At 54.4% G+C, this 70,328-nt stretch overlaps 1 protein-coding gene across 1 annotated transcript; it reads right to left on the bottom strand.

Moving 5' to 3' along the window:
- Positions 1-14,243: 14,243 nt before the first annotated feature.
- Positions 14,244-62,975, bottom strand: DISP3 (dispatched RND transporter family member 3). Its single transcript, XM_012785358.2, has 21 exons — positions 62,773-62,975; positions 42,875-43,973; positions 42,073-42,292; positions 33,115-33,251; positions 32,129-32,263; positions 31,669-31,829; positions 30,317-30,456; positions 28,519-28,667; positions 28,162-28,323; positions 26,649-26,810; positions 24,271-24,384; positions 23,420-23,556; positions 22,094-22,278; positions 20,127-20,257; positions 19,883-20,055; positions 18,909-19,035; positions 18,317-18,462; positions 16,960-17,119; positions 16,383-16,496; positions 15,786-15,952; positions 14,244-15,170 (listed from the first exon to the last, which is right to left on the bottom strand). The coding sequence occupies exons 2-21, from the start codon at positions 43,968-43,970 to the stop codon at positions 14,808-14,810; spliced, it is 4,179 nt and encodes a 1,392-aa protein (XP_012640812.2). The 5' UTR covers positions 43,971-43,973; positions 62,773-62,975; the 3' UTR covers positions 14,244-14,807.
- Between the last annotated feature and the right edge of the window lie 7,353 nt (positions 62,976-70,328).

Below are 70,328 nucleotides of genomic sequence, written 5' to 3'. Positions count from 1 at the left end.
GGAACATCTACTACATCGGGACTGGTGGATAAAGTCCAGAGTCCTCCTCCCCTTCCTCATGGTAATGAGCTGACAGATTCCAATTACAAGCCCCGTGGACAGGGCTGCATGATGAAGCTTGACAGTGGCCTTGCAGCCGAAATAGCAAGCCGTACCGGGAGTCTGCATGGAGCACCCACGTTGTCACAGCCCTGGCGCACCTCCTGGTCCTGGCGAGGCCAGAGAGCTTCCGCCCAGCAGGGGCCGGAAGGGGTGGGGAGGAGGGGAAGGGGATGTCAGGGGAGTGAGGTGAGGAAGGCCGTGCAGAATGTACTGTGATGGGATCTAGGCTTCCTCTGCCTCAAGCAGTTTGTACATTTGTGAATAGTCCTATAGGACCTTGAGGTCTCAGTGTTCCCATCCTGAAAAATGGGTACAAGGATACAGGCTTTCCAGACTTATTGAGGGTTTGAGAAGGACCAGAGGAGACACTCAGGCGTGGAAGCAAAAGCAACGTGGGAGATGCAGGTCCTAGGGCATCTGCAGATTTGCAGACGGCTGGGGCTGGAGGATCGTGGAGTTCCAATGAACCCCTTGTTTCGCTGTTGAGTAGAATGAGGCCCAGAGAGAGGAAGGGATTTGCCTGTCATCTTCCAGCGAATTAGTGAGTGAGATGGAATCGGGCACTGGGGCCCTGGTGCGAGGCCAAGTGGCCTTGGTCCCCCACATTGTCCAGTTTGCTTCCTTCTTGGCAGTCACACTGAGCACAGATCCCCAAGGCACCTGTGGCTGGTGAGTCCAGTGGGTAGAGCTGGGCCTTGTCCACTGTGCGTCCACGGTCTCTTTGGTCCTCTGGCTGGTCCAGGAGGTGACAGCCCTGTTGTATTAATGTTTTAAATGCCATGTGTGTTAATGGTTTCATTCACCGCATAACTGACGGTGTGCGGTCTCCCCACTGTGGGCATCCCATCAGCTTCAGCCAATCCTTCCCACCGGCCGTGGAGAGCTTTGCTTTTCTCAGACGATGAGTCCCGAGCAGTGGATCAAGTGCTCTGCGTGTCCCCACCCCCCCCTGGCGTGGTAGCCCATGAGTTGAAAGAGTCTGAGAAGAACTGGCATAAAAGCGGCGACAGGTTCTATTTCTAGATGAGCCACGTAGCTCTGAAGCTGCTGTTAGCTCAAATAGCTAAACCGTAACACGTGACCCTGTGCATGTTCTCTCATTGCATCCCGCCAACGTGTGGCCCGGCCTCGAGGGGGACTGGAGGAAGGGAGCTCAGTTGGCTCAGAGAAGTGCAGCCTTCCTTTTGGAGGTGAAATGGCACTGGTGGGAGGTGAGGAGACGTTCTCATCACCGTCAGTCTGGCTTGGTCCCCCAGCTTTTCCACCCACCTCCCCAGCCCCTTCTGCACACGGCAGTTGCATCAGTCCGGGTTCTCCAGAGGAGCAGAGCCGACAGGAGATAGATGCATGTACGCACATCTCTCCTATTTATGTGTATAAAGAGATTTATTACAAGGAACCCACTCATGTGATGCTGGAGGCCGACAGGCCCTGAGATCCGCAGGCAGCAAGCTGGAGGGGCAGGAGACCTGCTGGTGCAGTTACAGTTCAAGTCCAAAGGCAAGAAAGAACTGATGTCCCAGCGGGAGGGCAGCCAGGCAGGGGGCATTTCCTCCTCCTTGCAGGAGGGTCAGCCTTTTTGTTCTATTCAGATCTTCAACTGGCTGGTTGGGCTCCACCTGCGTTCAGGAAGGCGCTCTGCTTTGCTCAGTCTGCTGATTCATTCAGAAGCACCCTCACCGGCGCACCCGGAGTAACGTTTGACCAAAAGTCTGGGCACCCTGTGGCCCTATCAAGTTGACATATTAAATTAACCATCACAGCAGCGTGAAAAGCAGGTTGTTTTGAACATAAGTCAGATCACATCATCTCTAAGTCAGATCACATCACCCAAACTCCTTCTGTGTCCTGCAGGACCCATGTGATCAGGTCCCCCTCCCCTGGCCTTATTTCCCCCAGGATCCTCCCCCCACCCCCCGTCACTCTGCTCCATGAACACTGGCTCCTCCTGCCCTCTGAACACGCCACATTTGTTTCCACCTCCGCGGCACCTCTCCCGTGGCTACACTGTTTTCTTGGGCTGCATTTCTGCTAGATCTTCACAAGTCTGGCTCCTTCCCAAGTTCAAGTCAATGCCTACATTGCCTCCCTGAGAGGCCTTCCCTGACCACCCTGGCCAAGGCGGCCCTCACTCGGTCACTACACTGCCCACTACCCTGCTTGTTTTTCCTATCACTTAAAGCAAACTAAAATTCTCCTACTTATTGACATGTTCATTGTTTATTGTTTTTCCCTTCAACTAGAACGTAAACGCCATGAGAGCAGGAATGTATTTAGTTTATCACTGAATTTCCTGGTGCCCAGAAGGCTCTCAATAAATATTGGTGGAAAGAATGAATGAATGAATTCATATGTGAGTTAATTCGTATATTTTAAAGGAAAGATTTACAAAATACCTTCTCTTTGCCCTCTTGGAGAGGAAAGCATTCTTGTGTCCAGGTTTTGGAAAATAAGGTTTGTGCCCCAGGGGTTCTGTTCTTCTGTTCGTGTGCTCCCCTGACAGTTCCATCTGTGAGAAATCCCACTTACCTGGGCATTCCCTGAAGTTCGGGTCCATTGGGAAACACCTGGATTGGAGGAGGGAGGAGGCAGTGGAAGGGAGGTAAATGTTGGATGCTTTCCAAACCAATCTTCTCATCACACATACATTTTTAATGCTGTCAGAAATTTAATTTGTTATACAAAGCTGGAAGCAGTAGCGTTGTGTGTAAATAGCAAACCGTGGGAAGATTGCTCTCCTCAAATACGTTTTGCCAACCCGGTCTATTTCCATATCCATTTAATGCATGGGTTGCTGTCCCTGGTGCTGAAATAATAGAATCAGCCAGGCGTCTGGGCTCTGGGAGGAGCACACCTCTGCCTGAAGTTCTGGAACCCCCCACCCCCACCAACACACACACATACACACACACCCCAGGAGCTGCCCAGCAGCATGTGGTCACTGTGTCCGGCCATTGTTGGGTCCCACTGCGATGATGGCTGCTGGAAATCACAAAGCTGGACTATGGTTCCATTCTCCTTTGGCATCTCTTGAGCTCACCCAGGAGCTGCCGCAGCCATTCAGCTCCACTCGAGAGGGAGTGGCAGGGCTTTGGGCTGCTGAGCCCTTTGGCAGCTCCACAGGGCATGCCCTGCCTCAGGTGTTGCGAGCCACGTCAGTGATGCCACGAGAAAGGGCAGAGGGGCCACCGATCTCAGTTCTATACTCCCCATGGCACCTGCCTGTCCAGCGTTAGGCTCTGTGGTCTGTAGTGGTCCCTCTGCCTGAGAACCCCATGTGCACAATGGGCAGCTACGGCTCCCTTTCCCTCAAGATGGAAAAGAAGGAACAAGCCCTGTCAATCTTGTGGCCCTCCAGATGCAAGTGACAGGTGGCAATTTAAATTTCAGAGTTGTGGGATGATGATTTAAAAATATTTATTAAAGTTTATGAGGTATGACATATAAAGTACACACATCTTAAGTACACAGCTTAAAGAATTTGTGTGTGTGTAACCACCAGTCAGATGAAAATACCTGATATTCCCAGCATTTCCCACCCCTCCAGCATGCCACCTAACAGGCAGCACCTTCCACCAAAAGTCACCACTTTTCTGACATCTGTCACCACAGATTAGTCTTTCTTATTCTCAAACTGTATATAAATGGATTATTCAGTATGCACTCTTCTGAGTCCACTTCTTTCATTCAACATTATGTCATGTTGATTCACCCATGTAGTTGCATATCAGTAGTTCATTCTTTCTTCATCGCTCTATAATACTTGGTGTGAACAAGTCACAGTTTATTTATGGATTCTACCGTTGATGGATATTTGAGTTGTTTCCAGATTGAGGCTATCATGAATAAAGCTGTGAACATCCTAGTGCATGTCTTTTTTATTTTAGTTTTTATTTTTTTGAGACAGAGTCTCACTCTGTAGCCCAGGCTAGAGTGAGTGGGTGGCGCCAGCCTAGCTCACGGCAACCTCAAACTCCTGGGCTCAAGCGATCCTCCTGCCTCAGCCTCCCTATTAGCTGGGACTACAGGCATGTGCCACTATGCCCGGCTATTTTTTTTTGTATATATATTTTTAGTTGGCCAATTAATTTCTTTCTATTTTTAGTAGAGACGGGGTCTGGCTCTTGCTCAGGCTGGTTTCAAACTCCTGACCTTGAGTGATCCTCCCGTCTCAGCCTCCCAGAGTGCTAGGATTAGAGGTGTGAGCCACCGTGCCCGGACGGTGCATATCTTTTTGATGGACAGAGCACTCCTTTATGTTGGATATTTACCCAGGTGTAGAATGGCTACTGTACACCTATGTTTCCAAAGTGGTTGTATCAATTTACCATCATTTCTTGAAAAAATTTCTTCTTCCTGCTTTTGTCTTTTCTGTGTTCTCTCTCTCTCTCTCTCTCTCTCTCTCTCTCTCTCTCTCTCTCTCTCTCTCTCTCTCTCTCTCTCTCTCTCTCTCTCTCTCTCGATACAGGGTCTTACTCTGTCACCCAAGCTGGAGTGCAGCGTGCTCACTGAAACCTCAAACTCCTGGGCTCAAGTGGGCCTCCTGCCTCAGCCTCCTGAGTAGCTGGAACTACAGGTGTGCGCCACTGCACCCAGCTAATTTTTCAATTTTTGGTAGAGACGGGGTCTCCCTCTTGCTTAGGCTGGTCTCAAACTCCTGACCTCAACTGATCCTCCTGCCTCAGCCTCCCAGAATCCTAGGATTATAGGCGTGAGCCACTGCACCTGGCCCTTTTGTGTGTTCCCTTGATCAACGGAGATGTTCTAGGGGCAGTTTCTGTTTAAAGAATTGTGCTTTGGAGTTTTCTAGGGCACTCTATTGATCAATATCGATTAGATGACTATTCCCTACTAATCTCTGCCTAGAAACCAGAGCCATTCTTCTCTCACACCTTTCTTCTCTTTGGCTATCGCTGCGACTGACTCCTGTAATGGAATGTGAATGAATCACAGCTGGTGCAGGTGTTATGAATGGTGCAGCGTTTGGAATGAACGACCTCTTCTTCCTCCACGCCCAGGCTGGAACATGCCTGAGAGAAGAATCCGGCCAAGGACAGCCAGGGGCATGGACTTCAGCCCAGTGCCACGAGGGGTCCTGGAGCCCCAGACACACAAGGACAGCTGAAAATCTGCAAGGAGCTTTGTGCTTCGAGAACGGAGGTGGTGGGGTGGTGGGCTGGGGGCACATGGCAGGGGACGAGCCAGCTCCTTCTCCTTTGTTCTCCTTTCTCATCTTTTCCTGAGATTTTATGAGACTTGGGGGCAATATATCTACTGCTAATGCACAGTGCTTAGATCATTTTAAGGCTCCAACTGGGACTGCATTACAGACAACTCCACCATCTCAGGGTGCACACGGAGTGCTTTGCAGGCTGCCCTACACATCGATCCACTCATTACAGGACCCGGTGCCCGGAGTTTGCCTCATCCTGCTGGCTGTCCTCTCTGACACTGGGGTCACGAGATTTCCCATTACATGCTTACTCCTCTGTGCAGTCTCTCTCTCTCTCTCTCTCTCTCTCTCTCTCTCTCTCTCCCTCTCCCTATCTGCTTCTCTCTCTGTCTGTCTGTCTGTCTGTCATCCTCCTCACTCCTTTCCCCTGCATCTCTCTCCACTTCTCCTCCCGCTCCCGTCTTTGCTGTACTTTTTGGAGAAAAAGGCTCTAGATTCAGAACATCCCAAATGGCTGGCGCAGAATAAATGAGGCTCCCGTGTCCCCTTGAGATGGAGCCAAAGGTCCTCACGGCCCCCAGAGCAGGAGCGGGGACGGGTAACGCCCTGCGCTTTGTGAGACAGGAGCAGCCGGGGCTATGCCCGCAGCGTCGCAGACCTTCCGCCCTGCCCGTGTGAGCTCGGCTCGGCTGGGCTGAGGGTTACAGGGCTCAGAACTTAGGATGAGGAGGGGGCGCAGAACGCTTTGTGGCACAACTTGGCTGGGCTTCCCTTGGCCAGGAGAGATGGGAACAAGCCAAGCATGGTGGGCCAAGAGGGGGTGCAGAGTTCACCCTGGGGGCCCCGGGAACATGCTTTTGGGGGGCTCCTGAGTAGAAGCTGCGGGACTGGGAGTGAGAACTCTGTCTGTCTCAAGGTTAACTCCCCCATTAGCCACCAAGGCTACCTGCAGTTCATACAGGAAATGAGCTCAAAAGCTGCCAGGGCTGAGGGAGTCTCCCGGGCCCCCCGCCCCTCCGGCCTGAGCACGCCCACCGTCAGCACTTCGCCTCTGCACGCGGATCAATAGGGCCCTCGGCTGTGACCTCAGGTTCAATTATGGCTCCAATTATGGAATAAAGAGGCTGTTATCACACACCTACCTCTTATTAAAAATGCCGCACTGGGGGCTGGCAGGGACTGGACCTGGGGGGAATCATTAGCCCACTAATTTGAAATCAATTTAAAGTGCATTTGCTTAATGGTATGAGCATTGTGAGTTATCTATAAATTGTTCATTTAGTTGAACTTCACACCAGATTTTCATTTTATAAATTGCATTTTCGGGTTGGCAAATTCGAGTGTGTATGTGTCCTTCCTCTCCCCTCCACCCTTGCCTTTTCCAGTTTTCTTTAAAAAAAAAAGCGTGATCATTTGAATTTGTGATCTTATGCTGCTCAAAAGTCTTTGGTGTTTGAAGCAATTAGGGAAGGAAAGGGAGGTTGCAAAGAGGTGGCACCCTGTGACCCACCCAGGCACCAGTGGCAGTTTGGGGAGGAGGGTGGAGCAGAGCCAGGGGCCTGGAGGAGCTGACCTGTCCCCCGAGCTGGCTCTGCCTGGCTCAGAGCGGGAGGTGGCCCTGCCCTCTCTCTGCAGGCCACTGCCTCCGTCTGGACCAGGAGACAGGAGGCTGCGCCCAGGAAGCACTCCCCAGGGTGGGTGAGCTCGGGGTGGCTGAGGCCCGTGTGTTCTTTACGGCAACTGCCATGGGAACGAGGACGTTGGCTGAAGTGGCAGCTTTTTCACCGTGGACCTTCAAAGATGAGGTGGCACAGGGCGGGCCCTTATGGGCAGGGGCTCTCCATATTAGAGCAGTTGGAATTCATTAGACTCTTCCCGAGCTCCTGCTACACACCAGGCACTGTGCTCGACACGGGAGCTCAAATCACCACTCGCTTTTACGGAGCCCTTACTGTGTACGTGCTCTGTGCCAAGCAAGCGCTTTATCAACCTTGCCTTATAATCCTCACCAGAACACGAGGTTAGGCACATCATCGGCCCTGTGCCTTATAATCCTCACCAGAACACGAGGTTAGGCACATCATTGGCCACTGAGGGGTTGGTTATTTGTAAAAATGGCCCTAAGGGTTCCCCTCCCTGCATCCCCGCCCCTTTGCAACATGACTCTGAAGCTCCTCCCATCCAGAGGTAGAGCCTCTCCCCCCACCACGTGAATCTGGCTGACCCTGGCTGCCTTTATGACGCTGTGCCGCTCTGATGGGGCCTGGGGAGGTGTGTTAGCCCCCCAAGGCCACCGTAGCTAAGCACCGTCACCATTTGGCTTGGACGACAGAAGTTTATTGTCTCAAGTTCTGGAGGCTACACGTCTGAAATCAAGGTGCCAATGCCCATGTCCCCTCTGAAACCTGTAGGGGTCCTTCCTTCCTTGCTTGCTTCTTCCTAGATTTTTTTTTTTTTTAACTAGAGTTTTAGAGACAGAGTGCTGGGATTATGGGCATAGGAAAGCCACTGCGCCTGGCATTTCCGATATTCTGATGGTCTGTTGACAATCCTTGGCTTGTGGATGCATCACCCCGGTCCACCATCTTTATGTGGCATTTTGTCTGTGGGACATTTCATCATCTTCCCTCTGTGTGTGTCTGTGTCCAAATTTCCCCTTTTTATAAGGCTGCCAGTTGTATTAGTTTTCTGGGGCTGACATAGCAAAGTACCACAGCATGGGTGGCTTCGACAACCCAGAAATTGATTCTCTCACAGTTCTGGGGGCTGGAGGTCCCAGATCCGGGTGTCACAGTGTTGGTTTCCCCTGAAGCCTCTCCTTGGCTTGCATGTGGCTGTCCTCTTGCCGCCTCTTCACGTGGTTGTCACCCTGTGCTTATGTGCCCCTGCTGTCTCTCCAGTTGTCCTAATCTCCTCTTCTTATAAGGACAGCAGTCATATAGGATCAAGACACATCCTTATTTTAACTTAGTCACCTCTTTAAAGACCCTATCTCCAAATACAGTCACATTCTGAACTACTGGGGGTTGGGACTTCAACATGTCTTTTGGGGGAACATCATTCAGCACATAGTACTCATTCTTCAGGAACACTGACGTTGCCTGTGAACAAGCCCAAGCCAGTGTGCTGGGTGGTGAGTGACTTATGGCCCTGTGAGCCCTGTCCCCCACACTGACAGCCAGCCAAGTCCCCAGAGCACAGCCACCCTGCCAACCTACATCTGACTGCAGGTGCATGAAGGACCCTGCCAGGAACAGAAGAACCATCCAGCTGAGCCCAGCTTCTTTTGTGACAGAATAATGAGCTAAATACATGGTTGTTGTCTTAAGCCACTAGATTTTGAAATGGTTTGTTAAGCAAGAAACTATTGATATGCTGAGTCTCAGAGAGAGTAAGAGGATTGCACAAGGTCACACAGCTACAGGTGGAACCCAGAGAGCCTGATGGTCTGATCACACCATGGGGACAGTATGTGTCCTAAGGTATAAGGTTCTGCTGAACTGTCCCTGGGACAAAGTGCCCCAGAGCCCCTAGGTGGGGCCTCTGGAATTCAAGGTGGCTGATCCAGGTGGCTCAGCTTCATCATTTGCTGTGAGCTCCTGGAAGAAGTCACTTTACCTTGCTAACTGTCAGTTTTCTCATCTGTTAAAAAAATGGAGTGGTGACATGCATGCCTTGCAAAGTTGTGAGGCACCAAGCAAGGCAAAGGCAGTGCTGTGCCCAGTTCTGATGAGATCACTCCAACTTTGTAGGTAGGTAGACTGAAGCTTGCAAGGGTAGAACATGTGTCCAGTCAAAGGAACTGGGGAAGTCGTAGAGCGTTCGTGTCTTCTCCCCTAGTCGGGGGAGAGAGCTGAGTAGCAAGTCATTCACACAGGGCAAAGGAATGACAAAGTGCTGTGTGTCACATCCCAGGACGACTAACCCAGACTTGGGCAGCAGGGAGGGCTTCCTGGAGGGAGCAGAGTCCTTAAGGCGAAGGAGGCGCAGGAGGGGGCAGCAGGTGCGGCAGGAAAGCTCAGGCGGGAGAGCAGCCCACTCCAGGCTGGAGCTGAGCTGCACAGCCCACCCTGGGGAGGGATTTCGGTTTGGCCAACGCTTGTGCGAAGTGGAGGCAGCAGTGTGAGACACCAACGGAGAAGCTGCCAGTGAGGCCCTAGAGGGCCTTGAAGGCCGTATGAAGAAACTTCAACTCAATTCTGGAGCTCACAGATAGCGCTTCATCCACTATTGCTGCAAAACGCCGCGCGACGAACCTCTCCAAACTCAACGGCTTTAAACAATGATCACTTGTTGGCATCAGCTGGGGTCGGCTCACCCATTCTAGGACCAACGGGCTTGGCTCTAGGCCACAGACGGGCTCAAGTCAGTTCCACGCGTCTCTCAGCCCCCTGGAACCCGAGGCTCGCTGGGGCGCATTCTTCCCAGGGAGGGCAGGAGCACAGAGGGCAGGTCCCCTCACACGGGCACATTTCAAGCCTCTGCTTCCCGACATCCAATGGACAACAGAAGTCACACGGCCAGGCCCAACATCAATAGGACAAGAAAGCGTATTTCACTCCCAGCTAGAGAGGGACTCTCAGGGGAGAGAACAGTTCCCATCCACTGGAGTGCTTTGCGACGCCAAGTGCATAACTGCTCTCCGAAGTTGGGAGAAATCTGTTTGATAACGAGGCTGGTGACAGTGATGGTGGCTTAGCAGGTATCTGATTCTAAGCGCTTGGCAAACACCCTCTCATAAAACACGGTGACCATGCTCGATGGGTGTTTCTCTATTTAATGGGTGAGCAAACAGGTTGAGGTAGAGTATGTGACTTGCCCACATCCTCCCAGTTCACGGAGGCAGGGCGAGGATGTGACCGCCCAGCAGGTGACAGCACAGCAGGATGGCCGTGCAGCTTAGTCCCTGCCTGAGCTGTTGTTACCCTGCGAGGCCCCCTCCCAAGCATCACCTCTGCTTGCCCAGCTGCAAGGCGGGAGGGAGCAGCGTCAGGCAATGGGGCCCTCCTGGTACTTCCAAGGTTCTGACTAGGACTCTGGCTCCAGGGCAGAGAGGTCCTACGTCCTTGCTCAGGGAAAGCAGGTGGGGTGACTGCGCTGGCCCCAACAGCCCCTGGCAGTGCCTTCGGTGCCAAGCAAGTCAGAGCTGATGTTTGCGGATGGCCTGGGGGTGGTGCACCCCTTTTCTCCTTCCTCACTGCTCTCCCTGCCTCCCCTCTACCCTCTGCCCTGCAGCCAGAGTGAGCTTTCTCAGGAGCAAATGACAGCCCCACCTCTCCTGTTTACAAAAATCATCTCAGTGATACATTCTGCCAGCCAAAAAATCCAAGAGTGTGAAGATTTGTAACAAAATCTTCCTCCCATTGCTCTCTGCCATCCACCTAGCCCCTGCACCCCAGGTAACCGTTTTAGTTTTTCTTGTGTTTTCTTCAGAATTTCTTTACGCAAATGCAAGCAAAAATGAGTCTATATTCTCATCTGCCCACTTTTTTACACGCTATCTTGCAACTTTTCTCTCATTTAATATATCTTGGTGCTTTTTCCACATCGGCACCCAGAGCACTTCCTCATTTGTTTCTTACAGTTGCAGAGAATCCTCCTGTCTGAACGGACTGACCGTAATTTATTTTGTCTGTCCTGTGCTGATGGAAGTTTTGGGGTTCACAGCCCCTTGCCATAGCTCACAAGTCTCCAGTGAGTAACTTCCACGCTTGGCCAGTGTTAGTTCATCTGCAGGACAAATTCTCAGAAGCGGGATTGTTGAATCAAAAGGAGCATGTGATTGCGACTTTGACAGTTCCTGCCAAATTACCCTCCACTGTGGGCGAAGCAGTCTGCACGCCCCCCAGCAATGATGGCGCAGGACGGCTGTTTCCAAGCCGGGCATCAAGCTTTTAGATCCTCACCAATTGCACAGGCGTAACAGGTCTCCTGCTTTTGGAGCCCTTCATTGTATCCCATCACCTTCGGGATAAAGTTCAGCTGCCTTGGCAGACATGGGGGTGGCCATAGCCCTGTCCTCTTTGTCAGCGAGGGCGGTGGACGTGCACACAGCTCCTGTCCTGGGCTTGTTTCTGCGTCATGGAACAGGGGAAGGCGCCCCTCCGAGGAATGCTGCTGAGTCCTGAAAACTTGCGGGTAGACCTGGGCAAGGCAGGCACTCCATAAAGCCTGGCTTTCGTGACAGCTCCTGGTCCCCAAGGGAAGGAAGAGAGCAGCAGGGCCTCAGGGAACCTCGGCAGGTGATGGGGGTCCCTCTCCCCTTGTGCCCTCTGCCACCTTGGTACGAGAAACCCTGTACCAAAGACCCCAGGCTAACCACTGCACCAGAGCTAACGAAGAGCATCTCATTAGTGCTAGCAAAGCTCATTAAGACTGAGTTCTGCATCAGCAGCAAAGGAAGGTCAAGGTTCTTTTCATGGGAGTTAGTATCTCTGGGACACTGTGGCGCCAGCATTCACAAACAAGATGAAGGGGTGTTTATTTGTAGGCAAGCAGGCGGCTGTGCGGCCCAAATTCCCTGAAGCTCCCAAATGGTCACCCGTATTCTTGCCCCAGCCCTGCCCCTGAGAGGGAGATAGATCAGTCACCACGCAGAGCCTTGAGGAACAAGATAGGTCGGTTTTGGTGTGTGGGGGGGGCAGATCTGAAGTCAAGGATGCCACCCACACGAGCCTGGCCAGAAGCCAGAGTGAGCAGGACCCTGGTCAGAAGCTGCCAGGCAGTGTGCTGTGTGCACTTCCCTTCCCCTCTTTGAGCCTCAGTGTGCTTATCTGTGAAATGGGAACCCCACTCACCGGAGTTAGGAGGGTCACGTCAGAGCTGTACACATGTGGGAGCCCTGGCCACCTTGGGGGGAGGTGACAGTGACACAGCCTGGCCCCTTCCACCCGACATGCCAGCCCAACACCCCACAAAACCCTGGAAAGAGAGGCCCAGGGAAGGGAAGAGGAGCTGTTCCTTCAAAGCAGGGGAATGGGGTTCATGAGGATTTTTTTACAAATGGGCATTATTTGGAGTGTATGCAAATGACATGCAAATAATTCCACCTCCACATTAAAATTAGGTTACTGGGAAGGTCTCGGGACAAGGACTTGCAGACATAGGTCCTCTCTCTAAGCACTTCTGGGGTGTCCTGTCAATTTGTCAGCCCCCTCCCCTTCCCCACCCCCTCGCCCTGGCCACATCCCATAAGTCTGCACCAGTCCTTGGGAAGAGGATCAGCCCTGAAGATGTGGCCTTGCCCACGTGGGGGCTGCCGGAGGGTCCAGGGCCAGAGCCCTGTGGAGCCCCTGATCCACCCCTTTGGGCTGTGTGCTGCGGGCATGACCCTGCCGCCGCCATGGCGCTCTCAGCTGGGCCTCTGGGGCGCAGGCTTCACAGAGGGCTGATGGGAAAATGCATAAGTATGAATTACCATCAAACACAGGGTTTCACTCTGGATTTTCCAAGAATAGGCTTTTCATGTGACCACCAACCCTGGGAATCCCTGCAGCTGTCATCAGGCTTTCTTCCAACTGTCACAAGAGGCTGTGCACCTTAGTGGCTGAGGACACCCGGGGACAGGCCAGCTGGCTCACTAGCTGCATGGCCCAGGAAAGTCAATCTCTCAGGTCCCTGGCTGCCCGTGTGAATTGGGTGCTGGCACCTGCTGCTCAAGGGTGACGAATGAGCTGATACATGCCGAGCTGGGGGAGGGACTGTGTCCCTGGTACCTGTGAACTTATTTGGAAATAGGGTTTCTGCAGGTGATCAAGTTAAGATGCTCAGGGTGGGGCCTAATCCAATGTGACTGGCATCCCTCGTGTGAAGGAAGATGACATAAACAAAGAGAAAAGAAGGCCACATAAAGACAGGTGGAGACCGGTGTGCTGCACCCACGCGCTGGGGGACACCCGGTGTGCGTGCTGGCAGCCAGCCGGCACTGTAGGAGAAAAACCTGGGACGCACCCTTCTTCAGAGCCTGCAGGAGCAACCCGCCCTGCCAACACCTTGAACTTCCAGCCTCTTGAACTGCAGGGGAATAAACTTGAAGCCACACGTCATGTGGCACTTTGTTATGACAGCCCAGGACGCTAACACAGACCTTGAGGAGAGCGCCTAGCACGGTCAGTGCTGTGCCAGCTCGTGTCACTAACTGCTTCTCTGATGTCCTCCTTCACCCTGACGGTGGGCCCAAGGGGCTGACACTCCCTCGACAGACAGGGCAGGGGATAAATGACGCCCGTCTGTCTTGCACCCGCAGCCTCCAGTTGATATTTACAGATGACCAGGTAAGTGGCCTGGAGACTTGATTTCTTTCCTTGATTTCTTTCCCACCCTCAGGGATAGTTCCAGCTCGGTCTGTGTCCAGCTCCATAAAGCCCAGGGGGCAATGTCTGTCCCCAAGAAAAAAGGTCTGTGCCCAACACAATGCCAGACATCTCAGAGGTGCTCAAAGTGTCGCAACTTGGAGCCAGAGGAGCCCATTAAGAAGCATCTTTCATCATCCTGCCTCCCAGGGGGAGGCCCCCAGCCTCACTCCAGGCTCCCAGAACACCCGTGACCTCGTTCCCAGGAAGGTCAGGCACCCTCTCGCCCAGCCCCATCTCCTTCCAAAGCCAGCCCCACCCTTGTGCCGGGTACCAACTGGGCAGCTTGCAAATAATTGCTTCAATTTTAGGAATAAGACAGGCAGCAGTGCTTAAAACCCGCATGTTAACAGCAGCGGTCTGAGGTTTCATTTCTCTTTAATAGGAAACCTCTGCCACGAGCAGGCTGCAGGCACGAACAGCTCCCCACAGGGTCCACCCCCAAAACAGTCTCTCCCAGTGTTGGGTGGGGAGCTGGGGGCTTGGATCTGTGGGGAGAGCTGTGCTGGGCCCCACAGCCCCCAGGGAGGGCCTCAGAGGGACCCCTTGAGGCTGGTGCTGGGGGTAGGACATGCAGAAGCCCAAGCCCGGTCCCTCTGTCCTCTCCGCCAGGGAGGGCCACTGGGCCACTCAGCACTGGCCTCTCCCAAGTTGAAGGGAGCAGAGGAGGCGCAGGGGTGAGGCCCTGCCCAGAGTCCACTGTGTTCTTCCTGCAAGGCCCCAAGCGCATGAGGCTCAGGAGACAGCGCTGGCTCTGCCACAGCCCAGCTACAGCGCACTTTGCCTGTTGGTGCCTCCATCTTCACATCTGTAGGATGGGCGCCTATAACATCCACACCAGAAGGTTGTGAGCACTGAGGCAATGTGACAAGGACAGCCCCTACAAAAGCCACCTGGCCTTCACGGTGACCGGGCACAGGTGGAGGGGAGGTCTCTTCAGGGGGACAGACAGGGCCATGGCTCCACCTCCCAGCTCTGGCTCCGCGGTGGGGAATGCAGTGTGGTCCCCACAGTGTGGGAGTGGGTGGCAGCTCCCATGAGGGGCCACAGGGTGCCTTGGGCCCAGGCCTGGGAACATGGCTAGCTGGAGCCGAGCTGGGGAACAGCACCCCTGCAGTAAAGAGGGGGTGTCCTGTCCCCCACCCTGGGCCAAAGGTACTTGAGTCAGGGGCCAGGCCCGGCTATAGGGCAGTCCCGGTGGGCAGCGGGATCTTGTAGCCGCTCCGGAGCAGCAGGAGGCAGGCGCCCAGCCCCAGGGCCCCCGCCAGCAGCACGGCGCCCAGGGCCTTGAGGAAGGAAGTCCTGGTCCGCGTGAAGGAGCCAGGCCCCATGATGCCCAGCAGCGCGGTGCTGACGGTCAGCGTGTAGAGGATGGACACGCCCGTGTTGAGCGCCACAATCTTGCCGAACTTGGCAAACGGGGCGATGATGCAGAAGAACAGCGGCACCGTGGCGATGACTGTGGTGAGTGCGCTGGACACGATGGCCACGCCCACGTGTCTCACGGCCTCCAGCGTGCGCCACTGGCGCTGCGCCCGCGCGTCCTGGGTGGAGAGCCAGCGCTGGGGACCCTCGGGGCTGGGGAGCACATGGCACCCCCCTGCAGCACATGGCGCATGTTGCTATGGTGACGGGACGCTGGGCAATCACACAGTATGTCTTCCTAAATGGGGGCCCTGCTGGGAACTGCTTTCTCTTGACCAAAGGCAGTTACAGGTGTAACAGACTTAATCTTCACATATCTGTGAAAGTTTTCACACCGACACAACTCTGAACTAAGGGAAGCCCTTTGCCAGCCCAGAGCTGGTTTTGGTACTGAGTTCATGAACATGTCCTCACCAAGCTGGAGGGTCAGGGGGCTGGAGGGTCACGGCTGGACCCCGGGAAAGGTGAAGCAGGAAGGGCCTTGGACATCCTCCATCTGGCCCAGTCCCCTCACTGCTCTCCTCAGTGGGGAGACTGAGGCTGGGGGGCGAGGACCTACCCAGCTAGAATCTGAGTCCCTGGGGCTTGTGGACCAGCCTGGGAACCCAGTTCCCAGACCACAGCCTGCTCAGGGGTCTAGTACTGGGCTGGGGGTGTCCAGCTGTCCTTGGGGGTCCCCCGGCTGTGCTGAGGTGGAGGATCTGCTGGGGGGGGCAAGGCAGGCAGGTGCTCACCTCAGCCTGGTGGGGAGGCAGGTTCTCTCCGGCCAGCAGGTAGCCTTCGACCAGGTGGACGCAGTAATCCACGGAGGAGCCGACGAGGATAGACAGGGAGATGGCTTCCACAGCGCCCATCTCCCAGCCGCTCCAGTACATGATGGTCACCACGAGGCAGACGATGCCTGCGAGACAGTTGGTGGCGAAGGCAGCTTGGACGCCCCCTTCCCCGCAGCACAGCCCTGGAGGGCCCGTGCGGAGCGGGGAGGCGGAGAGTCTACCCTGACACCAGGTAACAGGAGGGAGGGGGAGAGCCAGGACCAGAGGGGGGGGACAGGGAGGGGACAGGTGCAGCAACAGGTCACTGGGATGAAAGCTGCCACCTGGGGACACCAGCGCTGCCTGGGGAGCACAGACTGTGGGGGAGACAGTCCCAGGAGCCACTATGACACATGGCTCTGGGCAGAGGGTCTTTTTGCCTGGGGTGTGGGTGGCCAGGAAGCCTCCACCAAGATTTGACAGTTAAGGGTTCAGAGAAATTTGCTAACTTGGGGCCACCAGCTGTGTGCTCCTGCCCCTACCAGCCTGGCACCCGCTGACCCCTTGCTCACGTACCCAAGATGCTCAGGAGCACGGGCAGCAGGAGCAGGATGTGGGTGGTGAACACGGCCACTGCGGCCACGCAGATGAGCAGGGACAGCGCCAGCCCGTGCAGGGCGCTCTGCACCCCTGCAAGGCGAGACGGGCTCAGCGTGGCTGCACAGCAGGCAGTCACAGCCAGCCACTGTGTGGGCCCCTGCCCCTCTGGGCCCCATGTCTTCACCTGTGAGGTGGGGTGACCACAGGACCCACCCCAGGCCTGTTCCGCATTTAAGAGCGGACACGGGGCAGGCCCTCAGCAGGAGGCCTGGAGCCTACACAGGGCCGGTCACTGGCAGCTGCGGTAATGGTCGTGAGGGCTGCCTTTTAGGGGCCAGAGTCAAGATGAGAGAATGCGGCCAGATGCCCATGAGCAGGAGGAGACCCAGACTCGGGCCTCTGATCAGTGTCCTGGCCACCGCGTCAGCCTGGCTTGGCCAGGACTGAGAAGATGACAGGAGTATGACTCAGAAAGGCCACGAATGCCCTCCCTGCCCCAGGTCCCCTGTGCCTCAGCCCCTGGGGCCCGGGGTGGGGGCAGGGCCGCGCGTGCCTACGATCTCCATGAAGATCTGCTTCCAGTGCTCGCAGGTCTGGAAGCCTCTGCGCAGCGCCGAGCCCTCGGGGAAGGTCCGCAGCTGCTGCTGGAGGAAGCGCTCCCAGCGCAGGTAGTCCGAGTAGGTCTGGAAGGAGGACTTGCCCTTGTACGTGGTCTGCGGGGACAGGAGCTGGTGAGGCAGGCAGGGACTGTGACCTGCTCACCCTTCCCGGGACGTGGCCAGTCCGCTCTGTGGCCACCGACAGAGTGTGCTGTGTGTGTGGCGAGGGTGGGAACGACGGCCCAATGTAAAACGAGCTCCCAGCAGGCTCTGGAGGCATCGTGTGATCATTAAGCAGCAGCAGGTTCAGATGCAACCAAAGTCCCTGTCCCTTCCCACCAGAACTACTTCATCTCCCAGAAAATCTTTTAAAAAAACTGTCTGCAGCTTTGACCTGGTGCCTGCATCAGCCTGGGGGCTCGCGAGGGCTCCAGGCCCTCCTGGCAGGTGCCAGTGGCTTCCTTGCTTGTGCAGAGAGTGTCACAGATGGCGGGAAGGAAGACAGGGATGGGCAGGAGAAGAGTCGCCTCCCACCTGTAACCCAGTCACTGTTGCTCTCAGCCCCAGGCCTGTGTGTGCCATCTCCACACCTGCCCGAGGAAGGGGGGAGTCTTTCACGCTATTCTTAGATGGGGAACTTGAGATCAGAGGGGACGAGTGATTTGCTCAAGGACACCGCACAGCAGGATCAGAGCGAGGAGTGGACCCCGGTCTCTGCGTGGAGGCAGCAGGGACAGACGTACCAAGGCTCAGAGAGCCACGTGCTAGGGCCTTGCGGCCTCATGGGTGCCCAGGTCAGGGGCACACACATGGTGCGAGTATGTGTACGTGCGTGTGCACACATGCCTCCTCGGGCTGAGCCCAGGCAATATCCAGGGGTGACATAGGCAGCAAGGAAGTATGTGGGATGGCCTGTCCCCTGGCCACCCGAGGGAGGCCCATCACCAGGGTCTATGGCGCCAACTCTGGCCTCCCACAGTGGCAGAGGGGAACATCCTGGATGCCCAACAGCCCCTATAGTAGCCTAGAGGCTGTAAAATGATGTGGACCTGGGTTGGTGGGGAGGCAAGGGGAGAGGGGACAGGAAGGGCAGAGGGGAGCTTGCCACTGCCTGGGGGGCAGAAAGGGCAGAGCTCTGCAGACAGCCTGGTTTAGCCCTGCTGCTGACACCCACTAACCATGTGGCCTTGGGAAAGTCATTCCACCTCTCTAAGCCTCAGTCCCCTGATCTGGGACAAGGGCCAGGGATCAGAGGTGACACTGCAAGGCAAGCACTTGGCAAGGTGCCTAATGCAGCCGCCCGGGGCTCACCGACTCAAAGGCCATGGAGATCCACTGCACGCGGCCCTCCTTCACGCCCACCGCCCCGTGGGACAGCTGCCCTGGGAGCAGGTTTGGCTCGGGCAGCTCCTTGCACTCAGGGTGCAGCATCTGCAGGAAGGAGGAGATGCTGTAGCCTGCGGGGAGGAGCGAGAGAGGGGCGTGAGAGGGTGGGTGGGGGCCTGGAAGAGCCCATGCACTCACCTGCCTTCAAGGTTTAAACAGTGTTTGAAACCATTGGCAACGTCACTGGGAAACCCACAGCACACCTTTGCCATTGCGGTGGAAATTACATTTTGGGCCCTTTTAGGGATAGCTCTGGCACAGCCTCATCCAGGTTAGCTGTGGGCCAATTCTGGAAAAGCCACTCCTGTAGGTGTGCCCCACCCCCCACACGCACACCTCTGCGCCAGCCCCTGCTCACACACAGCCTGCTCTCCTCTGGAACACGCTTAACTGCCAGCACACGCCACACCTGGTGTGGGCACGCTCAAGTACAGACACCCACAGGCCAGGCATGTGTCCTTCAGGCTGTCCACCCCTGAACTGTGGCTCCCATGCCCTCCCCAGTCTGTCCCCGCACCTGAGGGCAGGCACTGCGCCCCGCCCGGCTTCACTAGCTCCGAGTTGCCTGCGATGGCCTTGCAGAGGCGGCACAGGTGCCCAATTTCCTTGAAGAGGTCGAAGCTGCTGTCGTAGACGACGCTGCCCTTTCCCAAGGAGACACAGGCCGGCCCGGGCCACTCAGTGAGACAGGGACTCAGTCCCCCATCCCGCCTCCCCCCGCCTCCACTGTTACCCTCCCATTGTAACCCTCTGCCTGGTCCCTCTTGATGCCACTCTTCCCTACCCCCTAGCCTCACCTTTCCCCTCACCCAGCACACTCTCACCTGGACTTCTTCGTTCCCACCTCCCTCCCAGACAGCCATGTCCTACCTGTCCCCCCACTGGCCTCCTGGCCCCCTGCTCTGAACACCTGCAGAACCCTACCCTGGCCAGAACAGACCTCCTCTGCCTCCACCTTGCTCCCAGCTTATTTCACATCTGTCATTCCTGGCAACCCGCCGGACTGTGACTTCTAAAGGCAGGGCCCACCCATCCTTCCCACCGCAATCCTCAGCACCCCTGCACCCGCTGCAGGCCGGCCCGGCCCAGCCCGGCCTGGCCCCTCTCTGTTGTCAAAAGCCGCATAGCCGTGTGCAGGGCATGGGAAGAGGAGGGAGCCTCACAGTGGAGGGCGCCACGCCCTGGCTCGAGCTGCCATCACCCAGGGCGAAGGGAGAGGACAGGGAGGTTCACTTGCCCAATTTCCCTCTCTCCGCTCAGCCCTTCATGGAGACGGGCCACCAGCATGGGCCCAAAGATGTACGCAGATTCCTGGACGACTCTAAGAGGCCAACCTTGCTCAGTCCTCAAGAGAAAAGTGCCCCCAGGAGCCCATGGGGTCCTGTTAGGGCGGACGAGCCACCAGGGGCCCAAGTGGGGTTGTGAGGAGCCGGGCTGGGGGCCCCGAGGGCCGGCACTTATTTGTAAGCCTGCCTCGGGGGGCCCCCATACCGGGTCGCCGATGACGTGGTTGTCCACCTGCAGAGTGCGGTTGATGCCGACGATGCCGAAGACCACGAAGACCATGGCCCCGGTGTCCACCAGGGGCCGCACAGCCGGCTTCCCGCAGCCCGTGTTCACACAGGGGTTGAAGCCAAAGGTGGCCGAGAGGCGGGCCTTGGGCGCTGCAGGGCGGGAGTCAGAGCTGTAAGGGAAGCAGGGCCGGGCTGCGGGGCCCCACCGAGTGCCCGAGTACCTTTCTCACTGGGCACGAAGAAGAAGCCTTTGGTTGGCCCGTCGGGGCTGGAGCTGAGCAGGCAGCCGGGAGGCGCCGTGCACACGCGCCCGTGGAAGGGGGGCTTGTGGGACTGAGCAAAGTACAGCTTCCTGCGGAGGCAAGGAAGGCCGGGCTGAGGCCAGAAGAGCCAGGAGAGGTCGGGGAGACAAGGCCAGGTGACCGGGGCAGGGGCTGGACTCAGGCTTGCCCTCCTGACGCCCACCCCCACCAGGGAGTTGGCCTCAGGCTGGGGGCTGCGGGTTTGGAGGGCTGTTCTAGGCTGAATGTAGGAGCCTGGCACTCCCCTCCCTGGGCCTCTGTCTCCCCACAGGTGGCACGAGGGGCGGAGGGGACAGCAGCTCTCAAGCTGTCCCTCAGGGAGTACAAGTGCTCAGGGGCCCAGGGCCAGCCTCAGTGGCCCCACTCAGAAGCCCCAGCCCTGCCTCAACCTGAGCAGTGAGGGAGTCTTGAGGTTGTTTGGAGAAAGGGTTCCAAAGTCGGCCTGCTAACCGCTGCACCTAATGCAGCTCAAAGTCCTTTCTAGAATGTTTTAGGCTCATCCAAGCAGGATGCTGGATGTGCAGAGTGAACCCCACCCTGGGCGCAGGAGCGGGTAGGCAGAGGGACCCTCATCCCTGGCACTCCAGGTGCCAGGCTGGAAAGGACCCAGTGAGGGCCGTCCTGGTTGTCCCCCTGCCTCCAAGCTGCACCCTCTGCCCCAAGTGGGGCTTGGCCCTGTGCGGGTGCTCAAGGCCCCGAAGCCAGTCCCTGTCAGAGACCATGTCCCGTGTCACCGTGCAGGCCGCTCTGCGTGCTCCCCCACCCCGGAGGTGGGGTGGTTTCTCTCAGAGCACACAGCATCTTTTGTAACGACACTGCTGTTTACTTGTTAGCTGTCTGTCTCCTGCTAGACGGCCCGAGGGCAGGAGTCATATCTGTCTTTGTCACCAGTGTCCCTGGCCCTAGCACAGTGCCCCATAGTTGGTGCTCGTGGTTTGTTAAACCAGAGAACGGATGCGAGAGGAGACCCTTGGCTGATACAGCCTCCATGGATAAAAGGATGTGGTGCCATCTCAGACCACAGGGGACGAAACCTGGGAAAAGACGCGCCCTGCCGGCGCGGAGACCCCGTGCTTGCAGAGTGCAGCTCTCATTCCGCTCGCAGGGGGCGCTTAGTCCGCGCCAGGCACTGGCAGGCAAATACTCCTCACGCCCCGTACGGTTGGGGGGGATTAAATAAATATTTTCTGAATTAATTATACATTTACGATGTGGACAGTGCCTTGGAGAGGAAGTGCAGCGTGCACTCATTCACTCATCCATTCATTCGGTACGTGCTTCCCGAGCACCCGCTACATGCCAGACACCTGTTGGGTGCGGGGGACACAGCACCAAACCAGGCGGTCTAGGCGCCACCATAGGGTGGGTACGTGATGTGCCCTGAGGGAAGACACATAATACCCCAGGCCAGCGCAATGTCATGTGACAATGGCGCCAGGAGAGCAGGGGGTGACGTGTGGAGAGAGGCTGGGCATGGTGCTTTTAGAAGGACAGGGAGCCTCTCCCAGGAGGTGACATTTGGGTAGAGACCTGTATGTTGAGAAGCCACCCACGGGAGGGGCTGGGGAAGAGCACTGCAGGCAGAGGGAACAGCCACTGCAAAGGTGCCTGGTGAGCTGGAGGAACAGCAAGGCGGCCACTGTGGCCCTGCAGAGCCACTAGAGGAGGAGCGGTGACGGGGCTGGGGGAGCAGATCACAGGCCTGTTGTCTTTGCCAACGTCCCCTCTCCAGCCCCGGGCAGAGGAGCGTCTGAACGGGTGTGTGGAAATGGACAGGGGTTTCTTACAGGTGCCTGCTAGTGTCTCTCACATGGAAAGACAGACGAGAGAGAGGAGGAACGAACGGGCCGGGTGGGCGCAAACCGGCTTAGCTGCAAGGCTGTTACCGGGTGTGCTGCTGCTCCTTGGACGCCACGTAGAAGCTGAAGTCAAACTTCCAGCCCCGCTTGGCGTCACAGGCCAAGGTCGTCACCATCCACTTGCGGGAGGGGCTCGCCGCCTGGAGCAGCCCTACTGTAGACATACAAGCGGTCAGCTTCCTGGTGAAGTTACCAAAAGGCGCTCTATACACCTAAGCAGTGGGTTGACAGAGACAAGACACGTGACTCGGGGGGGCTGCCTCGGCCTGGGCCCGGCCTCCGGCTCTGTCCCCTCCATCCTCAGCGTATTTCACCCTGTCCCAGCCCTCAAAGTCGGGGACAGAGCCCTGGGCAGAGGCTCAGGAGGCCTGGGTTTGAGTCCAGAACTTGGGCAAATCCCTTCCTCCGTCTCTGAGCCTCACTTCTTCCTCCAACAGTTGCTCACTGGGCAGCCGCCGTGTGCCGGGCCCTGCGCCAGGCTCAGAGCAGAGCAGCCAGCAGGACAGGCAGGGTCCCTGTCCCCTAGAGCAGGCAGTTACGAGGGCTCCCTCGTCTTAGGAGGACAAGGCAAGGCATAATCGGCAGGGAGGAAGAAGGCACAGCAAGAAGGGCGGCTGGGACGGGGTAACGGGGATGGCCGTTTGTGCTGACACCTGAACGAGGACTCAGGAGTCGGCCAGACAGTAAGCTGCGCGGAAGCTTTCAAAGCAATGGGAACAGCATATGCAAAGGCTCGGAGTCAGGAAAAGCCTCAGAGACCTCGTCTTTCCAATGGAAATAGAAACTCAAGCAAAGGAGCTGACATACGTCATTGTCACTCTGGAGGGTGTAACATCAAAGAAACACAGATGACCCCTGTGAGGAGAAAAGCGGAAGTCTGGGTTGGCTCTTAAGAGACTCTCTCTGGGGTGCAGGTGCAGCTGCCAGGAACAAGACCAGCTAGTGACTCCCTCTTGCTGAGCACTTGCGACCCCCAGGTGTTCCCGAACTGCACAGGCCTCACTTCATGTGCCCCTGCCGATGCCGGGTGGTACTTTTTATGCCCTCATTTCATAAATGAGAAAACTGAGGCTCAGAGAGATTGAGTTACCTGCCCAAGAACATACAGGTTATAAACGACAGAGTCCGGATTCAAACCCAGGCCTGGCTGACTTGGAAGCCCACAGTTACCACTCGGCAGGTCCCGGCCACAGACCTGGCTGATCTCGGGGTGGGGTGGGGGCCTTATCTGCTGGTAGCAGCCCCATCCGCAAGAACACCACTACTCCCTCCCTATGTGGCAGTGCCCACCAGTGTGGCATTGAGGGCCCCTCCCCCAGTGGGGCAGTGCACTTCAGGACAGCCCAGGCTCACCTGGAAAGAGGGCACCTCTCCATCTCCGGGGGACACGGCCTGCCAAGGGGCAGGCAGGCTGGCATTGAGGGAGAGCCTGTAGACAGCTGGGTGGCCTTTACTCTTCACTCTGGAGACGAACACAGTGCCCAGGGAGTCTAGGGACAAGCGAGGAAAGGAAAGGGGTGGACAGTCAACTCGACTGGCTTCTCCTGAGCCTGGAGCAGCCCACCCTTGGCACTGTTGACACAGGAGCCGAGCCCTGACCCCAATGGGCTTGTCTCCAAATGCTGTCCTTGTCCCTCCCTATGGGACCAGGCCCATAGCAGTGACAGTGACAGAGGTGGTCACCAGGATGGGGTGCAGCATGGACAGTGGGGATGACAGTGATGGAGGAATATGTGCCAGTGGTGGACTAAAGACAGTGATGCCATCGATGGGGGCCACAGTGTGAATGGTGGGGCTGGTGCTGGGAATGACCACGGTGAGGACAGAGGTGGTGACAATGCCCTGGAGTGATAAGGTTCACTCCCACAGTACACTTGTCCCAGTAACTTACCTGGGGTGGAGACCCCAGCAGGGATAAACCAGTGTCCAGGGCCCAGGGTGCCCTCCCTGCCCCAGCCCCCCAGCGTGGCCAACCCCACGGCGAGGGGGGTTGCAGGGGGAGCCCACTGTCCTGGCCTAGGAGAGCTGCTGGGTTGGGGGTGAGGGCCCCAGGTTCGCCCCTGTATCCAGCCCCCCCACAGTGACCCAGCAGCACAGGCCCTCGTTCTTGCAGGAGAGTGAGGAATGAACTATCTGCTCCCCGTGCAGGGTCCCCACGCCCTCTACCAAGGGGGATTTCCCGACACCCCACTGCTGGCGCTCACCCTGCAGGGTGGCCTCAGGACGGCTGGCCCAGGGCACCCCTGAACCTCTCTTCTTCTTCTCCAGGGACGTCCGGATGTTGTTCTGCAGACTGTGGGGCTTCTCCTGGAACAGACCTGCCCCCCGCCCCGTGTCAGGGACAGCAGGCCTCCCTGGTTGGGCCCGGTGGGCAGTGGACAAAGGCAGAGGCTGAGATCCGTGACAGTCCTAGGAACTGGGACCCAGGGACTGGAGGGGATGGGTGTCAGAGGTCAGAAACTAGAGAGAACTTAAAAAACATTCAGGGCCGGGCGCGGTGGCTCATGCCTGTAATCCTAGCACTCTGGGAGGCCGAGGCAGGCGGATTGCTCGAGGTCAGGAGTTCGAAACCAGCCTGAGCAAGACCCCGTCTCTACCAAAAATATAGAAAGAAATTAATTGACTAACTAAAAATATATATACAAAAAAAATTAGCCGGGCATGGTGGCGCATGCCTGTAGTCCCAGCTACTAGGGAGGCTGAGGCAGTAGGATCGCTGAGCCCAGGAGATTGAGGTTGCTGTGAGCCAGGCTGACGCCACGGCACTCACTCTAGCCTGGGCAAGAAAGTGAGACTCTGTCTCAAAAAAAAAACAAAAAACATTCAATACTAAATTTGTAGTACTGCTAGGTCAAAGGAAGGGTGGGCGCAGCCCTGCCCAGAGAGGCCTGGTGCGTTCGCTGCTCACCCTCCCTGGCTCTTGCTGTCCTCTGGCGAGTGGGGGTTGGAGTGGGGGACGCTATGCTTCCCACAGAGGGGGGTGAGGGACGAGAAGGAACGTGGCATCTCCTGCGCTTAGCAACTTGCCTGGCCCCTGCTAAATGCTCGACTGACAGGGGTGAATGGAAAGGAAACTTTAGAGACTGGCAGAGACAGGGATGATATTCCTGCTTTGCCTTAAGCATTGTGCATTAGTTTTCTTAGCGTTTTTTAAAAAAATGTTTAAAAACATTTTTTTAATTAGAGCTTTACACTTTACAAGTTTTAATCCTCCCAGCAATCCTAGGAGGCTGTCATTATGAATCATGCCTAGCGGAGGAGAAAGCAGAGGTTCACCGCAGGGCGGCTGGGAGACCCACTGGAGTCTGGCCTTGCCTGCACTTTCTAAAGCCCAGGTGCTCTTGCTGCACCACCAAGGGTCCCTCCAAGGGGCGGTTCACAGAGACTGGCTCCCCTCCAGGTGCTGTCCGGGAACTCTGGGACCATCCTGGGTTTGGCCATCTGTGAAATGGCAGCCAGGCCCTGGGAGGGCAGGGCCAGCAGCAGTGGTAACGGGGTGTGATCCTATGCCCAGGCAGCGGGCAGAGGAGCTGGGGATGTGGCCAGGGCTGGCTCCCATTTACGAGGGGCTCTTCGGGCATCTCTCTGAGCTGCAGTCGATTATCATGCACTTGGCTGCCATTACCACGGGGAAGGCCAGGTTAATCTGAACACCGCCCTAATTAAATGAAGGCAATTACAGCAGCCGGCGGCTCTGCTCCCGTGAGCGGGAGGCTCTCCCCCAGCCTCTTCCCTTTGGCTTTCCGGCTGCCCTGCAAAGCCGGATGACCTTGGCTTGGCTTCACTCACCTCCAACCTGGACAGCAGGCTCCCCCTCTGTAAAGGGAGGGCCTGGACCACCTCCAAGACAAGGAGACACCTTTATCTCCCCTCCCTGCTCCTCTCTGACACCCACACCATCACAGAGCCCTATGGGAATCGCCACCCTCAGCATGCTGCCCCCACTCGCCTCCTCCCAGCCCCCAATCCACACGGCACCTGGGGCACTCGATCATCACCCTTAGGCCTAACCCCCCCACAGGTTTCCAGTGACACGTGGAACAGAATGCAGACTCCTCACTTGAGCCCCTCTGGCTTGGCCCAGCCCACTGGCCCAGCCTGAACTCCTGCATCTGCCTCTCTGGAACTTGCCCTGGTCTCTCCCACCTCTGGCGACCCTTCTGCAAGACCTCTACCCCCCACCTCCCCTCTGGGTAACTCCTTCCGTCCTTTGGGTCTCTGCTTAGACACTACCTCCTCCAGGAAGCCTTCTATGGTACCGTGCCCCTAAGGCACCCTGTCCGCCCTCCTCCAAAGCTCAGATCTGCTGTTATAATGACCTGTCCCCAGCACTGGCACATGGACTCCTTGAGCTCCGGAAGCCCGTCTCTCCCGCCCACTGTAGCTGCCCAGGGCCGGCACCCAGCAGGCACCCAGCAAGCATTTGTTTGATGAACCGTGGGAACACTGAGGCTCAGAGTTGAGTGTGGTGTGTCTGAGGTCACCAGCGTGGGGAAGCCTGGATCCTGCCTCTCTCCGGCCAACAGTCTTTGAGGTCTGGACACCAAACAGGTCCGGGGATGTCCCGGCTGGGAACCCTCACCTGAACAGGTGATGCAGGAGATGCCCTCAGCGCTCAGGTTGTACTTGAGGTCCAGCAGCACCTGGATGTTGGTATCGGGCCGGAAGAGCAGTGGGGCCCGGCTGGCGGGGCGGAGCCGGCTGGCGAACACCAGCGACAGGACGAGGGTGGAGACAAACAGTGCTGCGAGGAAAGGACACCGAGCTAGGCAGGTCGGGGCCCAGGTGGCACACTCACAGCCGGGCCTCCCCGGTCCTGGGGAGGGCTGCTCTCACTATGGGGGGGCTGTCCCAAGGGAGTGGGCACAGGCCCAGCATGCCAGCCAGCAGGTGAAGCTTGCTGGGGACGGGTCCTCCCAGGGATAGGGGCTGGTTGTAAAGCGTGGTGTCCCCGGCGTCTGACTGTAAGCTAGAAGCTAACACTCCCGGACAAGAGCACTTTGTAATCTGTAAGAGCTGGCGCAGCCACCTGATCTCACGCAGCTCTACAATACTGTGACAACAATAATGGTACCAACTGTTTATTGAGCACTTACTACATACCATGCCCTGGGCTAAGATCTTTTTTCTTTTTTTTTTGAGACATAGTCTCACTTGGTTGCCCCAGGTAGAGTGCCGTGGCATCATCATAGCTCACACCAACCTCAAACTCCTGGGCTCAAATGAACCTCCTGCCTCAGCCTCCTGAGTAGTTGGGACTACAGGTGTGTGCCACGACGCCCGGGTAATTTTTCTATTTTTAGTAGAGATGGGGTCTCGCTCTTGCTCAGGATGGTCTTGAACTCCTGTGCTCAAGCCATCCTCCCCCCAGGGCCTCCCAGAGTGCTAGGATTACAGGCGTGAGCCACTGTGCCTGGCAGGGCCTAAGATCTTTATATACACTATTGCACTCCTTACAACTACCTTATTAGACACTATCCTTATCCTCGATTACACAATGGAAAACTGAGCATCAAATGGACTGACATCACCAAAGTCATACAGCAAGTATGTGGCACAATCAGATTCAAAGTGGCTCTGACTCCAGAGCCCAAGCATTACACACTCTGCTGCCCAGAGTGATGACTGGCACCAGGCAGCAGCAGCTACTGTAGGACTAGCCTCCCTCTACCCAGGAAGGTAAGGCCCAGAGAGTGACAAGGCCCCAACCCCCAGGACTGGTACCAGTCCACGGCCTGTTACGGACCAGGCTGTAGAGTTCCCTTCCCCCTTTCTTTCCACCCTGTCTGTGGAAAGATTATCTCCCATGAAACACAGGAAGGGGGCGTGCACAGCAGGAGGTGAGTGGCCGGGAGCTAGCCAAGCTTCATCTGTATCCACAGCCGCTCCCCATCGCTCGCACCACTGCCCCAGCTGCGCCTCCGCCATGGAAAAGCTGTCTTTCATGAAACACGGCCCTGGTGCCAAGGTTGGGGACTGCACCTCTAGTGCATCTGTGGGAGGGGGCGGGGTCCCAGCACCCACGTCTTCTTTGGGGGGGTTGCCCTTGCTGGGGAAGAGCCCCCAGACAGAGGAGCAGGGGACAGCCCACTTACCCACGATCACCCAGCGGCTCTTGACGGCCGACCACAGGGCCCAGTGGTGCAGCAGCTCCTGCAGCTGCGTGATGAGCTGGCCTCGGCTGCCCCTGTCGGGGATTGGCTGCAGGCCCTCAGGGGACACAGACACCAGGGACACGTCTCCCAGCTCCAGTGACACTGCAGGGCAGAACAGTGGCCTGTCAAAGCCAGAGTTAAAGCCCACCCTGGTCTGCGCCCTCCTCAGGGAAGCCTAATGCCCGCAGGCCACCTTGTCCAGCCCCCTGCCTCAGGCCCACCGTGTCAACATCTCCCACTGGCAGAGCAGCCCCAGGTCTCACTGGGGTCATCAGGGCAGCCTGCACCAGCTCTCACCTGGCTCCTCCTCGACATCCAGCAAAGGGATGTCATCGTCCAGGTAGGGGATGGGGCCCTGGGCAGGGCTGCCCCCAACCCGCTCTGAAGCAGCAAACACGTCCCCGGGGAAGTGCAGGGAGCTCTTGCGGCCACACTTCTGGCGGCAGCTGTAGAAAGAGTGTGGGAAAGGGGTGAGCCCAGAGGGTGGTGGGTAACCAGAGGGGGCAGGGCAAGGCCCTGGTGACCAGATAAACCCAGGTATCACACTGCTGCTGGCGTCACACAAGAGACATGCACCCCAGACATCTAGGAGCTAGTCACTTGCTTTCTTTCTAGTACCATCTACCCTGGGGCCCTTGGGGGCCAATCTTCCTCTGGGGAGACAAACAGTGACAGCAGACTGTACCCAGGAAGAGGAGATGACAACACAGTGGCCAGTGCACCCAGGTGACCAAAGCAGGGACTTGTTCCTTTGCTGTCATGTGACCCAGGTGCTCTGACACCAGCTAACCCTCGGGGGAGCCAGGAGGCGGCGGGTGGGGCTGGGCTGGGGCTGCGGCCAGCGTGGCGGAGGCTCCGCTGGAGAGAACGTGGACAAGACAAGGCTCACCCAGGGACTGGGGACAAGAACACAGATAGCTAATACTCGTGCATGCTGCGTGCCAGGCTGCGAACTGTTTGTCCCGTGATTATCTCACTTAACCCTTGTGGGCTCCTACACAGTGCTCACTCATTTTAAGAAAAGGTAACCAAGACGCAGAAAGGGTGAGTAACCCGCCCAAGGTTCCGCCTCTGCCCAGTGGAGAGGCTGAGGCCGGAGCCCGGTCCGACCGCCTGGGAGGACTACAGCATCCGACTACTGCGGAAGACACGGGGCGGGCTCGTTTGGCGTCTCTGTGGAGACTGGAGAAAGGTGCCCTTTCCCCAAGACACTGTGTTTCTGCCATAAAACTGTCATAAGAATACTCAAATCTGAATGTCCTGGGTGCAGACAGCAGCGCCCAGTGGTGCTCTTGCACAGTGCCCGACCTGTGCACACACGCAGCCTCGGAGGAGTGTGAGTGAGCAGAGCGGAGGAGTCCCTCTCAGGCTCAGGTCTGAGCTCCTCACCTGGCCCTTGTCGCCCTCCAGCCCCTCCTGGGCTCACCACCATCAAGTGCGCGTTGTCATGGACCCCTGAAAACCACCAGCCAAGGCCTCTGCGTGTCCTGCCCCAAGCCCAGAGACCCTCCGTCATCCCCAACTCTCCCAACCCCAGGCAGTACCCAGGCCCGATTCAGTCCCACCACCCCATCTTCTCTGACCGTCAGCCCCACAGACCCCTCCCCCTCGACCTCCGGCCGCAGTTGCGAACTGATCCGTTCAACTCCGCACACGCTTCCTACATCTGAAGAAGACCTGAGGACATTTAATGTGGGGACTCAGGGCCTGGGATCTGCAGTCAGATGTTCTTGCATTTAAATCCTGGCTCTGCTAGCTACTAAATGGGTGGCTGAGAAAGTTGTCCAACCTCCCTGAGTCCTTGTTTTCTGATCTGTAAAATGGGCACAATGAGAGGCCCTGGCTCCCAGGGGTTCTGGGGGGGTGTCATAAGATCCTGTGCAGAAGTGCTTTGCCCACGTCCTGGTGCCACACAGGTGATCACAAACGGTAACTGGACAGGGGTCTCTTCTCCCTCCCTTGTCCCCTGCCTAGCACAGGACTGGGCATACAGAAGGTGCTCACTAAAGAGCCACGAGGGCTTCTGGAAGAGAGGGTGGTGTGCCAAGTGGCCTGCGGTGGGTGTTCAGCGAGGGAAGGACGCCACCCAGCTCACCTGGCCTGGCAGGAGCTCTCCAGCGGTGCCAGGTACAGGCTCCAGAGGCCCAGGGCCGCGGGCATGGTGAACAGCACGGCCAGCCAGCAGCAGGACACGATGAGGGACATGAACAGGCCAAAGTCGTGCACGGCTGGGATCTGGTGGCAGGGAGGCAGAGAGGGAGGTAGGGTTGGTCAGGCCTGGAGCCAGAGACGCTCAGGGCCCCAGACCACTCCTGGACCATGGTGGGATGAGGAAGCCCAGGCTGCAGAGACGCCAGGAGCCAGGGGCTGCTGCAGGGGACACAGCAGTGGAAGAAGGGTCCCCACCTCTAGAGTGGAGGTTCCTGTCTATCTGCAGCCCATTGCCTGGAACAGTGCCTGGCAGAGGAGGTGCTTGGTAACTGTCACTGCCCGAATGGATGGCGGACACGTGAGACGCAACCTGTCAGAGCAGGCCGTGTGGCAGCGAGGGAGAAGGGGGAGAGTGTCGCCAGTGAGGGAAGCAGGGGGCCTGGGGACCTGCACAGATGTGCCAGCTGGAAGGAAGCCGTAGCCAGCAAGCAGGCAAGCCTGCACTCTTCGTGAAACATCTTCACAACCATCTTTTTTCAATCCCCGAATAACCCATGTGAGGAAAGTGAGGCTCAGAGAGGTTATACAACCTCCCCAAGGTCCCACACTGGAAACCGAACCCAGCTCTGCCTGCTTTCTGGAACTGGTTCTCTGGGAAAACCCAGAAAATCTCCAAGCATCTAGTAGTTTCTAGATGGGCTACTCCGCCCAGGTCATAAAGTCCCTCAAAGACTGGGGCCCACTCATTATCTTCCAGCACTCAGGACCCAGCCCAAACTCAGAGCCTTTTCCTGAGCCCCACTCCGAGCCCGAAGGCCCCTGGGACCAGCAGGAAGAAGCCAGTGCGAGGGGCAGCCACGCGGCATGAGACGGGCGGTGGGAGCAGCTCTGGAGCAGCAGCCAGGAGACCAGGTCAGGCTCAGCCCTGACCTGCAGTGTGACCTTGAGGAAGTCACTGTGTGAGGAAAACAGGGATGGCAATTGTCCTTTGTAGTGGGTCATGAAGATGAAAGCGCGTTAGAAGCTGTCAAACACCCCCAGGTTGGAGGCTGGATTACTATCAATGAGCGTCAGTAATAAATGCTGCTTGTAGTAGTATAATTTTCCCACTTGCTAAGTTTTGCTAGCGGGTGATGAGTGATGAAAATGGGCCCCAGAGACATGGCTAGTACCTGCAGGCAAAGGCAGGGTGGCCACACAGGGTGTGGGGGGCAGGGGGAAGAGCAGAGCCCAGGGCCCAAGGACATCCAGGAGGGATGGGGAGGCCAGGGCAGGGTGCAGGGGCAGGTCCCCCACCTGGGAGAAGACATTGGCTGCATAGGCAGCGGCCGTGGTCAGGGAGGTGAAGAAGGTGGCCTTGCCGGCTGTTTGGATGGTGTGGACCATGCGCAGCTGCGGGTCTTCCAGGTGGGTGGCCTGGCGGTAGGTGTTGATGAACACAAAGACGTCGTCCACGCCTGCGGGGGCAGTGCCGTCAGGAGAACATCAGGCGCTGCTGCCTCCAGGATCAGGCCCGAGCTCTCCTGGACCAACTCGGTCCTTCCCTCACTTCCTACCAGCACACCCTCCTGCTCTTCCCACCCCCTCGCCAGGCATCCACCCCCCCATCACATTCTAACCCCAAAGCCTAAGCCGGAGAGGGGGCTTTACAGCCCCATGGACGCCAGGCTTTGTGTCCAGGGAGAAGCCCCTTTGGGGGGAAGGGGCAAAGTTCCCAAGTGGGAGGCCCACTGCCATGGCAATGGAGGCAACTCACCAATGCCCACCACCACGAAGGCGGCCACCCCGTTGAGGATGCCCAAGTACTGGACCCCGAAGACCACGTGGTACAGGAAGAGCGCCACCAGGCAGCTGAGGCCAATGCTGGCGATCCCAAAGAAGGACAGGAACACTGGGCGGGCCAGAGGAACAAGGACAGGTGAGCAGGACCCTCATGGAGCACAAACCCCCTTAGTGTCCCTGCCTCATCCCCCGCCCCCAGGTGCTCCTCACCAGCCTGTGTGTTCCCAGCACAGGCCCAGCTTCCCAACTCAAAAAGGGGCTGGGCAGGAGCCCCAAGTGAGTAAGTCAGGGTGCCCCTGAGACCTCATCCTTGCAGGCTTTACCTCAAGTGAGGGACTTATGAACATAGATGTTTTCTGTCTGTCACCCACAGGGTAGGAACTGTGACTGGATCCGTGACACCTTACAGTACCTGACACACAGTGGGTGCCCAGGAAATATTTGTTACATGGATGAATGAATGTCTTTTCCATTTGTGAAGGTATTACCATGCTTTTGTTCATTTGGGCAATAGAGCATGCTGACTGTATACAGGCAGCAGCAAGAAGCAGCTAGTATACATGGGCAGTGGAGGTGGGAAAGGAAGCTGGGGGGCAGAGGGCAGCTGATTTGGGACCACAAAACAGGCTACAGAATGACCCACGAAACCGAGTCCAGTAGCCCAGCTTCCCATCACAAAGCTGCCAACAGGGGCTTTGGCAAGGCGGTCGAATGGCAGAAGGTCAAACTGTGTGAGGTCCCGGGTGTGTGCCCTGACCTCAGGCTGGTGTGGCCCAACCTGGCTCCAGACCTCCATCTGCCTGCCTGGGGTTGGAAGATGACTTCTGAGCACTGCCTGTGTCCCCAGCTGACGTTCTCGAGGGCCCCAGCATTCTTGTGAGGGCAGGCTGTGGGCGGACGGGAGCAAACCGGGAGGGCTGGAGGGGGCTGTCTCCGAGCCAGACCGTCGCGGAGACCTACCTGAGCAGGAGGTGAGGACGTAGACCAGGGCGGCGATGCAGCTGCTGCTGACGAAGGCCAGGAGCATGTCGTTGTTGAAGGTCCTGCGCACCTCGTAGTCGAACAGGTCTGTGCCGCCGTAGAGAACCTGGACCTTGCTGGGGGCGGGAGCACACGGAGAGAGGAAGGGCGGGGAGGGGCGTGGAGTGGCCGTGAGCACTGGGGGAGGACCAGGAGCAGCCACTTCACCAGGGGCTCTTTAACCCAGCTGGACATCAAAACCACCTGGGGCTTCCAAAAATCCTGACATCCAGGGCAGGCCCCGGACAAACTAAAGCAGAACCTCTGGGGTGGGGCAGGATCATCAGTGTTCTTTAAATCTCCCAGGTGAGTCAAATGTGTGGCCAACATTGATGAACCACTGCTTCATACAGGCCATAATAATGTTATATTCTGATTCTATGTCATTTTTCAATTCTCAACTGTCTGCAGCAAAATTCTAAATCCAAACTGGCTTGCGGATATTTAGTTTGACACTGCCACTCAGTGTGTGGTTAACACAAGTTATTTTTAATAAGGAAACATAACGAGATTGGTCAAACTGTGTTTTAAAACACAAATGGGAGCAAATCTGCTTCTGGCCAAGCTGGAGTAACAAGATGGAAACTAGATTCACCTTCTCACTGGAACCGACAAAAATGTGGGAAAAGGGTTGAAACAAGACTCTGGACATCAGATAACCAAGGATGATGATCCCGGGGAATGAGACACAACATGAGCCCTATGGTTACCCTGGCTTGCTGCCTTGAGAGTTCCAGTCCTCAGTGGAGCCTAACACACGGGCTACTGGACTCCACAGGAGGCCAAAAGTTTCCAAACTTGATGAAAACTATAAACCCACTGATCCGAGAAGATGGAGCAATGAACCCCAAGCACAAAAAACATGAAATAAAACTATAACAGTGTACATCATAATCAAATTGCTCAAAAACAGTGACCAAAAGAAAGTCTTAAAAGCAGCCTGAGTTAAAAGCCACATGACAGACAGAGGAACAAGGACAATGCTGACAGCAGACTTCCCAATGGGAGCCACGTGGGCGAGGAGGCAGCACAGTAACATCCCTTAGATACTGGGGGAAAAGTCAACCCAGAATTCTACACACAGCAAAAATATACTTCAAAAACAAAGGCAAAATGAGAGACTTTTTCAGATATACAAAACCTGAAATAATTCATCTCCAGTATACCTTCTCTACAAGAGATGTTAAAGGAATTCCTTCAGGCAGAAGGAAAATGATAACAGATAGAAATATGGATTTATAAAAAGGAACAAAAAGCATTTGAAATGGTAATGACAAAAACAAATATATAAAATTTTCTTATTATTTATTTAATTTTTTTAAGGATACTTGACTCTTTAAATAAGTAATAACAATGTAGCATGGGGTTTATAACATATATAAAAATAAAATGTATTAACAATAGCATAAAGGCCAGGAGGGAAGAAAGAGTAGTATACTATTGTAAGGCTCTTATGCTATCCATGAAATGATACAACATCATTCAAAAGTCACTGTGATAATTTAAAGATGGACACTATAAACCGTAAAACAACCACTAAAATAAAGAGTTAGAGCTAAAAATCTAACAAAGGCGATGAAATGGAATCATAAAAAACACTCAGTTCAAAAGAAGGCAAAAGAGAGGTAAAGGGAAATAAAGAACACATGGGACAAATAGAATAAAATAGACTTAAATCTAACCATATCAATAATTGCATTCAATGTAAAGACTTAAACATCCCAAATAAAAGGCAGAGATTGTCAGATTTAAAAAAACCAAGACTCAGCTGCCTATAAGAAACCCACTTTAAATATAAGGACACAAATAGTTGAAAAGCAAAGGGATAGAAAAAGATATATCATACAAACATAATGATAACAGCATGAAAACAGATAAAATAATAACAGAATCAAAAGAAAGCTGGGCTGGTTATATTAATAACAAATGAAGCACATTTCAGAGCAAATAATATAACCAGGGACAAAGAAGATAATTTCCAAATGATAAAAGGATCTATTAATCAAGGCTGGGTGTGGTGGCTCATGCTTGCAATCCTAGCACTCTGGGAGGCTGAGGTGGGAGGATTGCTCAAGGTCAGGAGTTCAAGGATCAATTCATCAACAGAATACAACAATCCTAAATGTTTTGGTACCTAATAACAGAAATTTAAAATACATGAAGCAAAAACTGACAGAACTGAAAAAAGAATTAGAGAAATCCACAACTACAGATGGACATTTCAATACCCCTCTCAATAACTGCTAGAACAATTAGACAGAAAATCAGTAAGGATACAGAAGTCCAGGAACAACACACAATCAATGAACTTGATCTAATTAACACTTACAGAACATTTCATCCAACAAGAGCAGAATACACATTTTTTTCCAAGTGCATCGTAGGGAACATTCGGCAAGACAGACCATATACTGGACCATAAAACAAGACTCAATAAATGTAAAAGAACTTAAGTCAAACAGAGTATGTTCTCTAACCATAATGGAATTAAATTAAAAATCAGCAACAAAAAATAACTGAAAAGTTCCCAAATAACATCCTTTTCAATTACATGAGTTAAAGAAGAGATCAAAAGGAAAAATAGAAACTATTTTGAACTGAATGAAAATGGAAACACAACATATCAAAAATTGTGAAATACACTAAAACAGCAGTACTTAAGGGGAATTTTACAGCACTAAACACCTCTATTAGGAAAGAAGAAAGATTTTAAATCAATGGCCTCAGCTTCTACTTTAAGAAAATACAACAAGAGAAAATTAAATGTAGAGTAAACAGAAAGAAGAAAATAAAGATCAGAGCACAATTCAATAAAACAGAAAACAGAAAAATAGAGAAAAATCAATGAAAACAAAAGCTAGTTTTTTGAGATCAATAACATTGATGAGATTCTAGCCAGAGTAATCATGGAAAAAAAGAAAGAAGACACACATGAAAGAGGTGACAATCACTACAGTTTCTACAAATATTAAAAAGATAGTAAGAATATTATAAATCACTTTACACCAACAAATTTGATAACTGAATGAAATGGACAAAATAAGACAAATTGATAACCTTGACATCTCTATGTATATTTTTAAAATTGAATTTGTAGTTAAAAACCTTCCCATAAAGAAAACTCCAAGCCCAGATAGTTTCATTGGAAAATTCTATAAAGCATTTAAGAAAGAAATAATACCAGTTCCACATAAACTCTCCAGAAAACTAAAAAAAGAGGATACTCCCTAACTCATCCTATGAGGCCACAACTACCCTGATACCAAAATCAGCTGAAGATATAAGAAAACTAAAATCCAAAGTCTATGAGGAACATATTTAGCCCCGTAACACAAAATACAAATAGAATTTAACACTGTATGCAAAGGATAATATTTCATGACAATTCAATCAATGTAATTCACCATATTAAACCAAAAGAGGAAAAACTATATGATCACCCCACTAGATGAAGAAAAACATTTGACAAAACCTAATTAATATTCATTGCTGATTAAAAAAAGAAAAAAACTACTAGCAAATAAGGAACAGAAGGGAACATCCTTAACCTGATAAAGGACATCTACAAAAAAATCTACATTTTTTTATTAGGAATGAGACAGGGAGCACCTGCTCTCATCACTTCTATTCAACATTGTACTGAGGTTCAGCCAGTGCAATTAGGCAAGAAAAATAAAAGGCATCTAAATTGGAAATGATAAAGTAATGTTATCTTTATTATCAGAAGACAAGACATCTATTCCCAAAGGAATCTGCAAAACACAAAAACAAAAAATCTACTAGAACTAATAACAGGTGAATTTAGTAAGATCATAGGACACAAAATCAATTATATTTCTATATACTAGCAACTAACAATTGGAAATTGAAATTTTAAAATTATGAAATACTGAGGGATAACGATGACAGAATATGTCAGATATATTACGCTCATAAGGTCACAAGACATAATATTAAGAAGTCAGTTCTCCTCACATTTATCTAGGGATCCAACACAAATACAATCAAGATCCCAGCAGACTTTTTTTGTATTAATAGAAATAGGTGAGCTGATTCTAAAATTCTTATGGAAACACAAAGGGCCTAGAATAACTAAAACAACTTTTCAAAACAAAATTGAGAGATTAACACTATCTGATTTCAAGACTTGGTATAACGCTGCAGGAATCAAGATGGTGTGATTCTAGCGTGCACAGGGGAAATAGACTGGTGAAACAAGAAAGAGTTCAGAAACAGACCCACACATATATGGTGCAAAGGCAGGGCCCTTTGTACCTTTGCCCAAGGTGCAAATGCAACTCAGTGGAGAAAGAAGAGTCTTTTCAACAAATGGTGCTGGAACAACTGAACATCCATGTGAAAATAATAAACCTCGATCCATACCTTGTACCATATACAAAAGTTAACTTGAAATAGAACATCATAATACTATGTGTAAAACCCAATGGGCAAAAGATCTGAACAGATAGTTCAACCAAAGACAATGAATAGATGTCCAATAAGCATGTGAAAAGATGTCCAACATCACTAATAATTAGGGAGATGCAAATTAAAACTGCAGTGAGATACCACCACATGCCTATTAGAATGGCTACAAATTTTTAAGCTGACCCTATCAAGCATAGAGGATAGGCAAGAACTGGAATTCTCATACACTGCTGGTGGGAAAGTAAAATGGTACCACTGATTTGGAAAATAGTTTGGTAATTTCTTAAAAAGTTAAACTTACACTATGATCCAGTCATTTTACACCTAGGTATTTATCTAAAAGAATGAAAGTGTATGTCCACACAAAGGCTTGCACCTGAATGCTCACAGCACCTTTGTCTGTAATTGCTAAATCTGGAACAACCCAAGTATCCATCAACAGGTACATGGACGAACAAAATGTGACAGCTCCAAACAATGGAATACTACTCAGAATGTAAAAAGAATAAATTATTGATACATGCAACAACATGGACACAACTTTAAATAATTAGATAGAATAAAATAGGCCAATCAAAAGAGAACATACTATATGATGCCTTGTATATAACATGAGATCAATAACAAATTCTAGAAAATGAAAACCAATACATAATGATAGAAAACAGAACGTGGCTGCCGAGGGTTGGAGTCAGTAGTCAGGACGGGATGGACCAATTAAGGGGACATGAGGAAACATATTGAGGGTGAGGGGATGATGCCTCCTCACTATGGTGAGGATTTCATGGTATACACACATGTCAAAACTAATCAAATTATAAAGTTTAAGTATGTGCAGTTGGCTATATGTCAACTATACCTCAAAAAAGTTGTAAAAAATCCAAACAGGACATTTCAAAGCCAAGTCAAAAAGATCTCTAGATGATCTACTTTGTTGAATTAAACAGTTTAACTGTACATTCATTAGCACATAAAACTGCAAGTTAAATCAATTGTTCATTCACTCACACAATAATTTGTATACCATCTACAGAGTGTCTTCCAGGTCCTGTTCTAGTTGTTGGTTATAAAAAGACACAGGCCCAAACTTTTACTCTCAAGTAGAAAGGAACAGCACATGGAAGACCAGAATTCTTGCCTAGAACTGCTGAAAAGTCAAGTGAAATTCGGAAATCATCTGTGATGACAGAAGAATTGCTGAAGTAATGAGAACCAGCTGGCTTAGACTTGAGAAAGGGGAGAACTTATGAAAGGTAAGCTGCCCTTCTAGAGCTGTTTTTATCCTGGAGGCATTTGCTGATTGTGAACATGGGCAGAAGGCTGAAGATCTTGGCTGGGAGTCAGGGACGCTGGTGGAGCCCTGGGCAGAGACTTGCAGACCAGCAGAGCACATGGTTAGGCTTCCCTCAGCACTTCTGCTGACGACTGGGGCTGTGCGGGGCACATGACTAAAAAAGCCAAGCAGAAAAAGCTTCTGAAAAAGCAGAATGGAGGTTTTTTTTTTTTTTTTTTTTTTTTTTTAGCAGCTTTGAGATCAAGATTAGAGACGGGAACTTGTCAGAGGAAGGGACTGCAGAATATGCCAGGCTCTCAGCTGAAAATCCCAGAGGACCTAAGCCAAACTAGAGGAAGACTGAGACTTTACAGGGCTGGAAACCATCCTTGACTCAATGCAGGGACTGCCTGTTTAAGGTGTTCAGCCACAACTCTATCTGCCTCCTGGAAGGAAGGAAAGATAAACTTTCTCTGGAGGAAATAACATTACCTGAGCCTCTGTGTTTTTTATGTACAATGTTCATCACTTAATAAAAATTACCGCCTGTAATCCTAGCTCTCTGGGAGGCCGAGGCGGGCGGATTGCTCGAGGTCAGGAGTTCGAAACCAACCTGAGCAAGAGCGAGACCCCGTCTCTACTATAAATAGAAAGAAACTAATTGGCCAACTAATATATATAGAAAAAATTAGCCGGGCATGGTGGCGCATGCCTGTAGTCCCAGCTACTTGGGAGGCTGAGACAGAAGGATCGCTTGAGCCCAGGAGTTTGAGGTTGCTGTGAGCTAGGCTGACACCACGGCACTCACTCTAGCCTGGGCAACAAAGTGAGACTCTGTCTCAAAAAAAAGAAAAAAAAAAAAAGAAAAAATAAAAATAAAAATTACCAGGCATACCTATAGGCAGGACCACGTGACCCCAAACCAAGTGAAAGACCCATACATTAAAAGTTAACTAATAAAAACTGGAAAATAACCATAATTAATATGCCTAAGAACAGAGAGGAGACTGTGGACAAAATAAATAAAATGATGAAGAGCTTTACCAGTGATTTAGATAGATAACAAAGGATCAAATGGAATTCTCAACAGAAAAATAGAACATTAACATTAAAACTTGGCCAGACATGGTGGCTTGTGCCTGTAATACTAGCACTTTGAGAGGCCATGGTGGGAGATCGCTTGAGACCAGGAGTTTGAGACCAGCCCAAGCAAGAGCAAGACCTTGTCTCTTCAAAAAATAGAAAAATTAGCCAAGCATGGTGGTGTGCACCTGTAGTCCTAGCTACTTGGGGGACTGAGGCAAGAGGATCACTTGAGCCCAGCAGTTTGAGGTTGCTGTGAGCTAAGATGATGCCATGGCACTCTAGCCCAGGAGAGAAGGCAAGACCCTGTCTCAAAAAATCCCCCAAAACTCAATAGACATTAAATGGTAGATTAGACACAATAAAAGATCAGCAAACTAGAATATCTAAACCAAAGCCTAGGAAAAAAATAGATAAAACCTAGAAAAAAAGTAGTGAAGTAGTGAAGACACATGAGACTCAGTGAAGAGAATTAACATTTGTGTAATTAGAGTCCTAAAAGGAAAGGGGACAGAGAACAAGGTAGAAGTAATATTTGAAGAGATAATACCCAAGTTCCTAAAACTCAGAACAGTCATCAACCTACAGCTTCAAGAAGCTCTGTGATCCCAGACAGAACAAATACAATAAAAATTCACCAACATACCTCACAGCAAGACTGCTGAAACCAAAGACAAAGAGAAATCTTAAAAGCAGATAGAAAGATAATCTTTTAAAGGAGCAACAAAAAAGATTTACACCTAACTTTTCCACAGAAATGATGGAAGTCAGAAGACAATGGAGTGACATCTTTTGAGTACAATATTAAAAGAAAATTGCCAATTTATAATCCTATTCAGCAAAAATACACTTCAAAAATTAAAGTAAAATAAAGATGTTTTCTAGGCAAACAAAATGGAGAACTTATCACCAGCAAACCTGCACTAAAAGAAGCACTAAAGAGAGTTCTTCAGACACAAGAAAAATGATCCCAGAGGGACACATAAAATTGTAGAAAGTAATAAAGAGCAACAGAAAAGGTAAATACGTGAATAAATATAAATGAATACAAACTCTGTACAACAATAAGGTAGTGTCTTATGGGGTTTAAAATGTATATAAGATTTAAATGCATGCAACAAAAATACAGAAGGGTGCAGGACAACAAAGGCAGTGAATGTGTTCTAAGGTTCCAGTATTATCAGGGAAGTAGTAAAACTGATCATTTGTATTATTCTGTAATAAGTCAAGGTGCATGCTGTCATCTCTTGAGTAACCAAAAACAGAATAATTTAAAAATTTTTGTTAATCCAAAAGAAGGCACTAGAGTCAAGTCTACAGGGTCCCTGGTTGTCACCGCTGCTATGAAGCTCTAGGGGGAAGAAAAGAGAAAGAGCAGCATTTTCTTCCAAGGGCAGGGGTTTTGCCTCAGCAGCTGAATATGTGGGCAGGGATAATCATGTATCTAAAACCCTAAAGATTCCTCTATACTCAGCTGCCATACTCAGCCAAGTACTTTTCCTTGAGGCAACTCCATTCATTAATGCTTTCGTTGCTCAGACAAACCCTTACTCATGGTGGTTGGCACTGTGCTAGGGGTGAGGCCTACAGAAATGAACCAGGAGCAACAGACTCACATTCTATTGAGACAGAAAACTACACAGGACCTCTCTCAACTTTAACGTGCAAACAAATCACCTGGAAGTACCGTAGGACTGGGAAAGAGCTTGCAATTCTGCATTTCTAACACGTCCTTGAGTGATGCCGATATTGTTAACTGGAGGACTGCACTTTGAGTTACAACTAAAATGCTGAGTGACAAGTGATGAAACTGTAGCTCAGAGAGGTGAAATAGCTTGCGGAAACTACCTGGCCCAAAGCTGTCATGTGCACTATTAGCACTGGTCAAGAAAAAGGGCCTTTCACTTGTCAGAGTGACAGCAAGGATATACCTGGCTCTGCCCCTGATTTGGGAAGACCTGCTAGGAAAAGGTTGTGGAGAAGGGGATATGGGGTTCAGGAGTAAGAGGCACCTGGAAATCAATTCAGAGTAAGAGGCACCTGGAACCCTAAGACAGCCCTTTCCTGATACACACAAGAGCTGCCACACACTGGGGTACAGCTAGACTTCCTACCTAGTAGACTGCTTGGCCAACATGGCCACATAGGTGACCACAAAGCTCTGAAACTTGGCCCGTTGCTCCTCCCAGCGGTCATCCACTGAGTAGTAGTTGGGCAGGGGAGCTCCGAACAGGATCTCGCTGCGCAGGAGGGAGCTCTTCAGATTGTCTGCGGAGAGGCCCTCGTCGACGTACCAGTAGAACTCGGGGTGAGTCATGGCCAGCTCTAGGGAGCCTGCAGGGGCAGGAGTGGGGGCTCAAAGAGCTTAGCCGGTCAGTTCCTACCAGCCCTCCCTCAAGGTCATCATGCCAGTCCTGCCTCTTGGGGTTCTGCCCTGCCCACATCCTCCCTTAAAAAGCACACCTGAACTCCACCCCAGTCCCCACAACCATTCCCTGGCCCTGCCCCACTCTTCCCCAAGCCCCATCCCTAACCTACCTAAAACAAACCCTACCTCTGTCTTCCTTCAACCCCAGTCTCTCCCCTGTCTTCTTCTGACCAAATCCCTTGTTCTCCATAACCACACGCTGGCCTCCCTCTAACCAACCTCTCACGCCCAAGCCTGACCCCACGCTTTCTCTAACTCTGGCCATAGGAGAACTCCGAATATCCTGCATCCGGGTCTGCGTCCCAACTTCCCTCTTTGCCCACGCTCACTTCACACCCACGACCAGCCCTTCTCACCGCGCCCTCAGGCCACGCCCGGCACTCTGCTCGGGACCCACTCCGCCTGGCCCAAGTCTCCCCGGAAAGCACTGGGCTACGTCAGGGCCCACGTGCTGTCCCCAGCCTGGTCCAGGCCCGCGCCCCGCTCACCGCGGATGTCGGCGAGGTCCTGGCCCATGCCGTCGTAGTAGATCTTGCCGCCCCGCTCCGTGGGGAAGAAGTAGGTCATGAGCGAGCTGGGCGGGGAGCAGTAGGAGTAGGAGCCGAGCGGCAGGTCCTTGAGCACCTCGTGGGGCTTCCAGCAGAACTCGCGGAAGCCCGGGTGGTCCATGACCTTGCGCTCAATCTCGTGGATCGTGACCAGCCGCTCACTGGTGAAGATGTTGCGCTCCGCGTCGCCGCGCGCCAGGAAGATGAGCTCGATGCGCCAGTGCGCGTGCGTCTGCGTGTTGGCGCTCACGTACGCACGTGAGTAGTCCCAGCGTGAGGCGCCCCGGCGGGAACGGCTCTGATTGGCCGCTGCGGACCCGGGGGGCGGGACGCTGGGATGGCGTTGTCCATTCCCGTTCAGCCCTGGGGTCCGCGGGTCTTCACTCTGGTTGGCTGCCAGATCCACCCGGGCCGAGGTGTCACGACGAAGGCGCCCGCTCCGATTGGCTGCTGGGTTTTGGGCCGCGGAGGTGGCCCTGGACAGGCCTGGGCCGCCGGGTGGGGCCGCGGGGACGGCGCGCGGGGCCCTGGAGGCCTGCCGCGAGCGGTTGCTCAGGTGCAGCTGCTGCAGCTGCTCTGAGATGAGGCGCTGGAGCGTTTCGGAGGTGAAGTCGGCCAAGTCGCGCCGGTTGCGTCCCCAGGATCCAAACTGGGACTTGAGCGCCAGGGCGAGGGCGTCAAAACGCTGCGAGGCCTCGTGGTTGCGGATCTCAAAGGCGTTGTAGGAGATGTCGATGTCCAGGGGCGGGTAGTAGAGGAACATGAAGGCCGACAGGGCCACGGGGATGCTGCAGCCCAGGAAGAGCACCAGCCCCGCACAGCACGGATTGGTGAAGGCCCAGCCCAGCGTACTCCAGAAGCCCGAGCTTGGGGGCCGGGAAGGCGAGGTCCAGGGCCGCCAGCAGCACTGTCCCGCGGCCCCGGGTCCAGGTCCTGGCTTCTGGGCCCCAGTAAAGGCCTCACCGGCTCCTTCCTCCTCTTCCTGCTCTTCCTCTAGCCACACATCCTGCAGCAAGGGGTCATCCTCCGTGTCCATAGCCTGCAGGGGAGGAGAGGATGGTGCCCTGTGGAGCAATTCGCCCAGCACTGGGCACGAATCCTGTCCACTCACAACCACCTGCTAATGCTGTAGTGGAATTGCATCACGCAGGCACTTAACCCAACGGAATTCACCCACATGTGCACAGAACGGAAAGGAAAAGCCTGTTATTTGCCCGTCACCTCTCCCAACTAGATCTTGGCTCTCAAGGCCACAGAAAAAGGAGAATCACAGAACAATTGCAAACAGAAAAGATGTTTCTACTGGTGTAAGGGATATTCAAGGAGAATTTTGACTACACATATTTCCTAATTATTGCTGCATTCTTTTATTTTAGAACTCAAGGCCAATGTAAGATGTGACCCACTGCAACCACTCTTACTTAATGAACCAGCTGTAAAGTATCTTCAGGAAGTATAAGGGTACAAGGGAAAGAACATGATCTTTAGCATCAGACAGACCCTGGTTTGGGTCCTGGCAGTGTGAACATTGGCAAGGCAGTGAGCCTCTCTGAACTTCGGAGTCCTCATCTATAAAATGGAAGTGGCCATTTGTGCCTCACACGACTGTGGGGTCAGAGGTGCAAGTACTCAGCAGTCTGTGTAGTACATTGGTTATTATCTATCACATAAGCAGGTTTCTTTGCTCCCCTCTGGGGACTGTAACATGCTCAGCCATTGCCCATGGTGCTGTGCCAGGACTAGATGCCTGTCATAGCTCTTCTGGAGAACCTCAATAGCTCCCCACCCCCTCTCTGGGCTGCTGCAGCTGCAGCCACTGTTTGTCAGGCTCAGACCACTTAATATGCAGCTCCAGCAACATCAAACCTTTGGGCACAGGCAGGGGCCAGGCATCTGCCTCCCTGAGACTTGAGCACAGCAGCAGGAGGGCCTGGCAGGAGAGGGCAGAGCTTGGCAGCCCCAGGACTCCAGTGGGGTGGCCCGAAGGCAGGAGGCCTTCCGGCATCCCAGGCATGGCCTGTCCCTCTTGTCCTGCCTGCCCTCTGGACGGAGAGAGACTCATTATTCAGTTAGATGCCAGGCAATGAGAGGAGGAAGCTAATTATGCTGAAGCTGGCTAATTAATGCTGCCTTTCCTATTAACATTCTCTGGACTGCCCCGTTTCAATTAGATGGTCTGTCCGGGAAGAGAGGGGCTGCCGTCAGTCCGGAGAAAGTGAGGAAGAGAGGCAAGGGGAAGGAGGGAAACAGAGACAGACACGGGAGAGATCTGAGACCGAGACAGGGAAAGAGGAGAGAGACCAGGGAGAACGGAATGGTGGGGGAGAGACAGATGCAGACATGGAAACAAAGAGGAGAGAAGCAGAAAGAGTGACTGAGGAGGGGGCCCTGTAGTGTGGGCAGGAGAGGAGGGGTGCACAGGAGAAGACTTGTAAGAGAGACTCCTGGAAGGCGCGGGAACAGCTCCTGTAATATGCCAGATTCCTGTTGAAGAGGTAAAACTTCCCGTTTGCGATGCCCGAATGTGAGCCCACCAGCCTGCCAGGAGGAGAGAGGATCATAACTGTTCTGAGCCCCAATTTGCATTCGCACCGGAGGCGGCTCAGACTCATCCCATCTCCAAAGGGAAAACCAAGTCTGCACGTGGACGTGGAGGTGCGCGGGAGCCTCTGCCCCGTCCCTGGCCTCAGAGGAAGGAAGCTGATGGGAATAGGGTAGAGTGGGGCAGGGGCCATGTGTGCACTTTTTCTGGGGACTAAGTCCTACCATCCCGCCCCTGACCCAGCCTGCCTTGTGGGAGTATGGTTTACAGTGTGTCAGGTGTATGGGGGGGAGGTCAAAGGCCAGTATTCTGAGTCACAGCAACACTCCCTGGGTGACTTGAAGGCCCCTCCATCTCATTGCTGTTCCACCCGGAAAGCCACCCCCTTCCTCCAGTGTCCAAATCTAACTTATCTTTCATGGCCTTGCTGAAGCGTCACATCTGCCAAGAAGCCTTACCAGCTCTGAACCCCCAGCTGCCTGTCTAAGCTTCTCATCACCCTTATCACACTTGCCTGGGGGTAAAAATTACTGAGGGGCAGGGAGGGAGAGGCAATGTAGCAGAGTGTAAAGAGCTATGGCTTTGGAAGCAGGTGGACTTCGGTGTAGACGCCAACTGTATGACTTAGGGCTTTCTGAGCCTCAGTGTTCCCACCTGCAGAGTGGGGCTAACAGCACTCACCGCAGAGGTTGCTGGAAGGGTGATGTACACAACAGACTGATCACAGAGTGTGGCAGATACGAGTGCTTGGGAAATGACAGCTACTATTCTTTTATACTCTACTTCCCCCCAAAGTCTGGGACTCCTAACAAACCCATGTAGCAGGTTGTATTTGCCAAAGATGCCTGTGACAATATCTGCTGTCTCACAGGCATATCTCGTGATATGACTTTGACACTCTTCCCATCGGGGAAGGAATGTCTGCCTGCCTTCCTCTCGAGTCTGGGTGGGCTGGGGCCACGGTAAGACAGTGCTCTCTGACCTGTGAGGCCAGGTAATAAAGGGAGATGCAGCTTCCACCTGGCTCCCTTGGGGCACTCCTTGCTCTCCTTGGAACCCAGCTGCCATGCTGGAGAAAGCCCAAATCATCCGTGCAGAGAGACCACATGTAGGAGACAGCCAGCGTCAGTGCTGTGTGATGTGAACGCTTGAGTGAAGTTGCCTCCAGATAATCCCAGCCCCCGCTCATCGAGTAACCCCCAGCCTTCAAGTCTTCCCAGCTGAGGCCCAGACACCATGGCGTAGAGCTAATCCACGCTCTCTGCACCCTGTCCTGACCACAGCATCCACGAGTGTGATCCAGTGGTTGTTATTCATCACACATCTGGGGATGTTTTGGTTACATAGCGACAGCAACTGGAACAATTACAAGAGGGCCCTGTTCCATTTATGTGACTCCATGCCCTGCAGACAGCATTTGCTGGATTTAAGTGACCAGAAAATGAGGCCCAGTCACTCCACCTCCCAGTGGGAGCCCCACAGCCTAGTAGACACGGGCTCCAAGGGAGCAGGGACTTGGCGGTCATCTTCCCTGCTGGGTTCCCATGGCTTAAAATACCCTGGAGGGTGGGGAGGGGAAAAAGTCCGAGTTCAGCAGATATTCGTTGAATTAAGGAAGGAAAAGGAAGCACTTGGGTTAGGTAGTCGATAAAACTCCCCCCTGGACAGAAAGGACAGGACTTCCTTCCCAGTCCACCTGGGAAATGAAAAGCCACCACATGGTAAATCACACCAGCCTGGTGGTCAACCGACCTGTCTCCAGGCCTGGCTTAGCCACCAGCTTTCTTTGTGGCCCTGAGTATGTCCCACCCTATCTCCCCTATCTTGAAGTGGGGTGGCTGAGGCCCAGGTCCTTCCAGCTGTGACACCCCCAGGGTCTCCAAGGAGCCCCAGCCACCCAGGCATTCCCCTCTGCTGGTCTGCGGGCCAAGGTGGGCAGGCGCCATCCAAGAGCCCCTCCCCCCCACTGAGGCCTGGCTGGTGGGTGGGGCCTGACACCCATGCCCCAGCCAGCAGCCCCCTCCGCAGGCCCCTCCACAGCAGGCATGATGGGCAGCAAATGGTAAATTTGTTTTCCTTTCTCAAATGATGGGAATTGATTAGCTTAGTGAGGAGCTCCAGCTGCTCGGTGGAAAGGAACCAAGGGTGGCTCCTGCGGTCCCTGTCATCCACGGTCCCTGTCAGCCCAAAGGAGAATTGAGATCTAGGGGACAGGGGAGCTGTGATCATGCCTTTATGGTCTCCCACTAGGGTGAGCCCTGGGAGTGTCCTCCTTCACACAGGCACACTCACACAGGTCAAAACTCAAACCCCGGGCCTCCCAGGGGCCCCTGAACGAAGGCGGATGCATGTCCACGGAACAAGGTCTTCCTCCTCTTGGGAAAGGCAGCTGGGGCAGCTGCCTAAAAGGGAACAGCAGACTCTAGGGAGCCTCGAAAGAAGAACCTCACCCAGTTTCAAGGCCAGGCTTGGAGCAACACAAAGCCACATCTGCAGCAAAATCCCAATTTTATAACAGGAAAAAAAAATCTGCATATATATGGTATTTTTAAAACCCATTAATAATTATTATCCATTTGGAAGAATTATAGGTGATTTTTATTTTCTCCTTTATACTTGTCTTTCCAATTTTTCTGAAATGATCAGGTATAGCCGTACTTTTAGAATCAGAAATAAATGTTATTTAAAAATAGAATGCGTGTGTATGTGGGAAGAAGGGATTCTGCTAACAGCCTTCCACTCTTTGAGGAGTTACTACAATAGGCATTATGGAGGGAGTGCTCTGTCCTCCAAGGAGAGAAAGCAAGCAGAGCTGGCTTAAGTTGTAGCAGGAGAGATCCCAGCGTGAAAGCAGGAGGACCTTGGGGACAGAGGGAGTTGGCAAAGCCCAGCAGGTGAATGTGCGTGGAGTCACTAATCCCCTGAGATGGAGAGAGGGGTCTTTAGGTGAGCAAGGAATAGACCATTGCCCACCAGACCCAGAATGGGCCTCGGCGCATACCTCGTCCAACGCCTTCCTTTTATACATGGGGAAACTGAGACCCAGGGAGGAGAAGGGACTCACCCAGGTCATCTTATCGATGGCGGGACCAGGACTCCTGGCTCGAAGCTTTCATTCTACTCCATCACCAGATTCTGGGGGGAATTTTCAGCAGCCCCAGGGAAGACCCAGGCCTGGAGGAGATGGCATGTGGCCCCGAGGGGCCAAAATAGGAAAGCTATTTTTAAAGCCTAAGGCAAAAGGTGTCTTCAAGTCACGAGCCAGATGGACGTCCCCATCTGGACAGAACGGGGCTTAGGTGGGAGGTGGTGTGGACTCAAAGACACCCCCATTCCCCAGCAGGCATCGCTCTTCTCCAGAGCAACAGGGCTCCCAGGGCTGCGGCCCGTGCCTGCACCTCCCCGCGGCCTGTTGACAACTTCCCTCCGCCCTTCTTCTCCATTCCTCCATCCCAGCCAGACTATTAAAATGTAATCAAAAAGATCACATTAGACATGCAGATTTGACTTAAAATACGTATATGTATGTATAATTTAATGGCAATTAGGAGCTAATCAGCTTTTCCTTCCTGACTCCGGGCGTTTTGCCTTCCTGGTCCAGCTCTGGCCCTTGAACATCTCCAGGTCTTTGATGCTCTTGCCCTTGGGGCAAGAGATTTGGGCAGAAGTTCAAAATGAAAGCTTTTGAGCTGAGCAGCTCTAGAGAAGGGAGGGAAGGAAAAAGGAGGTGCCTCCTGGACATCACTTCCTGAGTCCTGACTGTCACTGCTGAGAATCTGTCACCCTCCAGATGCCCTGGCTATGTGCCTGCCACCCAGAGTCCCAAACACTTCCCTGGAACCTGGCCACTCCATCTCAGGCCAGAGTGCTGGGGAAGCGCTGGAGACATGGTGGTGAAACTGGGGAAACTGGGTAGAGCCAAACGCCCAAGTAGCTCAATGCAGAGACTCCAATGCCCATTAAGATAGTTATAACCTAATAATTAGGTCTGCATCTACTGCATGCCCAGTACTCCTTATATGTCCTCCTCTGTCATCCTCACATCAGCCCTGCAAGGGAGACATTAGGAGGATCCCCATTCTACAGAAGAAAAATCAGAATCAGAGAGGTTAAGTGACTCCTTGGTGGTCACACAGCGAATAAGCGTCAGAATTAGAGAGTGTGAACCTCAGGTCTACTGACCTCAAAGCTTGGGCTCTGGTGGCCTTTCCAGGCAGCTCGTGCATTCCTGGAGAGCCGAGATGTTAGCACTCACAGCAAGTTTGCACCATCCCCATAAGACCTAAAATCACCCAGGTCTCAGCGATGCTGCTTTCAGTAGGTGACAACTCAGGTAGTGGCATAAGGGAAATCTCCACCCCCTTCTAAGGGACATGGTCGTGGCAGTTGATTCCATGTGTCAACTTGACTGGGCCATGGAGTGCCCAGACATTTGGCCAAGCCTGGTTCTGGGTGTGTCTGTGAGGATGTTGTTGGGTGGGATTAACGTTGGGATCAGTGGACGGAGTGCCACCGTCGGCCCCCCTAACGCGGCAGGCCTCAGCCAGTCAAGGGAAGACGTGGACAGAGCGCGAGAGGGACGCTCTCTGCTCGCCGTGTGGGCTTGGACATGGTCTTTTCTGGCCTTCAGGCTCCAGCTGAAACATTGGCTCTCTTGGGTCTTGAGCCTGCCAGCTTGTGGACTGGGACTTACAGCGCGGGCCCTGCTGGTCCCCAGGCCCTCCGCCCCGGCTGACGCTACACCTCGGGCTCTCCCAACCTCCGACTTGCTGCCTGCAGATATCGGGACTTCTCAGCGTCCGTAATCACGTGAGCCAATTCCTCACAATAGATCTCTCTCCCTGCATGTGTGTGTGTGTACACGTGTGTATATTTATATCCTATTGGTTCTTTTTCTCTGGGGAGCCCCTGCTACGACAATGGGGCATGGAGCACCCCAGAAGAAAAGTGGGTGTGAAACAGAAAGCCTCATTCCTGCAGCTGGGTCCCAGGGCCTGCCAGAACTTTCTGTCAAGAAGTCGCAAGCCCTATCCAGGATCTCAGATGACAATGGCAGCAGAGCCAGAGGACAATCTCCAAATTGATAGAGGAAGGGTGTGGCTGGGTGACTTTCCATGCTTGTCCGACCCTTCCCCGCACCAAGAAGATCCTACATCTGCCACCCCATCCTCCCTGCCCCAGCCCTGGGGACACCTGGCTATGTGGCTGTGGCTGACTCAGGCACCTGCTCCTGCCCCCGTCACGCCTGCTGCCCCGCCAAGAAACGTGGTCTTTGTTGGTTCAATTTGCTGGCAGGAAATTCACACGACCATTCCCGTCTGCAAAGGAGAGCTGGGCTTACTGACTGTGGGCCCAGGTGGGGGTGCAGTGGGGGTGCGGGGGGCTCGGCGGCCAGCCTGTCAAGCCCCCGTCTCTCAGAGGAGAGCAGGCTGCAGAGACGGAGAGGATGAAGGACGGCCGGCCTCCCCGAGCTGACAGCTGGTGAGGAAACTGTGGGCGCTGACTCGTAAACCCAACAGCTCAATATATATCAGGCAAACAAGCTTTGCTCGGGTCAGTATATCACCCGAGGAAATATCCCGGCCGACACCAGAGGAATCCAACATTAATGGGCACAACAGCCACTATCACTTTCCCCGTTCCGCGTGTCCTCGCTCCAGTGGGCTCGGGGGGACAGAACTGGCCCCCCGGTGCTCAGAGGGAAATCAGAGTCTGAGAGCAAGCAGGCCAGAGTTCAAGGGCAGGGGGTGAACTAGCATAGACCATTCTGTCACCAGACCTGGATTCAAGCCCTGGCACTGCCACTAGCCAGGCACCTTGGGCAAGTCTCAGTTTCCTCATCTGTAAAGTGGGGATGGTGACACCACCCGCCTTGCTGAATCACAGTAGCCAGCATGAACATCGTGAATTTCTTAGAGGGCAAGAGCCCCTGCTGTGGGCAGGTCTACAAGGCGGCTGGAGCAGACTCTCTCTGCCACAGAGGCCCTTGGACTTTAATGTGAGCCAGAGTATCTGGGTATACTTGCTTTTTTTTTGAGACAGCCTCACTCATGTCGCCTAGGCTAGAGTGCAGTGGCATCATCATTGCTCACTGCAACCTCCAGCTCCTGGGCTCAAGAGATCCTCCTGCCTCAGCCTCCTGAGTAGCTGGGACTACAGGCATGTATCACCATGCCTGGCTAATTTTTCTATTTTTAGTAGAGATGGGGTCTTACTCTTGTTCAGGCTGGTCTTGAACTCCTGACCTCAAGCAATCTTCCCACCTCGGCCTCCCAGAGTGCTAGGATTACAGGCGTGGGCCGCTGTGCCCGGCCTGCGTATACTCGTTAACATGCAAATTCCAGGACCAGACACCAGACCAGACACTGAGGAGGGGGCCCAGGAATCTGTGGGCAAAGCACCTCCTTGGGTGATTGAGATGCAGGTGCCCCAGGACCGTTCTTCACCTCCCCAGTCCCCATGGCTCCCTCAGCAGCTGGCATAGCCTCTGGCCTCCCCCCAGGTGTGCCCGGGTGCTCTGGGGACGGACTCAGGCTGTTGGATCTCAGCCCAGGGCTCGTTCCCCAGAGTGTCTCTTCCTCCACCCATGGGGAGGGAAGAAATGATGGCATGAACAGGACTCTGTGAGGGCTTACTATCTTCCAGGCCCCTGCAAGGGGCTCGGGCGGGGAGTTTATCACCCACTGAGCACTGCTGTGTGTCACATGCCAGGCACTTTACTAATGTATGTCCTCTTTGATCCAACCTCCCCGCCCTACAAGGCCGCTTGCAGGGGTGGCGCTGGATCAGAACTTCTGGAATCAGTGTCAGAGCCCATCCTTTTAGCCACCTGCACTCTGCTGCCAAAAGCAATTCCACCCACTGACCCACTCTGCCCACTCCCCCCCCCCTGCCTGCCCCCACCTGTGGCCTCACCACCCACACACATCAGCCCTGGAGCCTGGAGGCCGTGAGGCAGCCTCGGCACCACTGAGAAAGAGACAATAAAAGCTTAACAAAACCAGCAACGCTCACAGAGCCTGTGAAATACGACCAGGCCCCAGATGCCCCTGGCCTGCAGGGTCAGAAAGTTCCAGGCAACCCTCATTGCAGGCCTGGCCGTCCTGCCCAGCTGTCTCCACCCCCCACCCCTCCCCCACCCTCAGTCCCGGGCTCTGGCCCCTTGAGGCTGCAGACTGCCGCTGCAGAGACCGAAGGACCCACTGGGCCCTGCAGCTGGTCTAGCTCCCCAGCCCCCAGACTGCTGGGTTAATAAGCAACAAAAAGATCCCCACAATATATGACCAATAACCACGGCCATAAAATCCAAATTGGATTCCTTCCTGGCTGATGAGCTCGGGGCTCTTTTCTCTCTGAGACCCGATTAACAGATATGTAAAACAACTCCCCTAGCATTGCAGCTCAGGCTCTTCTGCAAGCCCAAGTTCAGGGGCTGGGGGGTGGGGAGGAAGAAGCAGCGAATCAGTGCCCAGGCAGCAGAAGTGGCTCCAGGACCTGGGAGTAGGGAACTGCCCAGCCACTGGGGCCTGCTGTGTGACGTAGAACAAGTCACTTAACGTCTCTGGTGGGAAGAGATACTCTCTAACCCTTTGCCTCTGATTCTCAGCTCCTATCTACTGGGGGAGGCAGAGCAAGGGGAGATACATGCTGGGGGAGGGTCCCTTCTCCTCCGTTCAGAGGCTATTGAATAACTGGAGGGGGCCACACACAGAGGTCAGGCCATGTGCTGGGTGCCACCTGCCAGTTCCTAGCTCTGGGGAAGGCCTTGGAGACTGCCCCTGTCCCCCCACCCCCCCCACCCCAGTCCTAGCACACCCAGACCGCAATTCCAGGGACGTTGCAGAACTCTTCCCTAGCACCTAACAAGAAGCTACAGAGTAGATCGGAAGCTACAAGACGCAAGGGTAAAGTGCTCAAAACTGCAGAGGGGCCCCCATGACCGGTCTGGGATGGAGCTCTGGGCAGGGGCTGCACCCCCAGCCTCACTGCCTGGAAAGGAAGCGAGACCCTCAGGGCAACTCTTTCTCCCTCTGAGAACTTGGGGCTTCCCGATCCCTTGCTTGCTGCCTGGGCTTGTGGAGAGCTAAGGAGGCCGCAGCTGATGAAACAGGCACACGGTGGGGGTGGCCCTCGCGTCCCTAAGCCAGAGCCATTTGTCTTCCCATGCCTGATCCTCCAACGGGGGAGGGGGGGGACTGAATGATGCTGCATCTGTGCAGCAACTTCGAGTGTGCGGATCATGTTCCTATAGGTTTTCTCCTCCTAAGAATTATTTCCAATTTGGAAACAAGAAAACTGAGGCTCAAGAAGTGAAAGGACTTATTTGAACCTGACTTCTGATGAGCTCAGTACTCTTCTCACTGTAGCAGATTTTTTTTGAGCCTTCCCTGTTTGAAAACTCTGAGTCCTCAAGTCAGCCCTCTGGACCCCCTCCAAGTACGTACACACACACACACACACACACACACACACACACACACACACACACACGCTTAGCGTTTGCCCCTGAGCCATTCTGGCTGCAGTCTAGGTACAGCACTGGCTGGGACGACAGCGGGTCCCAGGGAAGGGCGGAGGGTGGGAATATCAGGGACTGACACTGACTTCCCCATCTAGCGTGTCCAGGTGGAATCTCACCTGCAGTGCCTGCACAGGTCAGCGGCTCTGGGGAAGGCTTCCTGGCTCCCCTGCTGGCAGCTCAGGCAAGTGTAGTGGGGAGCAGGTGCCAGTCCAGGAAGTGGGCTCAGTACCCTCCCACCTGGCACCAGCACGGAGGCCCTGACACCGGCAGTCTGACACTGGCCCCAGCCTCAGCCCGCTGTCCATAACTGTGACCACGCAGCCACCTATGGAGACAGGAGTCGGGCATCAGTGTTGAGCAGCTGGGACGGGGAGGGAGAGTGGGTCCTCAGTGCTCCCCCAACTCTCCTGCCTCTCTTGTAAAATGCTTGGGAAGGTCGCGGCCCCAGGAACTAAGAACTGCTGCTCCCAGCGCCAGAGACCTGGAGAGACCCACTGACGCTATCTGGGTTCAAGAATCCCAGGCCCCTTCCCTGCACCCCACCGTGCTCCATGGGGAAGTGTTGTCCAAAGTCTAACACGCCCCTCCCAACATATACACACACAAATCCTTCCATGGTAACGGGCTCTGTCTCCTATTTCCTTGTGAACTTGGGCAAGTCTTTCCTCCTCCCTGGGCCTCAGTTTGTCCTTCTGTCAAATGGGAGGGCTGGACTCAATGAGCTTTCAGGTACCTCCCAAATCTGTCATTTGGAGTCCCCAAAGGGCCAGGACACAGGAGTGTGACAGGAGAGAAGGTGGGGTGGCTTAGGGCCAGGGAACCAGCTGGGAAGGTGAGGAGGGTTGTAGATTCCTCTTTCAGCTTTCAGCCTCCTGGAATCCACTCCATGCCACAGCCAGGAGGCAGGGGGCCCCATGACCAGAGGGTCCTGCAGAATGGGGTGGGGGGTGAGCAGTGAGATGGCAAGGTTCAGGGAGTCAGACGACCTCTCCCCAACCCTGAGCCAAGGGTGTCCTGGGCCCCTCCTTACTCTGGGGCAGGGGAACCAGCTGGCGAGGGGAAGCCTGGGTATGCTTTGATAGCGGATCTGCAGAGGGAGAAATAACCTACTTAGTATTTTAGGTTGGTGAGAGCAGGAATGAAGCAATTGATTCTTATTCAAATGCTGTCCCAGGCAAGGCCATGGTGCGGAGGGCAGCTGCCTCCTCTCCCCCAGGCAGTTCCCTGTAAGCACACCCTCGGAGCATCTGAGCAACCTCTCAGCAGTGGCGGCTGCCCCATCACCCCAGACCTGGGCTCAGCTGCCTCTTCTTCCCATCCCCTCAAAGCCCCCCTGGCCCAGGCATTTCTGACCCAGGGCCCTCCCCTAAAGAACAAGGCAGCTCCTCAGCTTTTCCTGGGGTGGGGGACATTCTTTCAAATTTGGGGGGTGGGGACAAGAACAAGACCCTTCTTTTTGTCAGTACTTGGGGTCATGCCCTGCCAAATCAAAGCCCTGACCGTCAAAGTCCATTGGCCCCATTCACCCATTCAAACATTTGCCGATTGGTCCATTCATTCACTCATTCATTGCCTTACTTCATTCACCTGTTGGTGCTTGCTATATATGAAAAGGGACTTTCTGTTAAATCATCATCATCTTTGCAATGTCTTGAACGCCTTTCCTCCTGAAGGCTGCAAAAACCTTCTCACCCCAGATCTATTCCCACGCTCGTTATTGCCCGAGAATGCCTCTTGGCTGCCAGGTCCCGCTCATCACAAATGCCTGGCTCTGTTATTCCGGGATCATCTGCTCAAAGTCTCTGGAACACGAGGTCGGAAAGTCAGGAACCCTTGCAGGAACGTGCAGCGCCGGTTGCCTGCAGTACGCGGTGCCAGCCAGCCTTTTCCCAGCTTCTGTGGCTAAAGAAGAGAAGGAGGGGCGTTCCTCCTCCGCTGCTGTCACTTTCCCAAAGCCTGAGTTCTCTCTAGCTTAGCCTAATGCCTCTCAGATCTGGATTGCAGGAAGGAACCCAAACCCTCATCTTGCCTTTGTGAAGTCGCAAGATGATAGTTTAAAACCACTAAATACTTTCCAACCAGAAACTGCCCGCATGCAATCATGTCCGGGAGGGGTGCGAGTCCCAGCTGTGTCTACATGGACTGAAAAGAGGAAACAACTGGATGAAAGCCAGCAAAGTCTTGCCAGTCTGCCAGATGCTGCCCACATCTGGACATCCGAAAAGTGATCTGTTCAGTGGCTTGGCAGTCAAGAAGCAAATGGTCAACACCCATCACCCTAACAATCGGAACACAGCCCAAGTCTATAATGTACAAATTACCCAGATTACTGAAGGATCCAAAGGGCACTTTGGCTTCAATCATACTCATCCTTAAAGACCCCAATCAAGTGAACACAAAGGCCAGAGTGTGGGCCTTGCTGGCTGTGTGGTGGCTGTGCTCAAGACACCCGCAGTCAGCCAGGCTGGGCTTGGATTCCGTCCCCGTTGCTCATTAGTAAGCTGCTTACTCTCTCTGCACTTCACAAGTCTCATCCTTAAAATGGAGATAATGCTGCTATCCCCCTTGCTGGGCAGGTGTGAAGATGAAATGAGATAATATCTGTAAAGTTCTGAGCCCAGCGCCTGGCAGGTAGTAAACATTCGAAATATGCTGGCTTATTATCATTATCACTATTGTGGGGGTGATCGCCCTGCAGAGCTCCCCAGCAAGTTCTCTAGGGCAGTGCAAAGGTCGCAGGGCGGGAGAGACACATGCTCCTCCCCAGACCTCGCAGGAACACCGAGTTGCCACCACCTTCCCGAGCCCGAGCCCCGTTGACGCCACCTTCCCCAGAGACGAGATCGTCGCCTACTCCTTCACCGCGGGAGCGGCTTCCAGCTGGCAGTCTCGCCTCCTCTGTGAACAAGGTTTGGCAAAGGACACGTCGTCCAGGTGCCAGTGTATGCGCTGGATGCCCTGAGCAGATGGCCGGGCGGGGAGGAGCCTTCCTCGCCGAACCCCTCTCCCACCAAGACGGCAAACTGGGGAGAGTGCCCTGTCGTACCGACAGCACCACCCCTGGGAAACGTCCCTCCGGACCCTGGAATGACCACTGGCCAGGATCTTGTCCTCTCAGCCCCAGGGCACACCTGGGTCCCTCTTCTACTTCGCATGGGGGGACTGAGTGCACCATCACTAATCATCTATCACCTCTGCTCCCGGGGCAGGAGGTGCCCGGGGCTGGGGCTGGGGACTCTGGTGAGCGCTAAGGGCAGGGACAGAGACCGCTTCCCGTCTGCACCCAGCACCCGGCTCACAGGAGGGCTGCTCACCAGACGCTTGTGGGCGGGGAGATTAAGGACAAGGCCTTTTCTGGTGGAGGACGGTTAAGCCTCTGGACACCGTCTCCCAGGACGTCACTCACTGGTTCCAAGTGCCCCCATCAGGGACCTGGATGGCACCTGCTGGCACCTAAATCCAGCCAATCCTTCTGTTGTCCTTACCACCTCCTGGTTCCCAGTGGTAAGCTCACTGTCTACAGTGAGACCATAACCTGCCACCCAACAGCCACATCCCCAGTCTGGGCCCCCCAGAGGGAGGAACAAACGGGAAGAAGTGAGATGCTGGGGTCAAGGGCGCGCTGGGGGTTCTGCAGGCAGTCAGGCCCTCTCTGCCTTCTCCCCTACGTTCAGAGAGAAGCATACCCAGACCCTACGTTTCGCTCATGTCTTCCAGGGGCTGGTCCCAGGATGCTGCACTGGGCTTCTTCCTTCCAGGTTTGGCAGAGATGCAGCCTTCGCTGGTACACATGCCAGCAAGCGTGACCAGCCTGGAGGTGCAATATAAATAGCTGCTGCTGCCCATCAGCTTCTCCGCCCCCTTGGCGTAGGCTCCAAACCTTCCCCAGCCTCGGCCCCAGAGCAAACCTGCTGGCAGGGGCTCTGCTGGGCCCCACCTGCCTCTTTACTAGCTGTGTGACCTTGAGCAGGTGACTCAACCTCTCTAGCCTCACTAGAGGCACTCCCACTGTGAAATGGACTAAGAACACCTCCCTCTGGGTTGGTCGTGGGGATCGTGTCAGTTCATATATGGGAAGCATTAGGCACAATGCCTGGCACGTGGCTAATGTTCTGCATTGGCTATGGTTGTTCAAGATGATGAACAGGTGGGGAAATGGGGCAGGTCAGCAGGGGCAGGGGTGACGGCAGAGGGGACGAAGGAGAGAGGACTTGCGCAGTGGAAGCTAGCAGCGCTCCACCTCTGCACTTGGAAGGGAGTTGTTAGGCTGGCCAGCCGCCTCGGTTCAGATCCGTCCCCTGGCGCTGTCTGGACGCTTCTCGCACACTCAGGCAAGTCAGCCTGGCTGCCTGGGAAGAGCCCTGGCCTGGGATTCTGAGACAGAGGCTCTGCCACCAACTGCTGTGTGATGCTGGGCAGCTCACTTGCCCTCTCTGACGTAACTTCCCCATCTGCAGAGGCCTCTCACAGCCCTGAACTCTTACAGAGTTAAGTTGTCCAAGCTTCACAGTGGGGCTCCTGCCTGAGCCCATGCTGGGCTCTCATGGTTGGGGACAGAGACGTGGCTGGGGACTCAGCCCCAGCATAGCCATAGCTCAGAAGCCTTGAGTACCCAGCCCAAGACACTGAGAGATAGACTCAAGTGACAGTACTGCCCTTCACCCCCAGCCCTCTGGCAGAGGAATCTACGTGCTTTTGAAAGCTATCGCATAAACGGGTTTCCTGACCAAAATATATTTACTTATTTATTTATTGAATGAATGAATGGACAACTAAACAACCAGAAACAGTAATGCAAGGTACTGGGCAAAATAGGGGCTTTTGCTTCATTCAGATCAAAATCTGATCCCCACTTGACCGCTTCTAGCTGTGTGACTTTGGGCAGATCTCTTCGCTTCTCTGAGCTTTGCTTTTCCCATATAATAGATGAGGATGACAATTCACTTGCCGTAAGATGGCTGCAAGGCGTAAGTGGGACAGTCCATGCAAACAGTAGGCATCGACACATGGCAGCTATTACCATCGGTATTGTTACCACCAACCTCCCACCACGAGGCAGAGGCCCTGAGGCCATCAGCCTTGCCTGGTGCCTGCTTCCCAAGAGCCCCGACTACCACAGACACACAGCCATTGCCATCGTCCCACCCATACACCCTCCAGCTGGAGCGGAGCGGAGTGCGGCCGTCTGGCCTCCCCAGCAAGGCAGGGAGCTGGCTCGCTGGGGGAGGCTCTGCCACCTCCCCTGGACCGTCCGACAGTGCCCCTGCCTCTGGCCTTTGTCGAGCAGCTGGAGCAGGAGCTGCGCTGTCTGCCCGTGAGATGCGACTTTTGGAAAACATGCATATTTGTGAGTTGGTGCCTGTTTCTATTTTGGGCCGACACTGCTCTCTTTATTTATTTTCTCTGAGCTTTGGCGCTTTGGAACCCAGCTTGGAAGGGTGTTTTGACAGACTTTGACACCTCTCCTGGCTCCTTTGGCAGGGAACACGCTAGGGTGGGGGGAGGGTGGGGGGAGGAAGAGGATTTCAGATGCCAAGCCTTCTTCCTAGGCTAGGACTGCTGGACAACGGAACGCCCCTGCCTCACCGCCCCAGCCCCCGGTTTCTCCGTATTTGGGTGGGGGAGGAGTATAAGGGGGTTCAGGTGGAGAAACAATTTCAAAGAGGGGGAAGGGAACCAAAGAGGCTAATCACTGAGCTTCCAATTATAATAATGCCAACATCGTTATTGACACAAATAATATTGTAATTATCAACCACGCTGCCGCCACCCTACCCCTTCGTTGGGTGCCCACTTTAGTGACTGGCAGGGGCTGGCTCATTGCGCTCAAGGAAGGCACCTCCTCTCTCCGCATCTCACTTTGCTCGTCTATAGGGGCTCCCTTTGCAGTCCACAGCTCGCGGGGTGGGGAGAAGAGGCTGCCCTGCCAAATGGTGGTAATGGCTGTCTTCCCTCCTGGCCTCAGATCCTGGCCTGCAACCAACTGTCCAGGACAGGCTACTCGGTCGGCTCTAGGGGCTTGGAGCTGATTGCCAAGCCCCCAGGCACCAGGCAGGACCTCTCAAGCTGCTTTCAGCCAGTCCCTTCCCTGTGGCCATTGACAACCAGCCCAGAGGCTGCGTCTTGGGAGAAGGATCTTAACAATTCCATCTGCCTTCGAGTGGCCAGGGGAGTAGAGGGAGGAGCATGGGGAGATGAGGGAAACATGTCTACACCATCAGAGGAAAGGGCTTAAACCATGATTCCAAGAATATGCGGATCAGGAGACCCAGGTTTAAGTTTTCAGTCTTCCATTCATTCATTCATTTGCCAAGCACCTGCCAGGAGAACCAGTGGCTCATGCAGAGGATATGACAGTAGAGTCAATGCCTGCCCCAATGCAGATGGTACTTCAGCAGTGTGACCTCAAGAAAATTACTTGACATCTCTGGTCCTATTAAGGAAATCATTTAAACAGTCCTCCCTCGAGGGAGAGGCTGACTTTGGTGGGTGCTCTAAGGAAAGGGAAAGGTATTGTGATCTCTAGGGTTAGAGCCACGATTTTCAATCTCATCCACACTCGAGAGACTCACTAGAGGATCAATGTTCCAGATTATTAGGGCCAAAAAGTGACCTGAAATGTCACCTCAGCCAGTCCCGTTCTTTTATAGGTGGGAAGGCTGAAGCACAGAGAAAGGAGGAAATTTGCCCAGGGCACACCAGGAGCCTGTGGTCAGGTTGGGACCAGGATCCAGTCTCCTCCATTCCAGCGCAGGGCTTCACGCTGGGCTCCTCCTTCTTCAGCCCAGTTTCTGCATTTTAAGGGCAACAGCGGGAGAGGAGTCAGAGGGCAAGCCAGAGCATGGGCACGAGAGGCTTCAAAAAGCCAAATCTCCGGGGCTTCGTGGCCCCTTGGAGAGACTGTGGGGGCTCTGGAACATCTGGCCCTGGAAAATTTCCTGGGGGAGAGGGGGTAAAAGCTGCTGAGGCCAGACGTGGGGGAAAGTCAGATTTCCAAAGAGAGACTAATGGGGGCACGGGCTCTGCAGTGGAGAAGGCAAGTCTGGGAGAATGCAGTCAGCTCCCCCTAAGGGTCAGCTGCGCCTGCATCAGAGCAAAGACAGGGTCAGGCCCAAGCTAAGGAAAGTTGGGGAGAGAAGTGAAGGCAGCTGGGAAGGATGACTAGAAAGACCAAAAAAGAGGGACTGTGTGAAAGACAAACCTGGGGGTGGGAACAGAGCAGGGAAACAAAGACGGTGCAGGCAAAGAACGCGGACCCTGACTGCAGGGGTGGCTGGAATGAGGTTAGAGGAAGGCGAGTGGGCACCTGAGTGCAGAGCTGAGCAAAATGGACCCTCAGCTTAAAACCAAGATTCTGCAAGGCATCTGCAGGCTCCTGCCCAGAGCTTCCACGAGCCATGGCCTCCTCCCTCCCTTTGGCAGATGCTGGGTTCCCGTGGGAGGTCTGCAGTAGGAGGCGGGGAGGGGCGTTTGCTCTGCGTCCCCCATGCTTTCCCCCTAGGAGCACGACAGTGTGTGTGTGTGTGTGTGTTGGAGTGGGTGTGGAGCTGTGTTTGTGCTCCAGAACCTCAGTGGCTTTGTGAGTCACTGGGCACCAGTGTGAGCACCAGGAGGTGGTCTCTGGAGCCTGGGGCTTAGTCAGTATGCCCCGTGACAGCAGCCTCCAGTGCTGAGCTGGGGTGAGGATGCTGCCCAGGTCCACAGACTGGTGCTCCTGAGATCTGTGTTTGCCCACGTGTGTGTGAACTGTGGACTGTGTGCGCCTGTGGACTGTGGGTGTGTATTTGCACAGGTGGGCTATGAATATGTGTGTGGACCGTTCTCGAGTGGTCTGCAGATACACGTGCGTGTGCGTGGATGGGTGAGTGTGCGCAGGGGTCCGTAGGCGTGCGCGGGGGTTGTGGGTCTCCAAGGCCGGCTCGAGGCGCTGTCCGCGGTGCTGACCCGGGGCGTGGACCGCGGGGGACCAGCGCCCAGCGGGAAGCTGGCACCCGCGTGGAGCAGAGGGCCCGAGGAGAGGAAGCCCCCAAGGAGGCACCTTCCCAGCCCGGCTGCGGGCCTCCCCGGGGAGTTGGGAAAAGTTCTCCCAGCGGTGGGGTTGGCTCACGGGACTCGACGCCGCTCGCGCTGGGAATCTTCCCCGACCCTCAGCCATGCCACTGCCCGGATGCCCACCCCACCTCCACCCCCCTTTGGTCCCCTGGCGGAGCCCGGGGACCTCTCTCGCTCGGCTTCCATCGCCTGCCTGGCCCGCCCTAGAGCCCCCACGAGCCCGGCCGGACCTGCAGCAGGTTAATTGGGCCCCGGGACTCGAGGAATGTCCCGCCGAGAGCCAGGGTGCGCTAAGGAAGGGGAGGCTGGAGAGGGGATCATTAACCTTTCCTTGTCCCCTCCCTCCGCTCTAGCCTGGCCGAGAGCCCGATCCAGGGGCGGCTTCAGACTGACGCTCAACTTTTATGGAACCAGATATGCACCTGCGGGGACTAGCAGGGGGCGGGAGGTCGGAAGCCTCGCCGTTTTAGGACATCGAACTCACCGGACGCGTGGAGGCTGCTCGGGCCCTGCGGGGCTTGGCGGGGACCCGGCCGCGGGGGGCGAGCTCTGGGCTCTGCCCGCCACCAGCCGGCCTTCCCGGGGGGCTGCGAGGCCCGCATTCCGGGCTGGCCGGACAGCGGGAGAACTTCACACGCGGCCCCGCGCAGGCTGGGGTCCCCTTCCCCGAGAATGCACCCCCAGCCCCGAGAGCGGATGGCGCCCCGCGGCCGTCGCACTCACCTCGGCCGGGCGAGCTGAGCCGGGCTGAGCCGCGGGCGCGGAGGGCGCGCCGGGGGGCGGGGGCTGCGGCCACCACGCGGCGCAGACCTGTCCCCTCGCCGAAGTCGCACGGGTCCTCGGAGCTGCGGGAGGCCGGAGTTCCCCGCTCCGCCCGGGCGCAGAGAGCGCGGGCGGCCCGGCGCGGACCCCGGTCCCAGGCTGGAAACGCGGAGCACTCGGCGCCGCCGCCGCCTTTTATCCGTCGCCCGCCTTTGTTTGGGTCCCGGCTGCTACCACGGCGGGCGGGGGTGTCCAGGGCAGGCTCTGGAGCCGCGCCGCCCCGCAGCCACTGGCGCCTCCGGCCCCCGCGCCGCCGGGCCCCGCGTGCCTGGCCGGCGAGAGCCCGCGCTGCGCCGCCCGCCGCCGTCTCCGGAGCCCGCAGCCCCGCGCCGCCGAGGCCGCCGCTCCCCCTGCGGGCGCCGCGCGGTGGTACAGCCGGGCTCCCGCGCCGGCGGGCGGGGGCGGGGGGCGAGCGCCCCCTAGGGGCCAGCCCCCGCCTCTGCACGCGGCCCGGCCCGGCCCCCCGCCCCGCCCCCGAGCCTCCTGGGCTCCCGAGTCTCCCCGGGCCCGCGCTCCTGCTGCTCTCCAGCCGGTCCGCCCAGCCTTGGCTGGTCACCAGCCCCCTGGACGCTCGAGGGCATCCCCAGGCGCCCTCCGGAGCGCGCTGCCAAGCCCAGGCTCCTGGCGCCGTCCATCCCTCCTTCCTTCTTCATTCACCTCTCTGGCACCAGAACCCGGAGCCGTGCCAGCCCCTCGGCCCCTGGCACCGGGCATCCCTCCAGCTGCAGCACACCGTCTGCCCGACACCCTTGGCCGGAGGGCCACACGCAGAAAGGGCCTGCGGAGCCGAGCCAGTACCCTGGCCCATTTCCATCCCTCAGGGCTCAGGGGGCATTGGCATTGCTGTCACCCAGGGAGAGCGAAGGAGGACCCCTCAAATGAGGACCAGCTGCAGGAGCTGGGCGCCTTAGTGGGAGAAGCCAGAAAGGAGGGAGGCCATTGCCACCTCGGTGTAGGGGTGAGCGGAGAGTTTGTCATGCATCAGAGTGTGCTCATGGAGGGCCTGGGAAGACAGAGATGGGTGAGACCCAATCCCAGTCTTCAGGAAGTTTCCAGCATACCGGAGAGTTATGAAATGAAACATGAAACATGACGAGCCCCACCATCCAACACACAGGTGCTCAACCCATGTCAGTACCTGCCACTGCCCTTATCTTTTTAAGAGAGGAAAACTGAGTTGGGGACACCTCTAACTTTGGGGTGCTGAGTGGAGCTCCTGTTCTGTTGCTCACCTGCCACCTTGCTCTGTCTCTCTGGTGTGCAGTCCCTGGGAGCTGCACCCATGGCTCGCTGCCAACTGGACACACTGGTATGTATGACCCTGGACACCCTAAGAGCTCATCTACGCAGAAGCAATGGCCCAAGCCAGTGCTCCGGCCCCGGCACTCCCCGTGTGCTCAGGATCCCAGGGGAGCCATTGCCAGCCTGGCCAATTCCGTCAGAGGACTCCCAGTGGCGCCACCGGCCTCGAGGACATTAGGGTTGGGAGCAGCTCCTGGTGTGAAGGGTGCTGCGAGGAGGAGAGAGAGAAAGGCAGGAGACCTCTCCCAAGCAGTGGAGGGGGTGCATGTTGCCACCCCAGGATCTGAGGCCAAATGTGACACATGAGTGTGGAGGAACAGACCCAACGCTGCCCTGCAAACTCCAGTCCCATTTGCAATACCCTAGAGGGAAGGCAGAGAATGGTGAGCCCTGGGAAGGGGTGGAAGGGAGGGGAACAAGGAAAAGATTTGTTTTTAAGGAGCAATAGGGAGACACAAAGTGTGTTCCCAAGCCCAGCTGAGAGCAACGGATCTTCTTTGCTGGGTGAATGGCTCGATTCTTTTCAGTGTGTTTTAAGGATGCTTCCAGGAGTCTCCTCAAAGTTCTCCAAGGCCCCAGTACTGTCCCTCTCAGTCTGACACATCCATGGGGTATCCCATTGGTGCACCCATGACGCTGAGCCACCCTCAGGCCACGCTTGGGGATCCGGCCCTCCCCTCCTTTGGGAAATATTTTTAGTAGATTTGATATAAGTCCCTGATGAAATTCGCACCACTTTCAAAGGGGTCCCAGCTTCATGCTGGTCCACGCCCTCCTCAGAGCCCTCCCTGGCCTCCCGGGACCTCCAGACAATTGCCAGTGGGGCTGGACCGGCTCTGCCCTTGGTGGGGATCCTGCGCACAGAGAGGGGGCCAGTGGAGTGGGGGAGGGGGGAGAGCGTGGTACCCAGGAACACTGGAAGGATGCAATTTTCCCAGGCTATCAGTGGGGTTTTAAAAATGCAAATGGAACCAGGCCTTTGAAATATGCCTGCCATAAAGGGGAGCCGGTGGTGGCAGCGGAGCTGGCGCGGGTGTGGAAAGTCATGAGAACCCTCCTCCTGGGGCTCATCCTCAGACTCCCTTCCCCTCCTCTGCCCGCTCTGCCTGCAGGAAGCCTGTTTACAGGCGCCTGGGGATGCGGGACTCGCATGTCCCTGCCCATCCTCAGGGTACCTCCCTGAAGCCCCCCTCACCGCCAGGTGTGTATCAAGGAGATGACTGCAGGGGCCAGACGATCTGCCCGGCTGCGAGGCTGCAGAGAATGGAATTCCGCGTCCCCTCCAGCTGCCCATTCCACTGCTGTCTGGTGGAAGTTCTTCCCGGGTCTGATTTAAATGCCTCTTGGTGCCGATAAGCAGCTTCCCTTATACTCTGTCTTCACAACTAATTGAAAAGCCTTCTTTTGTAAGGGGGATGAGCTATAAAGGGCTGCTTTGTCCTCAGCTCCTATCCCTTTATTTCTCTTCCTATTTTCTCTCCAATGATGTGTGAAGCAGGGCCCCTGAGCTCAGCCTCCGATTCAGTAGAGCCGCATTTCTCTTCCACCCCTCACCAGCTGTGTGACCTTGGGAAAGTCACTTTACCTTGCTGAGTCCCAGTCGTCTCATCCATAAAATGGGGATGGCAAAACATCTATCTCATTGCAGTGGTTATAAAGAGTTTATTAAATGAGATCATCTCTGCAAAAATACCATTTAACACAATACATGGCACATATTAAGTGCTGAATAAATATTAGCACTTTCTTCATATTATTACCACCTGCTGGGCAAGAGCTGATTATAACACCTCTCTTTTCTCTTCTCTCTCCTGCCGGGGGAGGGGGACTGCGTGCAAATGAAGTCTTCCCACCAGATGGTTGAGCAGCTGAGAGTTGAGCATACGCAGAGGGTTAGAAATGTTTATCTTAAAAATACGATATTAAGACATTGCCCCAGCGTCAGGGAATAGAATAAATACATTTGCAAGTAATTCTGTCTTCAATCTGCCAACACACCGACTTTGGAGCTTGTCCCCACCTCCAATCTCACCTTCTCCAGGACGCCACTGGCCAGTCAGGTGAGCCGAGGTGGCTGGAAAGAACTCTAGATTTAAGAAACTGGGTTTGATTCATATGTGTATCTTTTATTCGTATGACCTTGGGCAAGTCATTTTATTTCTCTGAGACTCAGTTTCCTCATCTGCAATATGGGATTAATAATGACTTCTGCCAATAATATGCCTGCGACTATCTTTTCTGCTGAAGTGGAACAGTTATAGGTAACAGTTTGATAATTAGTTCTATGCACAGTTAGAGAGAGATATGGTAGAATGGCCATCCCTGTTCCTGCGATTTGCAGGGTTGATTGCACTTCATGTGACATAATGGATGCAAAAGAGCTCAGGAGGCCTGGCATGGTGGCTCATACCTGTAGTCCTAGCACTTTGGGAGTCTGAGGCAGGAGGGTACTTGAGGCCAGGAGTTCAAGACCAGCCTGAGCAACATGTGCAAGAGACTGTTTCTACAAAAAATTTAAAACTTATACTTGCTGGTGCACACATGTAGTCCCAGCTATTCAGGAGGCTGAGGCAGGAGGATGGTTTGAGCCCAGGAGTTTAAAGTTGCAATGAGCTATGATGATGCCAGTGCACTCCAGACTGGGCAATAGAGCGAGATCCTGTCTCAAAAAAAAAAAAAAAAAAAAAAAAAGAGTTCAGAAACTTTTCCAAGTTCATGGTGAATAAAGTTCCAACTTGAGGTCACATAGCAAGTTAGTGGAAGAACTCGGGCTGGACTCTAGGCCGCCCAGTTCCAGTCCTGAGCTTCTCAAGGCTGAAATGCTATCCTTCCTCTCCCCAGCCTCCTCCTCCCCAAAGCTCTGTTCAGGAGGTGAGTGTGAGCTTATGGGGGCAGAGGATAGAGGGGCCAATACTTCAAGAGAAGAGAGAAAAGTCTACGGGTGACAGGGCCAGGCTGGCGTAGGGGTGCTGCAGACAGGGACTGGGGGAGGCTGGACAGATGGTGGCCTCCCCTTCAGTCTCCCCCAGAGTTCTGCAAGCAGCCAGGCCTAGAACTCCTTTCCCAGCCTTGCCTGACTCCTCCAAGGAAGCAGGCAGCCTGTGCCAGAGTGAATACAATCCAAGTTATTAATTGCCTGCAACAATTAGCCCCAGCTCCTGGGCCTGCAGACACCAGGGCTCTGAGAGAGGGAGCCAATTACAGCTTCATCAATATTCACACTGCTGCATAATCCTCTCCCATCAAGACAGCCCCCTCATCCTCCGTCCATGTGTCTAGGGGCCTCTGCTTTCTCCAGGTGACCCCAACATCTGGAGAAGATCAAATATTGCTGAGGCCTCCAAGAGCAAATGCCAATGCAGGGTCAGCCCCAGAGGGGCACTTCTCATAGCAGGGCCAAACCTCTGGTGGGAAGAGCAGGACCCTGCCAAAGATCTGGACGATGTGTCATTAGCCAAAGACTGTCTGTCCCATTGTGAGGGAAAGATTATAACCTCCAGGTTGAGGGTTTTAAGTAGATTCCCTGAGGGCTCCTATTATTAGAACCGGCTTGAAAGGAGGACGTTAGAAATACCCAAAAAGTTCTAGTTTTAATCCCAGTTCAGCCACATACTAGCTTTGTGGCTTTGGAAAAATCCCTCCATGTCTCTGGGCTCATGTCTTCACCTATAAACTGGGGACAATGGCCACACTTCCCCATGGAGGAAGATTCAGGAAGATGCTCGTGTTCTGCCCAGCTAAAAGAAATCGTTCTGGAAGGAGATTCCTTGAGCTCCAGAGAAGTGTGGGGTGATGGGCAGTTGGGAGACCTGGATGCTGACCCCAGATTTGCTCTAAAATTACTCTGCGGTCATGGTGCTCTCCCGTCTCTGGCCTCGTGTTCCCACTTGATAGATGAGGACATGATCTAGACGTGCTCCGGAGCACCTCTGACTGTGATCTCCGGGGAGAACATGAGAAGACAGAATGAGTTCAGAATGAGCTGGAGGCCACAAGGAATACGTAATCCCCAATTTTCCAAGGGGGTAAATGGCAGCAGCGGTAAATGCGATGGAACGGCCGAAAGAACGTGAAACCAGGTTTATAAATAGTTAAGCCAAAGTCACAAATCTGTTGGTTCTGTAGCAGGAAAAGAAACCACGTATCTTTTATCAGGACAAAATAAACGCCATCATCTGGTTCAGAACTCCTGGGAGGGGCTGGGTAGAAGTTCCTGGCACAGTCTTTGTCCTTGGGGTGTTTCAGGACCACGGACAGTGGCCGATGGGGGCTGAGGTGCACACCAGAGGGCTGGGGCCATGCACCCAGCTATGGGGGTGAGTCCTTGGAGGTGGTATGAGGCTAGGGGAGTGATGTTGAGCAGGGCCAGGTTCGAGAATAACTCAGTTACCACCTGGCTTTTAAGTACCCAGGGCTCCCAGAACTCTCCATGACTCAGCACAGAATCCCAGCCCATCTCCCCACCCTGCCCTGCTCCTCTGTCTCTCTGGCTTTGGTTTCCTGGCACAAGCTGGCCAGCGCCTTCCACCACCCCAGTCAGCCTGGCGGGCCCACTGGTGCCAGGAGCCAGGTCAGCTTTATCCCTGGCCACCAGATCCCATCCAAGCCTCTGCGGTGACAGCAAGAGAGAGCTTTTCTGGCATCTTCCCAGCCAGGAATCTGTGGGGCCCTGATGGGCTGCGCCAGTGCCAGCTCCTATTCTGGCACATTCAGCATGGGCCGGGTGGAGAATGTTCTGTGCCAGGGCCCCTGCACTGACACGAAGGGCTGACAGGTAGATCCTCAGTGTCCTGGCAGTTGAAATACCTTTCAGCCAGCAAGCAAGGGATGCTACTAACAGCATCAGCAACAATAACAATAACAATATATATATATATATATTTTGAGAAAGGGTCTCACTCTGTCACCTAGGCTGGGGTGTAGTCGCATGATCCTAGTTTACTGTAACCTTGAATTCCTGGGCTCAAGCAATCCTCTTGCCTCAGCCTCCTGAGTAGCTGGGATTACAGGGGCACACCACCACGTCTGGCTAATTTTTAAAATTTTTTGTTGAGATGGGGGTCTCACTATGTTGCCCAGATGGGTCTCGAACATCCTGGCCTTGACCGATCCTCCCAACTCCGCCTCCCAAAGTGCTGGGATTACAGGCATGAGCCACCATGCCTGGCCATCAACAATAATATTTAACGGACTACCACGTATTGGTAGCCAGGCCTCATATATGCATTGCTTCATTCAAACTCAAAACCACCCCACGTGGTGAATCCTGTCATCATCATTTCCAGATAAGAGAACTGAGGCTGAAAGAGTAGTGAGTTGCTTCAGGTCACACAGCAGGTAAATACTGAGGACTCAAACCTAGGCAGTTTGATTCTACAGCCCAAGGTCTTCACCACATTATTCTTCCCATTTTACAGATGGGAAAACTGAGGGTCAGAGAGGTTAAGGGACTTGGTTAGGGCCACAGGAAGAATCAGCGATGGGGAGGATTTGAACTAAGGTGTCTAAGGTGAGCCTGATGCCATAGACACCATGCTGGTCCACTCTACTGCTCTCTTATGAACTGGGTCCCTGTCGGGTGCCCACTCTCAGTGCTCCCGACTGTGGCCCTCAGGCCCCATCCAGTTCTAAGATGCACCTACACCAACCTCCCTGTTCATCCTCAGGGAAGTCGCTGCCTCTCTCTGAGCCCCAGTCTACCAAGGGAAACATTCCAAGGCGGAGCTCAGGTTCCAATCTGAGAAGTGCTTTGTTCAGTGAGATCGTCCCCTGGAAGCCGGAGGGGGGGCCCTCCTGCGGAATGGCAGGACAGTTCCCAGGACCACGGGGGGCAGGGTCACACCTAATGCCTTCCAGGATAAAACGCGGGGGCCAGCGCCACTAGCTGTGAACACGCCATGGGATTGGCGTCACCTGGCACACGATTCCCAGTCATCGTCTCTCCTCTCATCTCAAGACGGAGAGACGGGGGCGCAGGGCGGGTGAGCGTGGTGGTGTGGTTGCCTCCCGGCAGCGGCACTGTCCTTTTGGCCAGCCCTCCAGGCCTCTGTGTCCTTCCTGACATCTCTGGGTGCTCATTTTGCAGCTGGGCACGCTGAGGGACAGCTGGTCTTGCTAGCAGCCAGGGCCACATCTGGCAGTCGAGGCGGCGGGAT

The sequence above is a fragment of the Microcebus murinus genome, chromosome 2 (assembly GCF_040939455.1).
Source record: "Microcebus murinus isolate Inina chromosome 2, M.murinus_Inina_mat1.0, whole genome shotgun sequence".
Taxonomy (NCBI): domain Eukaryota; kingdom Metazoa; phylum Chordata; class Mammalia; order Primates; family Cheirogaleidae; genus Microcebus; species Microcebus murinus.
Note: the sequence above shows the minus strand (reverse complement) of the source record. Positions and strands in the feature narration are given on the sequence as shown.

Coding starts and splice junctions, on each gene's coding strand:
- DISP3 (XM_012785358.2), bottom strand. CDS start 43,970: ATGGACACGGAGGATGACCCCTTGCTGCAGGATGTGTGGCTAGAGGAA. Junction 32,264..33,114: donor CGTCCTCACCTCCTGCTCAG/GTAGGTCTCCGC, acceptor TGGCCCGCCCAG/TGTTCCTGTCCTTCTTTGGG. Junction 19,036..19,882: donor ACCACGTCATCGGCGACCCG/GTATGGGGGCCC, acceptor TCCTTGGGAAAG/GGCAGCGTCGTCTACGACAG.